Source organism: Populus alba, chromosome 7 (assembly GCF_005239225.2).
Source record: "Populus alba chromosome 7, ASM523922v2, whole genome shotgun sequence".
Taxonomy (NCBI): domain Eukaryota; kingdom Viridiplantae; phylum Streptophyta; class Magnoliopsida; order Malpighiales; family Salicaceae; genus Populus; species Populus alba.
In genome coordinates, this window is record NC_133290.1 from 4917581 (window position 1) to 4989180 (window position 71600).

The following is a 71600-nucleotide window of genomic DNA, read 5'->3' on the forward strand; positions in this document are numbered from 1 at the left end:
CACCTTATTTTCTTTTAATTTTGTTTGTTTGGCTGACAGCATTTCTTAATTTGCTTGAAGATATTAATAGCTTGCTTGGACTTACTAAAAGGATAGTCCTTCTTACCTTATTTATTCAATATTCACTCTCTCATAAAATCATTATGAATTGAAATAGTAATTAAAAAAAATCTAATTTGATCATCAATATTTTATAATGCATAATTAAACCTTTTTAGGCCTAGATTAGCCAATCAATTCCTTTTTTGAAGAGATTATGAAATTGAAAAACATAAACAAAAAAAGACAGCAGATTCTAATTTCGTCTAGAAACTTTAGTTTAGTCCCCCCATCTTTTAAACTTAATAGGTGATCAATCCCTTATTTTTAGAAATTCAATTTTGGTGTCAAACTTTATTTTTATCATTTTTCAGTTCATTTGTATGAGATGTGTGTGTGTGTGTGTGTGTGTGTGAGAGAGAGAGAGAGAGAGAGACTTGGATTATGTTGTAGATAAAAAAAGCTCGACATTGACAACTATTTTGATCACTAAAATAGTTAAAATTGGTGTCAAAAGGTCCCACTAGGTAAGGGAAGTCTCATGATGGTTGTTTTAAATCTTAATATAGCCTAAAAAACTAGATTTAAGTAGAGGATGATATATTTTATTTGGTTTGATTTTGTGGTTTGGAATGTTTTATGGGTTTATTAGGTTGATAGATTAATTTATTGATGTCTTGACGTTCTAAGGGTGTTTTTGGGTAACCCTAATTTCCCGACCACAATAGTGGTGATCAAAATCTAGGTTGGCAGAAGACATTGTTTGCCAAATTTTTTTCAAAAAAAATAAGGGCTACCAACCTTTAAAAAAAAATTCAACAGGTTAGGCGCATGAGTCTAGGCTTTTCTTTTCAAAAGGCCTGGGGCGATAAGCCATTAACAATGATTAAATTAGGTGAAGTAGCTAGGCCTAGGTTGAAGCAAAGACTGAGACTATAAACAATTTTTTTCTTCTTCAATGCATTTTTTTTCTTCAATAGTATAACAATTATTACCAACTAAAGATAAATCCTTCCTTCTTCTTTTTTCTTGACAAATAGTTGGTATCTGCTTCTTTAGCAACCTTTCGACCTGATAATTGTATCTATTTTTTTACAAACAAATCAATTGAAAAGAAAGCGACCGAAGTAAACCTGAATGGAGAAGAAACCTAAAAAATAGGAAAAACAATGACAAAAATGGTGTCTCTCGACTTCCTGCCTATAAAAACTAGATTAATAGTTCTGAAAATTATATTCAAAAAATCACATACAACAATGAATTCACAATTTCTTTGATCTAGAAAAGAAACCCAATAAACTTAATTTTATGTATGATAAACATATGACAAAGAAGATGGCACAATTCAAACTATCAAACAGTAGAAAAACATGTTTTTTTTATTCAAAGTTCCAAATTTTAGTTTGTCCTAATGACTACCTAGATTTCAACATAATCAAACTTGCTAGAGCATCATAAAACTCTAAGATTGATCTGGTTATTTAGAGTGATAATTCTCATTATATACACTTACCCTAACTAATAATTATTCCATCACATAAAAGAAGAGAACAATCATTACACCAACAATATGCTCAGAGAAAAAGATAAAAACCAATATAGAACAAACTTTAGATATATAGTCCATCAAGATTAATAGGGAGAAGTTTAGAAGAAGTTCATGTTGTTGATTTGGTGTTAGAATAACAAAATCATCTACTAGAAATGAAATAGGGTTGTTGCTCTTATTAACAACTTATAATTCAGCTCCCACCGTGTTCAGGCATTATCTTAAGAACACAAATTGTTTCAAAATTGATTAATTATAATCATAAATAATTTAGAAATAAAAAGAAATGTACAACACAAAGCTTCTTAGTAGTGTGGTTTTGAAGGAAGCCTTGAAGTTCTCCGAAGTCTTCTAATGATGCTATTGGTCATTCCATGAAAAATAAAACCATTTTAATCCAAATAAACTATAAATTATTACCAAACATTCTAGCCTTGAGGCCACCAGAAATAACCTAAACGGATCAAGATTTTGGACGTAGTGTGCTCACCATCTCTATCATGGTTGAAATGAAACTTTATAAAAAATCATTAAAAAAAAAATTCAATCGAAAGCAATAATAAAACTACAGATTGTCATGATTCATTCAACTAATAATAATAATAATAAGATGCTTATAGATTTTGATGGCTCTATAATTGAAGTCATTTTTATAGGATCCTCCAATAGCACGTGATTTGAATCCCTTATTTTTTCAAAATTATTAATCACTACTCTCTTTCTTTAATTAATAAACACAAAGAAAGATTAGTCTAAAAGGAAAGAAGACTTTATGCGTACCTTTTTTTTTTTTTTCTGTTTTTGTATAATGAGACATCATCTTCACCCTTATTTTATTAGTCATCATATGCCTTTTCTCATCTCTCTCTATCAAGCCTTCTTGATGCCTCAACTCTCGAGAGGACAACAAAGAAGGTTAGCATTTCAATCATTTGTCGTGATTTTACATATCTTATCCTTTAATATATTTAATACATATTTATGACAATTGTTTAAAATACCCATAACAACAATCTACATGTTAAACCAATGGATAAGAAAAAAGGACAATATGGAAACTCGACAACAATAAGTAAATCGAAGCAAATATAAAAATAGAAAAATGAAAGGGCATTAAAAAAATCACAAAAGCAACTAAAAACCATAGAAAACCTAACCTAAAACACTATTGAAGTCCATTGTACAAATGGGTTAACATGTATAATATTTTACCTAAATGCTTTTTTAGTGTTTTTTTTTTGTTGTTATATATATATTATGGCTTGACCTACGTGTGTTTGGTATTGTGATAGCTTTTATGGTTGTGATTTGAAAAAATATTGTTTTATAAAAAGCACTTTTAGTTGAGGTTGGTTTGATATTTATATATGTTTGGTTAAAATTGTGGTTGAAATTAAGTTGAACAAAAAGTAGTTTAATGTGTTTGGTTAAAAATGCTTTTCAAATTGAGATTATAAAATAATTAAAAAAGATATATATTAATATTAATGGTTTTTAATTTAAATATTGTAGATTAAACAATTGCTATTATATCATGAAATAAATAATACTTGTATAAAATATTTTTTATTGTTCCATTAAACTATCTATAATTTCATCACATATGAAATTCATTCAACAAGGACTATAGTTTTCTTGGTTTCTTAAACGCGCAACAACATCAGGTAAAATATCATCAGAAATAAAATTAGAATTGTGATCAAATTTTGCAGATGCTACGTCATCAAGCTATCTCCTTCTAAATTATGTAGTGTCATTGAATAATATTAAATATTAGTTTTTCATATAAAACACGTTAAAAATAAAAATAAAAATTGAATTTTTTTAAATTGGGTTGGACCTGATTCAATGTGTTTAGCTTTGGAGCGAACCTAATCAAACCAGAACAGTGGAGAGTGAATTAATTCACTCTCCACGGCAAAAGAAGAAGAATAATGGAGAGTTTCACTCTCCACTGTCAAGACACAAAAGAAAGGGAGAAGCAACTTGCAGCTACTTTTGGCAAATCTATGATTTCAACATAAATTATATAGGTCTCACACAAAAAGTAAATTAAGTTTTAACATTACCAAACATGTTGTTTAGGCAGTTTGCTTTAAAAGCTAAAGCTGTCGCGTAAGAGAAGTCTTACCTTTATATTAGGAGTGATCATTTTCAGTTCGGTTTGGTTTTTATAAAAAAATAATAATCAAACCATTTTAAAAAAAAAAACTGAAACCAAACCAAAACCGGTTCAAACGGACCAGTTATTTTAGAATAAAAACTAGTTCAAACCGACCGGTTTCGGTTTGATTCAGTTTTTTTGATTTTGCTCGTTTTTTTCCAGTTTGGCTTGGTTTTTCTAGTTTGGCTTGGTTTTTTTCCAATTTGACTCGGTTTTTTTTTGTTTGACTCTTTTTTTATATATATTTGGGTTTGGTTTGATTTTTTCAGTTTTAGATTTATAAAACTGAAACCGAACCGGTCGGTTTTTAAAAATTTTAATTGATTTATTCAGTTTTTTTCACGATTGAATTTTTTTAATTTTTTTTCTGGTTTTTTCATTTTAATCTGTTTTTTTTTTTTTTTTTACTGAACTCTACTTTAAATATGTTAACTTAATGCTTTTTGGATACTGGACTAGTATTGTATATAGGTACGAATAGCATGACCTAACCTACTGCTTTCTAGATTGTCCTTAATACACCCTTTTAGGTTGAGAAGGGGGAACAAAACACATTTATCTTGGATCGAAGATGAGAGAAGTGAACAAACAACAATAACTTGGTAGGAACATTAATAAGTTGATCTTCAGAACATATAAATCAAACATATAGTTCCTTCTAATCAATCATGCCACGAACAAAATGATTGTCAAATTCAATATATTTCAAAAAAAAAAAAAAAAAAGAATATAATTACAATAGAAAAAAAAAAAGATAGGAGAAAAAAATAATCAAAATGCCTAGATAAGTAAGGAGAGAATAGATCCATTTTTATTCAACAACACTAACAATAGATTTATATTCAACTTCGGTAGCAGAATGTGTAATAATTCATTACTTACTGCATTTCTAGGAAAGAAAAGATTATGATTAAGATATATATCATAACCTTCTATTGATTTTTGATCATCAACATTATTTGTCTAATCCGAATCTGTGAAACCATGTAAAAAAAGCTCATTAAACAAGCAGGTCAAAGCTGACAGAGTCATCATCAATTTTTTAAAAAATAAAAGTAAAATAGCATCCTTTTGATAACAAATAATTGACTTGAGCTGACTAGATGACCTGGCAACTCAAAAACCCAAGTCATTCCTAGGTAGTTCTTGAGCCGATCAGACAACTATAATTTCTTAGAACCGCTTAGCAAATAAATTTGTAGCCTGGGATATCTATTTGTTTTTCAGATCTTTTTGATAAATTTGTAGGTGGTGAAACCAAAATCCGTGGGCTTCTATACACTTTTGCTTACCAAACTAATATAAAGGACACAAATCATAAACCAAAACGCATCAAATCATAATAAAACTCAAACAGATCAAATCATTTTCTTCAATTCATCCAATCCACCATTTCTCCATTATCTCATTTTGCAACATAAAATAGTCGAAGTTCATAAGAATTGCAGAAAATGAAAGCAAATATGTACCTAAAATAATATCCCGTCAACCTGCAAATTGTAATTGGATAATATCACTTGATATTTCTTCAAACACTAATCACTTTTCTCCTCGGTTTTAAAGCACATTTCATTTTGCAATAAATACACTCAATTTGTTAATGATTTATTAATATAACTCGTTCAGAGCAAGAAAATATGTAATGGGATTGCCATAAATTATCAAAATAAACACAATCAACTCTAATTAATTGGCTAATCCTCTTACTTATGATTTAGAACCCTCAGGCCCCAAAATCCCATTAACAATGGCAGTAGCAACCAAGAGCCCGACAACCTCCGCTCCAGCCACCGCACCAGCCTGCGCTAGCCCACCAAAGCTCACCGCTTCCTCAATCTCCTTCTCTGCCGTCACAATCTCTTTCTCTGCTGTCTCAATCCCTCTCTCAACCGTCACGATCCCTTTCCCGGCTGTTTCCAATCCCTTCTCCGCCGTCTCAAACCCTTCCTTCACCAGCTCCTCAGCTTCGTCCTCCGCCCTCTTCAGCTTCTTCCTCAGCCCAAACAAAGGAATGTCCTGCGCCAGTGAAGATGGTTCTCTTAAGGCCAGTGCTGGTACTGACGCTAGCATGGAGAGAAGATGTCTTCGGCCGGGGAAGGAAATCGGCGCAGGTTTAGGACTGATGTGCGCCTCGCAGATGGTGGGGTGTGCATTGCGCATACGGTGGAGAGAGAGAGTTCTGAGCGGCAGTGGTGAGAACGTGGAAGCCATGGATTTTACGGCTAACAGACTTGATCCTAGAAGACTTGATTTGTGAGGTTGATAAATACGAAGAAATGATTTTATTTATGTGGTGGTGGGACTTTGCAGTTATATATTGCCAAAGAGTTTTCTTCTTTTTCCATTTCTTTTTAGGTAATAAAAATATATATTTTTATTATTCTTACAAATTTCCTAAATCATCATGGATGTTGTTTTTACTAATGCAATAGCTTCTCTTTCTAGGATTTTTTTTTATATGTTATTATTAAAAATAATTTTAAAAAAATAAAAAATTATTTTAATATATTTTTAAATAAAAACTTTCAAATTTTTTTTCCCATCTATTTTATAGCGTCATTTGCTTCAAATATTTTATTAATGCAATAGCTTTTTAAATAATTTTACAGGGTTGTTCTTTGCTTCTGTCTTTTTTTTGTTTCCCCTTAACATACTCCTGTTTGTGCGTGCAGGTTTTGTTTTTAGGGTGATTCTTGCTTCTCTGTTCAGACAGTTTCTACTTTCTAGTGGCATAAAAAATCTCTGTTAGTGTTATAATATATATTTATTTATTTATTCCTTCATATTCTTTTTGTACCACAAAAAAATTAATAATCTATTGGCAAACCTCCTTAATTAAGAATTTGTGCGATGCTTAGGGTATCTATGAAGGAAGAAAATGGAAACGAGGTGTCAGTAACTGTTAGATTATATGGTCGATTATGTTCTTACTATATTTTTTTAAAAAATATTAAATTTTTTTATTTTTTTATTTTAAATTAATATTTTTTGATGTTTTTAGATTATTTGATGTGTTAATATCAAAATTAATTTTTAAAAAATAAAAAAAATTATTATTTTAATATATTTTAAAATGAAAATATTTTGAAAAACAATCACAAACTCATTATCAAACACACGCTCATTATCAATTAAGAATGCTAGCTTTGGTCATTGATTTTCTACATTGCTTAGTTTTAGTAAGGGGTATTTAAAGGTATGGTAGTATATAATTTCTAAAGTGATTTTTACTTGAAAATAGATCAAAAAATATTTTTTTTTATTTTAAAAAAATTATTTTAATATTAATATATCAAAATAATCTAAAATGATAAAAAAAAAAAATACACAACTCCATTTAAAACACAATACCAAACAGGGATTAAGTGGTTAAACTTTCTTTGGTGTGCTTACAACAAAAAATCACATTCAAGCTATCAAATGACAGCCACTCCTTTCCTCTATTTTCTCTTGCGATTTTCATATGCCATTTTTTGTTAGTGTGTGTTCCGTGGGCAAACGTGACTTTGATTTTGTTTATTGGAACATATGTATTTTTAATAAAAATTTTATTTATTTTTAATATTTAATATTTAATTAATAAATCTAGAATAAATATAAAATTTTTGGAACAAAAATATTTTATAAAGAAATTATAAAGTTGTTATAATTATGTGATTTTTATTGCATCAAAACATTATCACTAAATATTTCTTGTTAATACTCTATTAAAACTGAATATTAATTAGAACCATTAAGATTTATACATGTTATGTTTTTTTATATATAAAATGAAGCAATTGTTCTTATAAGCTAAGGTATGAGGGATACTTAGAACTAATATGTAGGTGTTTGTCAAATGACATGTACATTAAATTGATACGCATGAGAATTCTACATGGAATAATCATAAATATTTATAGAAAAACTCACGTGATGGTTGTGTAAATAATCTTTATACTTGAAATCACTAAGTTATCTTATATATAAAATATTATGATTTGATCCTACTACGTACACGTTGTCCTAAGAAGGATAGCAAATATGTATACTTTTTAAAAATATGAGAACTAAATTATTTTTTTTTGTATGAACTTTGAAACCATCGTTTATTTATGTTGCCTTATCTACATTGTCTCAAGTCTTTTAATTTTATCTTTAGTCAATAAATTTGATTTAATTACTTTTACAAAAGGATGCAATCGTAAAAAAAAAAAAGATTTAAGGATAAAATTAAAAAATAAATAATAAATTTATAGTAAAATATGAGAGAATGAACAATATAATTTACACAATGAAATGATATAACTACACGATGTAGTTTTCAGTAATTTTTTCTTTTAATAAGAAATGATAAATCTCTCCCGTATAAAAAAATTTAATGTAATTAAACATTTTTGCACATATATATATATATATATATATATGAAAAAATGTATATTTTCAACGTTTTGTTTATATGAACATGACTTTACTTACCATTATAACCCTTGTAATCATTATCCCTATTCATTCCAGAGACAAGTTTAAATTATTTCAAGAGTTGTTATTTATCTTTGTAGAATCCTCTATATATGATGAATAGTCATTAAAGTAATGTTCGAAGAAAATATATCTTTTTGAATAGATAATATTTTATCAAATGATACCTTCTTGAGATGTCATGCCTGTTAACACAAAAGCATTGGTTCACTTAAGTGACCCCTTCATGAGTCATGACTTTTCACTATTAAATTTTTATTACATAATGTTAAATAAAACCAAACACTTTATACATCTTCTTGCAACTACAACAATCATATCAAGGTCTAAATAATGTTTTAAAAAATAATACACACATGTCTCAAGTTTTATGATTCGACCATAATTATTAAATATAATCTGGGATAAGATCAAAATCACATATTAAATGAGTTTATTATTTTAAATAATAAAATAATTTTGTTCTAAATCTTTTTTAAATTAACAAGTTTTTAACTAGATCAATTAAATTATAAATTAATCTAATTTTTTTAAACTACTCATATCAAATTAACCTTTTCTATTTATACGGAACTCCAATTCAAGCCATATTCCTATTCAATCATCAGTCATCTAAATTTTTTAATTATAGATTTAATATATTAAGAGGTGTTTGAAAGTATGGTAGATATTATTTTTTAAAATATTATTTAATTAAAAATATATCAAAATAATATTTTAATTATTTTTTAAAATTTATTTTTAATATTAGTACATCAAAACAATTAAATAACAATAAAAAATTTAATCTAAAATAAAAAACAAATTTTTTAACAAAAATAAATATCTCAAATTCAATTCCAAACTGTTGTCTGTATCGTCACTAGATAATAAACGCATCCCGAAAGAACGAGCTTTAATCTACGAGTTCTAAAAAAGGAAAACACGAGTGCCCGCTTCCATTTTGACCGTTTAATTAATTAGCACAAAAAATTCACTAATACAAACCAAAAAAGAAAAACCGACTCCTCTTACAAAATCTCCATGGCTCGTGTGGCTCCAAACCCTCTCTGTCTCTATAGATTCCGGCCTTATCTTCAAGCCTCTCATTCTTCACCATCACTCCTCAATTCCACTTTCCACTATCAAACCAAACCTCGCAAATTCCCTGCTGTTTCTTGCCAAACAAACCCCGACTCATCTGAAACCTCCACACCAACGGTACAGCACCCATTTTCTCCTTCACTTATGTCACCAAGTAGCAAGTTATAATATTTTCTGAACTGGTTTGTTTCCTTTAATGCAGGAAAAAGAGGTCCTTGAACCTGGTCCAGTTAGTGATGATACCAAAAGAGAGGATACAGGTGCGTCTCAAGATTCTGGGTTACCTGAATTTCCAAATAAAGATGTTAATAAACGAATAGCAGTGGTTTCTCTTCTTGCTGCTGCCGGACTTTTCTTGTCTTCAAGGTTGGATTTTGGTGTTTCTTTGAAGGACATATCTGTAGCTGCTTTGCCTTATGAAGAGGTTTGCTTTGTTGGATTATAGTTGGAATTCTTGTCAAATAGGTTACAATTAAGAGGGAGTTCTAGTTCTTTTTAATAATGGGTTTTAAGTAAAATTATCCTTTGTGAAGTTTTTATTATTATTTGCCATTAGTTTTGATGTTAATTTGTAAAAAGTGGGTTTTCTGTTTATGAATTGGAATGTAATTTGTTTATATCCTTGGAATTGAAAGCAATTGAAGGATTTCTCTTGGTTGTTAATAGGGTGTCTACGTGAATTTACTAGTTTTAGTAGAAAAGTTTTGATTGGTTTATATTAGTTTTGATGTCAAATTCGAAGTGGGTTTGCTTTCTGAAAATAATGTTCCATTTGAATGTAAATGGTTAATGCCATGTTCTGTACTTCTACTTTGTTTGTTGCTTATTGGGTTTTTTCTGGTGTCTTTATTTAGGCCCTCTCAAATGGGAAGCCAACTGTTGTGGAGTTCTATGCAGATTGGTGTGAAGTATGTAGAGAGTTAGCTCCAGATGTCTACAAAATAGAGCAGCAGTACAAGTAACAGCCTTGATCAAGCTTTGATTAGCTATATGATATTTGAGTTATCTCCTTTTACCTAGTGATTCTGTCGTTTCCTGTTAATTTAAATGTGCCTGTTAAATGCCACTTGCCTTTTAGGGACCGTGTGAATTTTGTTATGCTGAACGTTGATAATACCAAGTGGGAACAAGAACTTGATGAGTTTGGTGTTGAGGGTATTCCGCACTTTGCATTCCTGGATAGAGAGGGGAATGAAGAGGGTAATGTAGTTGGCAGGCTTCCAAGGAAGTACCTACTTGAGAATGTTGAAGCTCTTGCACGTGGGGAAGGATCCATACCTCATGCCCGAGTTGTTGGACAATATTCAAATGCAGAAAACAGGAAGGTGCGCTCAGCTGTTGATCCTAGAAGCCATGGGTAGATACTATGTTCCGAGTTACAAGACTTGTCAGTTTTTCACCTGAAATTCACGTCCGAGGTTAGTTCTTTACAACATTGTAATGCTTTCTCATCTTGTATCTAATTCCACGTGAGTTTCTAGCATTAGGAGAGGACGCATCATTTTGGGGTTCATTCGAATTCATGTACATAAAATGTGACTTTGGCTCCACAACAGGAAAATGTGCATCATTTTTGGAATTCATGCAAATACATGTACATAAAATTCTTTTACGGAAAAGTGTTCATGAGGTAATTTTGATAACAATTCTAATTAATTTGATAATCAATATAATCAGGTAGCTTGATAATGCCGCCACATAATCTGATTGCACCATTCTGGTAGCAAGGAACATCGACATTCATCTACTGTTTGTCTCTCATCAACCAAGGACTTCCAATTTTAGGGGAAATTAGCTCCACACTTAATGATGAAACCCTTTCTGAAGTGATGTTTTATACGTTTATTTTTTTTCAATCTTGGATTGCTTGTTATAAACTGTTTAAAATTTTTCTTCCATAGGTCTGTTGTGAAATAATGAAATCATCACAAGATGTTGGTTTTTCCACTCAATATCTCATAGGTGGAACGAAGATGGAATGTTCTGTTTTGCAAATGATTCATATGAAAGAGTTTCTATGGTGTAGCGGTTTCTAGTTTAGTCATGACTAGATTGTGCTCAGGATCTAATATGTGATGATCTCTTGCAGGTTGAATCTTTCATTCCAAGTTTGACTTTCACCTGCTGTTCATTTTATAATAGGGGTCACATTCTGGATACCTTTTCTTCTTCTTCTTCAGGTTAGCTTTGTTTCTCAATTATAGAATTCTGTGAGAAGAAGAAACTTCTTTATAGCCTGTAAAACCCATGTACAAATCCTGAATAACACATGATCCTGATGTGGTTTGTAAATGGAACTTTCATTTCCCTTTCAAATCCCGAATAAGATGTACTCCTGGTGTGGTTTATAAGTGGTGATTGCATTTCCTTGGACCTTTGGATCCATGCAAGCATAGTTGATAAACCTGCTTGGAGGGTTGACATGGAGACTGGCCTGGGCTTGGTTTCGAGTTGAATCGGACTAGTTATTGACCCGATAAAACTTGATTAACTTGGCTGAATTCTTAGTGATTCAATTGGGTCAACACCAAAGAATTTTTTTCAAGGACAAGACAGTTTTAATAAAAATGATTTACATGGTAACTCAGTGACTCAAGCCTTTTTCTCGAGTCAGTCCCTAGATTAGATCTGAAAGCTATGCATGCAAGTGATGACTCTTTGAAATTTCGAGTCAGTCCCTGGATTAGATCTGAAAGCTATGCATGCAAGTGATGACTTTGAAATTTCATATAGATTTACACAAATATCAGTCTTGTGTCGCCTCAGCTGTTTACTTCCCTCCTTTCTTTGGTAGTTTTGTGTGCTAGGTTCAAGTTGTGATCAAAATCCCAACTACTTCATTAAAAAAAGTTTGAGCGTCACAATTTTTCTATATACAATAAAATATTTGAAACGAGGATAAAAAACACAACCAATGTAAAAGATTAAATCAATTGATCATTATATGTTTTAATAAATAAATAAAATATTGGCGTGACTTGTCCGGTCTAAGAACCAAGAGCGAATTGAATACCATGTTTAAATGATGATTTGGTTAAGGTTAAGTGTTGCTGTCGTGAAACAACATACAATTATGAAACTGAATTGTTGATGAAATTGATCTCGGAGTTATATTAAAGAATGAAGATAAAATTTAAAAAATAAATAAATGTTGATGGATAAAATTAAAAAAATATTAGCTTTAAAAAAAAAAAACAAGCAAGAAGTTTATGCAAATCTTCTATAGTGAGGCTAACTATTCAAACCCACAACATTTGAAATTCTAGATCATATTGAATCAATAAGCTAGATTCCTAATGAATTTAATCTAGAAGATGAAATTATAAAAAAAATGTCAAATACAAAGAATTGTAACAAAAAGAATGATGATTAAATCATGTTGTAAAAAAATTGAAGAGGATGAATATATATATATATATATATATATATATATATAAAAGCTTAAATTCTAAAAATCTGCATGCAAAATGTTTGCAGTCGTCCAGAATCATGGTTAGGGCCATCTGCCTTGTATATTGCCATTACCTTGATATCAGTCAATTGTTTCAAAAAAAATCTGAAACAAAGTCAAATAAAAATTAAAATAATATGGATTTAATATGACAGATAAAAATTTCAAGAAGGTTGAAACTGAAAAATAAATATATAGTGAAGGATAAAATTAAAAAAACATTAACTTAAAAAAAAAATACAAGTGAACCTGTATGAATATTCTAAACATAGGTTAATGCCCCAACCTCAGAACTTATAAAATCTTAATCCCAAATTTAATTAAGAAGCTCAATTCTCAATCAATTTAATATTAGATAATAAAATCATATAAAAAAATTTAGAAAGATTTGCCAAAGCAAAAAAAAAAATTGCAAAAACAAATATGAAAGAATTAAGGATCATATCATATGGGAAAAAGAAATTGAAGGGGATGAAATTGTAAAAAAACTTCAATTCAAAAAATTATCTAAAACGAAATATATAAAAATTAAAAGAATGAGAATCAAATTTGACACAAAAGAAGGATGACATTAAAGAAAAAATCCAAATCTATAAACCACTTCCAATAAAAAAAAATCAAAAGAACAAAAATTAATATAAATGAAAAACAAATTGAAAAGCTAATTTGAATTTTCGAGGTGCCATGTGCAAAAATTAAGGTAATGAGAGAAAGTAGGAGAAAAAAAACTTGTTAATACCAAACCAGAACTCAGAATTCCACATAAGCCATAATGGAAGGAAGGGGCTGTCAAGATGAATCCAACCATATCAAGGAAGCTTGTTGTTGATTGCCAAAATCACCTGTGCGTGTCGCCCAGAAACAGTGGAGCAACTGACCGCTACTTGTGTCATGCATGAGTCAATTTTTTTTTAATATTCTATATTTAATAAAAGACAAATTGCATCTAATTCAATATAAATATAACACAAAAAAAAAAAAAAAAAAAAAGTGAAAAGACAAAACATCCATGGGCAGCAATTTATCCATTTTTTCTTTTTAAAGACACAATCACCTATGCATTGTTCAAATAAAAAGAGAAAGATGAAAATAACCTTGTTTGACAATTTATTATGTTTTTCTTTATAAGGGTAATTCAGTTATTTAATTGTAAGGGCATTTTTCTTCTTGAACTATATTACGTTGTATCGCTCTTTTGGGAACTTCAACCCTTCGTTCTTGGCAGCTTCATGCTTGTGAAGTTTAGGCTGACTCATTTCTCCATTGCAGCCTAATTTTCTTCTACTGTAAAAAAATACAACCAAATTAAAAAAAAAAAAAAAAGATTATTTCTTCTACCATATGGTATTCTTTCTTGACAAGTGTAGAGGTTATATCCCCTTTTGTTTACCAAAGATTCAAAAATAAAAATGAAATATTACAAGCGTTGTTATAAATACACCTTTTAAAGATGTAAAAAGTTAGTTTTTAGAAATATTTATTGTTTTAATAAATTAAAAGGTTAAACATTTTCGGTTCATATGAAGAGCCCGTTTCGTCAACCTACATTTTCAAAAAATTTTTTTATTATTATTTTTTTTATATGTTTTGAATCATTTTGATGCACTGATCTCAAAAATAATTTTTTTAAAAAAAAAAACATTATTTTGATACATTTCGACATGAAAAACACTTTGAAAAGCAACCGCAATTACACTATTAAACAAGCTTGAGTGAACCTAACACCTCACATGCTTCTTCTTCTTTTTTTTTTTTTTTTTTTTTTTTTTTTTAATTTCCTAACTTTTCTTTTCATTCAAGCCTTTCTATAGCCAAATTAAAACATATTAGGCTTGAAATTATAGTAAGAATACAACATTTAAAGATAGAGGAATCAAATATAAAATACAAAGAAAGTTTATGGTTAACTCTACATTAATGACAATTTGTATTTTGATCAAAAAGTTTATTTTTATTTTTCAGTCCCTATGGTAGAGAGGGGAGAGAGTAAATTACCTGAAAATGACGAGGAGAGAAAAAGTGGTTAGTTAACACCAATTCCAACCAAAAAAAATCGATCTTCCTACAAAAAGGTTTTATTTGACGAGAAAAGTTTTATTATAATGTTTTTTGGCCTTCCCTTTTGAGTTCCATTATCAATTTGAGTTGATTTTTTGTTTTTCAACCCATTTTTAGGTTATTTCATGTCGTAACTGGATTTATTTAGGTTTTTAGAGTGTTTTTAGGTAAAAAATGGTTAACATTTTGATTTTTTGGTCCAAAAATATCTTCCTTGATTTTTCAATCTCTTCCATTGTGGCTAAATTCTAAAAAAAAAAATGATTATATGTTGTTTACATATTTTTTAATAAAAAAAAAATAAATTCAGGTATAACTACGGTTGGGAGACCGGTGCTTGGGCTTTGTTTCTTAGAAGCCGAAGCGCATTAGGCCACCTAGACCAAACCCACACATTTGGCATTTTTTACTTTTTTATGAATTTAGATTTAAAAGCATTATAAACTTTTTTATTCAATTTTGTCATCTTTGACAAATAATAATATAGGTGTATTTTGGAAATTTAAGCTTTAATTTTTTTTAGTTAATATGTATTTAATATGAAAAAAATATCATGAATATATAATCAACATAAAGTTTTTATTTTGTAAGATTTTTAATAAAAAAATTTATATAATTTTATAACATTTATCAATACTTTTTTTCCAAAAAAACACAATTAGATCTTAAGTGTTAAAGTTTGACCCGCTAGATTGGTTTACTGACAATACTAAAGAGTTTATGGTAGCCTTGATATTTTTTTATATATATTCAAAATAACTTTGGTCTGAGAAGCAATATAACACAATAAGTAATTTAATTTATTCTAAAAAAAAAAAAAAAAAGGTTTCGAGATTGTTAACAACCGTAACCCAAGAAAAAAATCACCATATCCAAAAAATTATACTAAACTAATTTAAATTTTCAAGGATAGATTTTATCTTTCATTAACCTCTACTAAACAAAATTTAAAAATTACATATTTTTCTATGTCGTGGTAATGTAATAACACAAATTCCTTTATAGTAAAGGTATGAAATCTAGCAATATTGTGTGTGAAGAAGCAAGTGGTTTATCAATATTGCTAAAGATATAAAACATAATTGCCATAAAAACCAAGTTTTTTTTTTTTTTGTTACAAGTTTTGGAAGATGAAGGTGAAATGATTGAGAAAAGTGGGAAATTGGGAGTAGATAAAGTTTGGATTTTATGACCGTTGCAGTCCTGATGCCTGGCTCTATACGCAGCGTTTTAACTTGAAAGAATGAAAAAGGCGCACCGGGCACTGACTATTATTATAATCAAGGTCTCGTAACATCCAGTAAGACCACAGCGTTCTCAACCTCCGTTTTCTCTGTTGTAATAAGTTCCGAAGATAGAAACCTTGCTAATAGATGGACGACTGTTTTTTTAAATTTTACATTTTAAAAGTGTTTTAAAAAAATTTTAAATTTTTTTACTTTACTTCAATTTTTTTTTTTATGTTTTCATATTATTTTAATATGCTGATGTCAAAAATAAATTTTTAAAAATAAAAAAACTATTATTTTAATGTATTTTTAAGCAAAATATATTTTGAAAAACAACACTTATTGTATTTTTAAACACCCCTGAAATGTTTGAACCAGACCATTAACTATAACTAAAAGGCATCAGCCTTTTATTGTGCTAAAATTACTGTGCACTCTCTCACAATACATTGTGAATTGGAGCAATGTATTTTTTTAGTAATTTTTATTTTAATCCTCGAACTTTTATTTTACGCGATTTATTTCTTTTAAGCTCAAATTAGCCTTCAATTGCATATATTTTTAGGAGGAAAGGTTGAATTGAAAGATAAGGGAGTGAAGTGAAAATTTTAGGTAACATGGGGGCAGATTGAAAGTTTTGTTAAAACATTCAATTTAATTCCCCGAATTTTTTATATAATAGGTGACCGATCCCTTGAATTTAAAGACAACACATTTTGATACCTAATTTCATTTTCTCTTTTTCAATCCTTTTTTTTAGAAGAAGAGAGAGGGAGTAGCTAAATTCCACTTTAGATAGAGAAAATGATCTTTGGAGAAGATTCTGACAACCAAAACAATTATTTTTTATGTCAAAATATTTCATATAATAAGGAAAGGTTATATTTAGGTGTTTGTTTACCTTGAAAACACCTAAAATAACATGTTTGAGCTAGGAAAGAATTTTTGTTTTGGGTGGATTTCGGGTTTTTGGCCAGTTTATTGGCTTTTTGGTGGTCATGGATTGGTTTAATAAGGTCTCTGGAGCATTTTCTAGGTGTTTTGAATAAAAAAAAATGGGTTGAAAAAGGAATTTTGGGTGAAAAAACAAAGAACCCTGATTTTCTTACTACTATGATGGCTAGATTCTAGGTTGAGAATACAACGTGTCGTCTACTAATGCGGGTGATGCCTCATTTTATTTTGGATATACTTGGGGTGGATGATAACCTTTTTAAAAAAATAAAGGCATGCGTTTGGGCTTGGCTTTACCCACTCGCAGGTTGTTACTTTATAGGGTCAGGCGCCTGGTTTTTTTTTTTATTCTTTTTTTAATTTTTAATTTCTTAAAAAAATAATGCATTATTTGTGAATGGTTTTTCAAATAAATTTTGGTTTATATTTTAATTAGATTGTAATTATTTTTAAATGATATTGGATGTGTTTAATTTTTAGAGCGATATATATGATTCATCTGTGATTTTTTTAAAAATTTTTATATAGATTAAATTTGTTTTTTTATAAGATTTTTTATAAGTGCAGCCTTGCATTGTTTTTTTTTTTTTTTTATTATAATTATTGTTCAATAAATTTTATTGTATGTTTATTGGTTTTATTATTTTATTTTTATTTTATTATTGTTTTTTTTTTATTTAAAATTTATAAATTTTTTGTTGCAATTTTAGCCATTATTTTTTTTTGGATTTTTTTTTTGTTGTTTTTCTTGTGATTTTAACCCTTATAATTTTTTTAGATATAATGCTTTCAATTTTATAACTCGAGTCATAGTTTAAAAAATTAAGATTTTTTTTATATATTTTTTTTATTATTAAATTATCACATTCTTCGTTTAATATAAAATTATTGAGATATTTTTGAAATATTGTGAAAATATATTTCAATAATATTAGCAAGCATTTATCTATGTTATATGGAATTGTTTTTTTTTTTTCCACTTTCTTTGTTGTGGATATCTTAATTTTTCAATAATATTATTAGATTACATAATTTATTAAATTCACTCGAGCTAATTATCTTAATATTATATTTTTTATTTAAAAAAATAATTACCTTTTTTTTAATATATCAAAACAAGGACTGATCCACAGCTTAACACGGTCACCTAACCAGTAATGAGTTATTAGCTATGATATCAAGGTGAAAAATATCCAGTTCATGTTTATACTGAACATATGAATAGGCAATTTAATATTTGACTTTTATATCTTCTGTTTCAACATTGCCAATATATTGCTAAAAATATTTTGAAGACACCAATAAGTAGGTAAAGCATACAAGATATTGAAATATGTATATATATATATAGTAAGAGAGTACTAGAGAACTGTAAGAGTACCTAAATTTTTCTCGCAAATAGGAGTCGAAGCTAAGCACCAAAAGAAACAGTTTTGTCAACGAACTACATTACCCAACAAGCTGTTTGTTGAAGGTGAGCTCTGTTCACTCAACCAAGTATCCTGCTCAGAAACGGGGGAGCTATCCTTCGTCTCTTCCAATGAAGTCAAGCTGTCTGTTCTCTGCGGAAGAAGTAGTTTCCCTCTGGCTAACCCTGCCTTTCTACTGATAGAGACGCTCAGTGATTTCTGACTTCCATTTTGCGAGGAGCAAGACGAAGCTGTCGGCGATGCCATGTACATGGTTGGAATCCATGCACTGAGCCTGATCTGTTCTAGTTCTTCTGCCACTTCCAACATGGTAGGCCTCATATCCCTGTGAAAAGCAAGGCATCTAAATGCAAGCTCAGCCACGCTAAGAATAGATGTTAAGGTCCAGGCATCTCTATTTGGGTCAAGATATGGATCTATTATCTCATCCACACAACCTCTTCCAATCCTATCAATGGCGAGTGCAGCCAAATTAACCTCACTGTGGGGGCGAGAGAAATCAACTGCTTTCAGTGCAGTTATGATCTCTACAAGAACTACTCCGAAACTGTAGACATCACTTTTATCAGAAAGATGGAAATATTGATGGTATTGAGGATCAAGATAGCCTGGAGTTCCTTGCGGGGCTGTTGATATGTGAGATGATTCGACCATGCCGAGTCTGGAAAGACCGAAATCAGCTACCTTTGATCTATAGTTGTAATCCAGGAGTATGTTGCTAGATTTTATGTCTCGGTGGTAAATTGGTGGATTAATGACTGAATGGAGATAGGCAATGGCCTTCGCAGTTTCGGTAGCAACGGTGAGTCTAACTGTCCATGGGAGCCCGGTGCCCCTCTCTTGTTGTAGATGCTCACACAAAGTTCCATTGGGCATAAATTCATAGACTAGGATTGGTTCGCCCTCCTCTATGCAACAACCTAAAAGACGAACCAGATTCGGATGGCTCACTGATGAAAGGAGCTTTATTTCATTCATGACTTGATCGATGCTGTCAGTATCTCTATGTCTGAGCTTTTTTATGGCAACCAAATCATCACTGTTGAGTTTTCCAGCATAAACTGTACCATAGGCTCCAATTCCTAGCCTTTGTTTCTCAGAGAAGCCATTAGTGGCCTTTTCAATATCTTTATATTGAAAAAACGGGACACTAGAGTTGCCTGCAGCTTCACATAGAAGGCGCTTTGCACTTAACCGATTTCGCAAAGAAGTGGACTTACGCCGGATATAGAAACAGAGAAAAGCCAAACCAGCCATTAACAAAGCTCCAGCAATAAACCCTGAAAAATGAACAGTGAGGAAAGCTGGAGTTGTTACTGCAAATACTACAGCAGAAGACACATAGATCAAATAGCATTTTGAATTACCATCAAATACATAAATTGATGAGAAGCATGCCTTAAAGCAAAAGATATACATCGAAATACCTTCAACTAGCAAATACATAAGAAAACGAAATGTTCTTAGACTTTAGAGACCTCAGCAGTTTCTTCCGCTCCATACAATAATGCAGAAATACTATTGCGTTTTATGAATTTCAAGAGCAGAGAATAAAAAAAAAAAAAAAGGGAAATCCGTGGCTGTTACCATTACAGTATATAAACTTTACCTCCAACAAGAACACCTACTCTAGTAGTTCCTCCACATTCGCCAGACATGTACTTTGAAGCACTGCACTTGGAAACTGGAAAGCCTATGAAAGAAGGGTCAGCAAAAATGCAAGTTCTAACAATACAAGGCTACAATTCAAAAAATTAAATAAAATGCAAGCCTACAAGTTCCATTGTGAATATCAAGAAGCAAGCTATTTCTCAATTTACCAAACTTTCATTTCATAATTGCTTTGTGCGTGCTGTATTAGAGTTATTAAACAGTGTTAGAAATTGATATAAAACCTTTCTTGGACCCTCACTCAACACCAGCAGCTTTTAAGTTAAGATATGAATAAATTAGAAAATAATATAAATTATATCTTCAAACCTTGTTTAACGGTTTAAGTTTTTAAAATCTTACGGATACCAATCCCATTCTTCATTACCCTAATAACTAAACAAATTCTTTAGCCATCCACAAAATGAAAATCCAAACTAATGGTGCTAGGTTCATGGAGTAACAGAGAGCGCAATTAGATGATAGTATAAAAACTTTTGTCTTAACTTTGACGTTCTTGTGCATGTGAAATGGACAGAAAAACACCATCATTGGGAAAAGTAAGAACAAGACCATATGTTTTGCCAAGTCAAAAACAGCAGCCCCTATAGTGTCACTACAGATCAGATCAAATAATTTTCTACCTCTTCATGTTCAAAACCGATGTGATTTCTGACAATCAGTTTTGCTACCCCTGAATGCTTTGACTTCCATGGTTGGTAAGGTTTAAAGTCAAAATAACATGGTGAACTTTCAACACAGCTACGAGCTAGGGCTATAATCACGGAAGATATAGGGCTATGATTGTGGCCGACCAAGTTTGGATAAGGATGTAAAGGGACGATGAAAATGAACCGAACAGTCTAATGAGTTGGTAGAAGATACTGGTTTTTTCTTACAACTGAGGACATGATGGCCTTAAATGAAGGATATTTGTCCAAATTCTTACCCTCTTGTCAGCCTGAGCTAGTTGAAGTGGGCATATTTTGTTAGCATTTCTTTTGGTGCTAGGCAGATTCATAGGGTCCAGCCTAACTACAGAAATCTATTTCACTCCATTTTTAGGTTTGAGAAATTGAATCTCTTGAGCACAAATTTGGGAGCTGGGACAAGGGAGACTTGGTAATTTCTATCCTACAAAGCACCTAAAACTGTAGCACTTAACTAATTATTACCATGAATTATTTCGAGGTAATTTGCATTCCACTTTTTTGGAATAAATTTGCTAGCTAATTTAATACAGGGAATAAGAGGGAAAAAACGCACAAATTCTGCATAATTCCAAACAATCTAGTAAAAGTCAAGCCGTTAAAAAGGACCAAAGGAGAAAACCAATTCCATGATCCTTATTCCTTATTATGAGCTCATCATTATCAACATCCTTGAGGTTTTTTAGGCCACTGAAAAATCAATTCTTTTGCCATTAAACCCCTCAATCACAGGTCAATACTTACCGGTCCTAACTTTTTTATTTTTAGAGTGTAGCTTGTTGTTTTTTTAAAAAAATATATATATTAAAATAATATTTTTTTATTTTTAAAAAATTATTTTTAACGTTAATATATTCAAAAGCATTTAAAAAAATTAATTAAAACAAATATTTTTAAAAACACCGTTAAAATGAATTTTAAACCCCTTCTTATAAGACCCGGACCCACTTTCAAACCCACTTGTCACCGGTCAAAACCCAAAAAAAAAAAAATCAAATCAAACCAAACCAAATTGTACACTACTTGTAAACAGAAAGAAAGAAATAAATAGCAAATATAACGCCAGGTTGACTTACCTTTCCGGCAACCTTTCCCGGCTGCAAACCCATCTCCGGCGAACCCATCAGCGCAATGACACCTTAATCCAACTCCCCCATTCGAAAGCTTAACTTTAGTATGATTCGCATTATTTGAGCAGAGAGTATTGTAATCACCTTCAAGCCACCATTCCAATTCAAATCTTTCAAACTGGAAAGAAACAGCCGAACCCTCCCACCAAATAAAAAGCGAAGAGAAAACAGACTTGCAGGTGGTTGAAGTCATATTCTCATAACGAAGAGTATCAAAACCTCTGCGCCTTTGAGAGTAACAATTCAAGTCGTAATTTTGATCACCACAATTTGCTAACTTCAAGTCTCTTCGTAACGAACTTGTTGGAATAACACAACTATTTAAAGTCTTGTTACAGTTTTGAAGTAACAAACTGTTATTCAAAGAAGGAGCAAAGTTCTTGCCAAAAAGAGGCTTGATTCTTGCAATAGAACGATTACAGTCTGCTAGAATATTGGTCACGATGACATTTGGGGTTATGTTCTGGACATGAAATTCACCAATTTTGACGTCACCGGCTGTGTGGTCGCACTGTAAAATGATGGGACATCCTCCTGAGAAACCAAAAGGGTATGGGACAACTTTAACTGATTTCCCAGTTCCACAAGAAGATTCACAAGCGCTGCTGTTGGACTTCTGAGTTGGAGAACTTGTGGCGGCAATAAAAATTGTGATGATGGTGATGAAAAGAACTAAACTTTCTTGTTGAAGAATCATTTTAATTAGTCTTCGAAGGGAATTGAATCATTACTTTGCTGCAAAACCCACAAAAGATCACCAATTAAACTACAAAGATCGAGCTTGATCATGAAGAAAGTCGAAGACACAAAGACATCCTCAAAGATCCAATCTTTTCAGTTGTTGGCTCCTCACTTGCTATAGGGACAGAAATTTGTGAAAAATCAATAAAGTGTTGATCAAAAGCAAGAGGTTCGTTTATGGTTTTATTTGTTTTCTTTTCAAAATTTTGGTTTCGTGGGCTGTTCAATGAATAATCAATGAATGAGCTTACCTTAGCCTTGTTTTCCTCTCAACTTCTTCTTCAACGCCTGCCTGCAGGCTGCAGCAGCAACGGCAATTTCCTTAGTATTTCCAATTCAAGCTGTCTTTAAACTGCTTCTTGCTGTTTTTCATGGACTGAAACAAAAACTGTTTATCTGAGATTTCTCATATTTCTTTTGGGATTTAAGAAAACACCCCTATAAAAAAACAAAAATGACAAGTCTTTACGTGTTGACTAGCAGGCCATTATGTTTGAAACTTGCATGTACCAAAATACCATTGAATAGGGCACTAATTTACACGGGGAAGGATGAGAAATTGGGAATGGTACCAGTCAGCAAGCAATTATAAAAGGATTTTGACTAGGGAAAAGTTGTGTAGACAGCATCTAACCTCCTTTGTTTGATAATATGATTCTCGATGAAGGTGGGGAAAGGAGGGTACCTTTGCTTGTTTTTTAGTTTAAAAAAAGTTTCTGAAAAAAAAAATTATTTTTTTATTTTAAATTAATAATGTTTTGTATTTTCATATTTTTTTTTAATATAATAATATTAAAAATAAATTTAAAAAATATATTATTTTGATGTATTTCTAAACAAAAAAACATTTTAAAAAACAAATAATACTACAATACCAAATAAGCAATGTGGGGTGGTATGTATTTTGTTTTAGTACATGTATGATATTGTAGTAATAATTGTTTTTTAAAGTATTTTTTTGATTGAAAATATATTTAAATAATATTTTTAAAAAAATTTAAAAATTTATTTTTAACATTCAATTAATCAAAACGATTCAAAAATATAAAAAAAATAATTTTAAATTAAAATATTCAAGATCTTTAAAACACGCGGCATGCTCCCAAATATTTCCTCAATAATAAATTTAAAAATATTTAGTTAATCAATATATATTATAATTTTATATAAGTTTCTTAAAATTTTGATTATACGGAACTTGAACTTTAATTTTGAGTTTTTAATCATTGAATTAACATTTTATATGTTTAATAAATATCTTAACTTTATCCAATCAAATTAAAGTAAATTAAAGGTTTGGTTATATTTTGTATGAAGAAAATTCTTATTTTATTTATATGTGATTTCGGAACTCGGATGGAGAACAAGGAAGAAAAAATCAAAGTTTAAAAACAACTAAAAAAAAAAGGAAAAAAAAAAAAAAAAAGGGAAAGGCACGGCTAGAAGTCAACTAAATCGAATGATTTTTTGTGAATGGTTTTTCAAATAAATTCTGGTTTATGTTTTAATTAGAATATAATTATTGTTAAATGACATTGAATGTGTTTAATTTTTAGAAAGATATGTATGATTTATCTGTGATTTTTTTTAAAATTTTATATAGATTAAATTTGTTTTTTTTATATTGATTTTTTTATAAGATTTTTTATATGTGCAGTCTTGAATATTTTTTTTTAATTATTGTTCAATAAATTTTATGCATGTATTGATTTCTATTATAAATTTTATATGTTTTTCTATTACAAATTTATTTTGATAGAGAAATTCATTAAATATAACCAGGTAAATTACATGTATTGCGATGTTAGATATATTGATTTTTATTTTACACTTGGTTTTCTCAATTTTATTTTTGTTTATTGTTGATAACTTTTATTTTCACTATTTTACATAATGGTTACCGGATTGTTTAATTAGATGCATGTACATGTTTTTCGCTTTACATCTAGGAATTTTTTATTATTATGTTTTGATATTTAAGATTTGAATGTTTATTCTTATATTTTTTTATTTTTTTACTTGAATCTTTTATAAAAACAGGTTAGATTAAATTTTTTATTTTTTTACTTGAATCTTTTTTTAACAAAAATACCATTGAATAGGGCACTAATTTACACAGGGAAGGATGAGAAATTGGGAATGGTACCAGTCAGCAAGCAATTATAAATGGATTTTGACCAGGAAAAAGTGTGTGAAGACAGCATCTAACCTCCTTTGTTTGATAATATGATTCGATGAAGGTGGGGAAAGGAGGGTACCTTTGCTTGTTTTTTAGTTTTAAAAAAAGTTCCTCAAAAAAAAAATATTTTTTTATTTTTAAATTAATAATTCTTGTTGAAGAATCATTTTAAATTAATAATTATATATATATATATATTTTAAAAAATATTGAATGATGAAAGCTAAAGAGAAAACAAGTAAAAAAAACAATGTCAACCCGCATTATTTTTTCAAACATGTGACTCGGCTTATTAGACTCGAAGTACCATATTTAAAAAGATCATATAGCCCAATTCTCAATTAATCAAATATTAAATGATAAAATTAAAAAAAAATTATTAGACAAAAAGATCCAAAATAAAAATAAAATAACAATTAAAAAAATAAAGATCAAAATTAAAATAAATAATAAAGTATATGAGAACTACATTTTTTTCTATTGAAGGTTGAAAAATCAATTTAATGAAATAACCTAAAAAAACAACCAAAGAAAAGAGGATCAAATTGAAAAAATAACATATCACAAATTATGACTGAAAGATAAGATTGAAAACAAATCAAAATTTTACAAAGTGGTCAATAACAAAAATTATAAATTAAAAGAATAATGACTAAAATTGAAATACCCATAAATAAGAGGACACATCTAAAATTTTGAATAGCCGGCGTGAATTTTAAGGGGATAAGAGAAAAAAAAAAAGAAATTATCATTGTCAACAAACCACACCATCATCATCACCACGTATCGCTTTAAAAGGAAGATGACACCTTGACAATTCTAACAGCACGGCATAAGAGAATTTTTGGCCTCTAGAAGATGCCGAACGCATTGCTAGAAGAGAGTAGGTGACTCCCACACGCATGTACCAATCACTTTTATTTTTTTAATTATATTTTTATATTTAATAAAATACAAAATTGCCTTTCATTAACCTGATAATAACTAAAAAAACCAACATGAAAAATAAAAAAAATCCCTTAGACATCGATTTTAAAAATTTTACTTTTAAAGATAATTTAGTCATTCCACTATGTTTTAAAAAATGTAAAAAAATCAAGTTGTCCTCAATCAATCTAATAATAATCAATGGATCCTGTGAAAAGATTGTATTGCCCCCCTCCAATTCATTAAGTTTTTTGTGGAAATGAAAAGGTTTTAGTTAATTGAATTCACAAGAAACATATTTTGGGTTAAGAAGTTAGGGTTTTTATTATATCGATCATTTGTAAATCTACATATTTTTTTTTATTAAGGATATTTTTTACAAAAGAAAAAAAACCAAAATAATTTTATATTTTTATTAAAAAAATTGAAAAATATATCAACATGAACCCTAAAGAATCGAGGGAATCCTAGATGTATACATGCAAGGGTAGAGTTATTCATCGAGTAAAGTTTGGACTCCAAATCTTCTTATCCGTAAGCGTGGAAGCACGGCGTTTTTGAAGTTTCATTTTCGAGCAGCAGCCTATAATGTAATGTATGGTATGAAAAAAAAAAATGAAGTTAAGGACACTTGGATAATTTTATAATTACAGGCTCAGACAGCTCTAATCGTTGACTAATACCGTCCCTAAATCTCATTTTGTCTGACCTTCAAAAAAAAAAAAAAAAAAAAAATATATATATATATATATATATATATTAAGGCCATGTTTGTTTTCCAGAAAACTACTTTCCAAACTTTCCTGTTTTTGTTTGTCATTAGAAAAAGTTGGTCAACGGAAAACACTTTCCGGTCAACGGAAAATACTTTCCGGTCAATTTCAATCAAAGAAAAATTTGACTTGGTTTTCAAGAAAGTGTTTTCCTTTTAGCTGTGTTTGTTTTCCAGAAAGTGGTTTCTGGGAAATCACTTTCCAAACTTTCTTGTGTTTGTTTGCTAGTAGAAAAATTAGTCAATACAAAACACTTTCCAGTAAAAGGAAAATTTGGCTTGGTTTTCAGGAAAGTATTTTCCTGAAAAATTTGGAGGGAAACACTTTCTGGAAGTTGTAAAAAATTTAGAAATGTCATTATTTGCTGATTATATCAAATTTGATCCTCAAAATTTTGATTGCTATATATATTTTGTTTTGAATATTTATTTTTCAATTTCATCTCTTAAAATTTTATTTTTATATTAACTTTGGTCCTTATTTTTATAATTGCTATTTGCTTTTTTCTTATCATATTTTTATTGAATTTTTTATCTATCAAATTTGGTTCTCATTCTTTTGATTGTTACTTATTTTATTTGAAATAATTTATGAAATATTGATTATTATTATTTTACTTTTTTCATCTTTCATTTTAAAAAAAAAAAATAGATTTGATCTCTATTATTTTGATTATTATTTATTTTATTTGAGATAATTTATAAATTATATTTTTTTTCAATTTCATTCTCATTCAACTTTTTAATTTGTAAGATTTGTTCCTCATTATTTTAATAAACTTGAGAAAAATAAAATATTAATAAGTTATTTTCTAACTTATTTTCCATGACATAACCAAACACTGGGAAGTGTTTTCCAAGTCATTTTCCATTACACTACCAAAGATCGGAAAATACTTTCTCGGAATTCACTTTCTCGCAATTCAGTTTTCAAAAGAAAACTACTTTCCAGCAAACAAACGGAGCCTAAGTAATATTATAAAAGGCATGGGGAAAGTACTGTAGCTTTCTCCACGTCTTTTACATATTAGTATTTCACAGCGCACAGTAAAACTCTTAACTGTTTTTTTTTTCCTGTTTTTTTTTCTTTTTTTTTTCATGTTTTTTTTATGCCTTTATGGGTTTTTTTTTTTGCTTTTTTTGTGTTTTTTTTTCTTTTAATGAATTTTCTTTTGTTTAATTTAGTTTTTTAATGTGAAAAAAATATTTAGTTATCAGACTTTCACGACACGGATCTCGGGTTTGATGGGTTAACCTGGTTTGACGAGTTAACCTGAAATATTTTTTTTTTCCTTTTTAATCAATTTGTTCGTTTAGTTTGGTTTGTTATTTTTTTTTTCATTTAACCTGTCGATTTAAATATTTTTTTTTCCATTGAAAAAGGACTAAAATGAAGGAAAATAAATTATAGTACCAAAATGTAATATTTAAAAAATATAGGGACTGGTTACACAATAACTTAAAAAAATAGAGGATTAAATTAAACTTTTCATACAAATTGCAGAGTCACCGTCCATGTTATCCATGTTTTTCACTTAAGCTCTCTTTTCTTTCAATTCAATTCGCACCCCTCCTCCAAAAAAAAATGCAATTGGGCTCTAATTTGAAATCAATTATGTAAAAAAAAATAAAATTAAGAATCAAATTGAATTTTTTCAAAAATATCACTATTAAAATCCATGATGAGAGAGGATAAGTAAAAGAACCACATGGTAGTAACAATATCCATATCTTTTTAGCCGTAACTATTTTATTGGGTTGTATTATGCTATGGTCTGAATAAAAAAAATGAATGTAAAAAAATGTTTAGGTTCTCATAAACTATTAAGTATTGCTATTAAATTTTATTCGTTAGATAAATTTGAAACTTATTGACTCATTTTTTATGTAATTCAAATTTAAAATTAAATAATATGAATGTTATTATAACATGATTTGGTTAATTTAACATGTTCAAAGACAATTGTAACAACATGTAAAAAACATGATTTGATTTTTTTTTTTAAAAAAAAAATCAAGACAATATTTTTTTAATATTGAGGCAATGATATATTGGATATACTCGAGTTTTGTAGATTAAGCTATCAAACCTACAACCCGGATCACGAATTCCATTGGATTTAATAATTTTTTTTACTTAATTATACAATAACAAAATTAAATGCTTGCCAAATTAAGTACAAATCAAATATTAGGATGTTTATATTAGACTGCAATAATATCATAGAAAATAAATCAAAATAAATTAGAAAAAAAATCAAAATCAATTAATTATTAAACAATAAAATTAAAAAAAATCAATACAACCCCATTTAAAAAAGCAAAGGGAAAACAAAGAAAAAGAAAAAAGAGAGAGTGAGGGACCTCCTTCATTGTTTATATTATAGAATACTCTAAAAGGCACGGAGACTGTCGTTTCCCCGCGCCTTTAATGCATAAGTGGTTGCAAGGCTTTTTTATTTATTTATTTTTATGCCTTTGTGTTTTTTTTTCTTTTGCTTTTTTATTTTAATGAATTTTTTTTGTTTAATTTAGTTTGTTAATGTGAAAAAAAAATTTATTTAGTTATTAGACTTTCATGACACGGATCTTGGGTTTGACGGGTTAACCTAGTTTGACGAGTTAACCTGGATTTTTTTTTTCCTTTTTAATCAATTTTTTTCGTTTAGTTTAGTTTGTTAATTTTTTTTTTCGTTTAACCTGTTGATTTTTTTTTCTATCTAGATATCAAACTTTCATGACGCGAATCCCAAGTTAGATGGGTTAACTCAGTTGATTCAGATTTTTTTTTCCTCATTAGCAACAAGGCTTATATCTTCTATTTTAACGGGTTAACCTGATTTCAAGGTTTAACCCAGTTAATTCATATATTTTTTTTTCTTTTTCTTCATTAGTTTTTCTTTCTTTCTATTGGTTTTTTTTAATTTATTTATTTAATTATCACATTTTTAAGACACGACCTTACTTGCAGCCAGACCCACATCTAAGATTATTAGGTCTGGTATTGCGGTTAGACTTACTGAGTCATGCAAGTTTAATGTTATTATTAGCATTATAAACATTACTTTTGGGTCATGCATTACAGTCAAATTCAAAATTCTTGAATATAGCTTTGTAGAAAGATTTAACACTTTTAAAATTTAACTTTTTTTTTTGATATTTTTTATATAAAAAAATAACCCATAACATCACATGTCATGTAACTAGTATGAACGCAAGAGAAAGTGAGTCATATCCCAGTTTATTTTAGTATATAATATAATTTACACTCAAACCGTGAAACAAGGATCAAAGTTTGCTCCCAAGATTATGTCACACGCATATACAGTCAATTAAAACCGAGTGCTAGTCCTATCCGTTGAATATTTCAATCGAATGGTTATAAATTAAGGTGATCAAATATCACAAATTAATCAGTGTGCGTGTCGCTTTCTCAGTGGAATTTGATTGCGGGAAAAACAGGACGGCAAAGAAAAACGACTTGGGAGTGGGGACTCTTGGAGTCCAGTCAATATGATAGTGACTGATCATGATCTTTAGATAAAATAAATGAAAATAGCTGGACTAGAAAATTCTAAAAATATATTTATTTTATATATTTAATCAAATAAATTAATCAAACACCACCCACACGCAGGCAGCGCAAGTGCTAGAAAATTATGGGAAATGTCCTTCGTTACAAGAATTAGGTTAAAGACTTTTCAATGAGAAATTAATTTACTTGCAAGACGGGGGTCACCCTACGCCGTATATATTACTGCAGAATTACATGACCAATACGTTTATAATAATAACAGTTGATATTCTTGAAGATAACATGTGTGAATTTATCTATATTAATCAATGGGGCCAATATAGATTATAAATATATGTGGTGTATAATAATATAAATTATATATTGGGATATCATCTAAAAACTTAAATTTTTTGGTTGAATTGGTTATTTGACATGGTATCAGAGACTTGATAATCAAGCGGTTATGAGTTCAAATCTTACCATCTGTCATTTATTTGATAAAAATTAATTACAATATAATATGAGTCTGTGCAAGTTTCAAACCCAAAGAGCTTTCACTTGAGGGATGTGTTGTAGAATAATATAAATTATATATTGAGATCTCACTAAAAGCTTAAGTTTTTGGGTTGAATTGGTTCTTTGATATGGTATTAGAACCTTGATGATTAAGCTATTACGAATTCAAATCTTACTATCTCTCATTTATTTGATAAAAAATAAGCATGATGTAATGTCAGCCTATGCAAGCTTCAAGTTTAAAGAGCTTTTACTTAAAAAGATGTGTTATAAAATAATATAAATTATATTTTAAAATTTATTTAAAAGCTTAAATTTTTAAATTGAATTAATTTTTTGACAATAAATATAGTGAATGCATGACAATGACAAAAATGTATGGAAGTTGACCTACCTGCATGACCGGAAGCTAGGTAACCTGTCCCTAGGGAAAGATGGGCATGATTTGCACCAGGTTTTATTTAGTTAGTGGTTCTGGTTTATGACTAATGGAGTAGGCTAGCTATGCTTTTTTTTTTTTTTTTTTTCTTTTTTTTTTTTTAAGGAAGATCTAGATTGCTGTTTAAATTTAAGTATTGGGTTATTGGTATCAATTGTATCACTAAGGTTTACAAACCCACAATGGCTATGTCAAACTACAGCAATCTCTTCTTCTTTTTCTTTTTCTTTTTTTTTTAATTTTTTTGAGTGTGTTTTTTTTTTTTTTTTATGTTTGTTTATTATTAGAAAAGTTGGTCAATAAAAAATACTTTTTTGTTAAAGAAAAATTTAACTTGATTTACAAGAAAGTATTTTCTTTTTATTTTGAACAAAAAAACTTTTCAGAAGTTGTTAAAAATTTAAAAATATCATATTTTTTGCTGATTATGTCAAATTTAGTCCTCAAACTTTTGATTACTATATATTTTGTTTGAATCTTTTTTTTTTCTTTCAAATTCATCTCTTATAATTTGATTTAATTTGATTTTTATATTTAACTTTCATCTTTATTTTTACGTTTGTTATTTACTTTTCTCTTGTCATTTTTAAAATTAAATTTTTTTATTTATCAAATTTGATCCTCATTCTTTCGATTATTACTTATTTATTTAAAATAATTTATAAAATTATAATTATTATTATTTTAATTTCATTACTTTTTAATTTTTTTTTATCTAATCTCTATTATTTTAATTAATTAATTATTTAAAATATTTGATTATACCCGGTCTAAATCAAAGGAAAGATCAAAAGGTGGATCATGTAGTCGGAAAATCACCTGCATATAATATTCACTTTATCGTTAAAGCTCCATGAACCAATCCTTTACTCTGTCTGTGAAGGAGACTGCCCGTTGACTCAATGCATGCTCTCTGTATTTTCTTGATTCCCTCTCTCTTCCAATTTCCACACCATTCAACATATTTGGAGTGTCAATGAATCATGTGTGTTAATAACGCAGGAAATTTCCATTAATGAAAGGTCAAGAAGGCCACAAAATATATACGTGTTAGTTTTAAGCTTTATTTACACTACCATTTGCCCCGAAATAAATAGGAATCGTCCTCCCATATATCACGCAAAAACATTGCTTTTTTTTTTTTTTTAATAATCAAAATTTTATAAACATTAAGACACTAATAATTAGGTTAAAAAATAGTCGAATAGTGGAAAAACAAGCATATTTGAAACCCTCTACCAAAACCCACAAACAAAACAACTAATCCAAAAGATATTCAGCAGTTGTTTTGTCCAGAGTATGATTTCATCTGCATTTTCTGTAGATATCCATACCTATTTATGAGAAAGTATGGTCGATATACAGTGTGCAGAAACACTGCCTTTTGTTTTATTTGCATGGATAACAAAGAAAAGCTTCTTTGAGACAGTGTTCATTGCAACCCACGATATGGTAGGATCTGCCTGTCTAGCATGAGGCAAACACGCATGTTACATATAATGTACGTCTAACCTATGCAAGTTAGGTTTTTTTTTTTTATTATTATTATTATTGATATTCAGGTTAATTTAGGCATGCCTCAATTTAATTTTATATATTCTAAAATTAATAATTATATAAATTTTTAATACTTCTAAAGAGAAATCATATTTATGCAAATTAGTTGACTTTGGTGTGTGAGTTTTTCTCGAACAACTTGATGCCTGGTAAATCTTCAAATATTGATTGAAGTAATAGAAGTCAGATGCTGTAATATTCTGATGTGGTCATAAAAAGATGCATATAGCTCACGAGATGAACAATTCGAAAACTATAGATTTTTTTTTTTATTATTATTACTGATTTGAGGTTATCGAGGCCTTAAATTACATAAAAATTGATAGCCTTGTTTCTGTGCCAATCCGTTTGATCCCAGGTTCCGACATACTGATGGTCTGTTTAATTAGTTTTAGCTTTTTGTGTTTATTTAGTTTTAGTTTTTGTGTTTGTGGTGTAAAAAATATAATTATATATTTAATAATACATCAAACTGTTTTATATTGTAAGGCTTATTAAAAAGTTGTGAAATGCTATTCTTGTAAAACAGATTTTATATATTTTTTTAATTGAATTTTGTAAAATTCTATCGTTGTTGCGTTTCAAAAATATTTTTTTTAAAATTTAAATTTTTTTATTTTATTCTTTACTTCAAATTATTTTTTTTGGTATTTTCAGATCGTTTTAATATGCTGATATCAAAAATAATTTTTTAAAAATAAAAAAATATTTTGATAAAAAACACTTCTAAAAAGCAACCACAACCAAACATTATATATATATATATATATATATATATATATATATATATATATTTTTTTTTTATTGTACATAAATCTCAATCATAATTTTTATCATAAATATATTTAAATTCAACTAACTACACGTTTTTTCTAAACTTATTTTTTTTAAAATATAACCACAAACATACTTTTAATATCAGCTGCCCGCAGACAGGGTAGATTGATGCTAAATGTCGGCTGGTCCAGCACTCATAAAATGGGCTGTGAACTTGAGAAATAATTGCACCTTTGCAAAATTATTAATTTCATACCTGCAAGGGAACGACTGGTATATATGAGTAGAAGATGTCTTTGAACGTTTAACCACTGAATATAAAAGGAAAAGTGATTTTCAACGCATCCAATGATTAATTAAGGGTGTTTTAGAATATTATAAAATAATTTTTATTTAAAAATATATTAAAATAATATTTTTTTTTATTTTAAAAAAATTATTTTTAACATTAACCCATCAAAATAAAAATAATAATTTATAGAACAACAGTTTGCATGGAACACTGGGTGTTTTCCTTGCAACTTTTCTCACTTCTTACTCAAATAATGTTTTTTTTTTTACTTGAATTTTTATAGTTTTTTTTTTAATTTAATTCTTTAACATTTCAAATTGTTTCTCTTCGAGATTATTATAGTTTTAACCAAAACATCCCACCACTAATAAGAATTTAATTACCGTGGTAATTATGATACCTACCCACAGAGATATTTGCTTTGCGGGGTACAATTGTAGATACTCCTCGATTAATCTTATTCCAAATAATTAAGACGGTCTTAATTATTAATTAGTCAAGATAGAATGCATCTATCTACCCCATTTTCGCCATCTCTCCATTTTATCTCATGCTCCATCCCACCCTCCATCCCTCCAATGTCCTCAAAACCTTACTTTGAGAAAAAGAAATTTGGAAAATCCCTCCATGCCGGTGTGTTTTTCTACACAAAAATATTGTTTTGACCAAATGGTCGGCTATGACCATGTGTTTTTTTAATTCTACATTTGTTAAACTAATTAATTAGTTAAAATGTTTCACGTTATCAGTTCATTTGCTAAAATTTTTTCCAACATTTTTTTTTCCTCAAAAAAAAAAAACTAGTTATACACTGTTCCCTTTTTTTTTTTCAGGGTATAAATTTTTTACATTTTTTTTTAAAAAAAAACACTATAAAGAATTAAATTCACTCGTACAATGCTGAACAATATTTTTTTCCCGAAAAACTAGTATAGGTGAATTAAATTCATGTTTCATGAATTTTAATTTTTTACCTTAATATTTTAATTTAAAAAAATTTATGAAAACTGTAATTTTATCAGATTTTTACATAATGGAATTATAAATGTTTTGAATAATAATATTTTATATAATTTTTTATTTTTTTTAAGTAATTAATATATTTCTATATATATATAAAATACTTTGAAACACCTAATCAACCACAGTTTTTATCAACATAAAAGTCTAAAAAATTGTCGAACACCCTTATACCCTTATTATGTGCATACTATTTATACACCAATATTGTTTGAAATACGCGATGCAAACCTTGTTTCAAAAAATTCAATTTTTTTTTTGCTAAAATTTAATTTATTTGTATGTTTTTGGATCATTTTAATGTGCTAATGTCAAAAAAATGATTTTAAAAAATAAAAAAAAATATTATTGGCATGCATTTCAGCATGAAAAGTTATTTGAAAAAACAACCACTATTACACTGTCAAACATACCCTTAAATTGATGCTAAGTTGAGGAGTCGTTTTGAATTGCATTTCATTTTATTAAAAAAATTTAAAAAGTTATTTCAAAATTAATTATTTTTTAATTTTTGAGTCGTTATAATAAGATGATATAAAAAATAATTTTAAAAAATAAAAAATATATTATTTTAATATATTTCTAAGTGAAAATTACTTTAAAAATTAATAGTATAAAAAATAAATTATATATATATATATATATATATATATATATATATATTCATTTTTCTCGTTCTAAAACAAAAAAGGAAAGAAAAGAAAAGAAGAAGCCTCAAAAAACAAGCCCAAATATTTAGGCAGATAAGAATAAGGCCCAAACGATGAAGCCCGTCAAAAGCAAGCTGGAAGTTGCGCTTGGCATGATATTACATCCTTAAACCTTAAAACCCTAAGACTAGAGAGAAACCTCAAAACCAGACAAGTAATACAAGATGTCGGGCAGAGAAGATTCGGAATCGGACGCGCCTGAGGAATTTACTGCAGAGCAGGTTTCAAAATTTATCCCTTTTATTTTTCAATTTTATGTTTTATTCAAAAATCTTTTTTTTTTCTTTTTTTGATGTTTTGTTATGTTTTACAGGGGATACAACAAGATGAAGAGATAAGAAGAGTTCAGAAAGAAAGTAAGGCAAGGTACTTACGTTGGTCTCTGTACTACAGTCTCAATTTTTAGCAAACAAGACCCTCAAAAGAAATTTGTTTTCTTGATTGAGCTTATTATTTTTTGCTCTTTTTTTAAAAAAAAATTTAGTTTTGATTTGACTCTAAATAGTGTTTCTAGTTATTTTGATAACGGGTTTTTGAATTGAAGCTGTGATCTTTTGTTTTTTCTTTCGTCGCGGCTATATGGGGCGGAACTATAGAAAGGTGTGGTGGCATTTACTTGTAATTTTGCGCTGGTTGAATTATTTATTTTGAATAACTACCTGAGGGAAATTGCACTAGTTAAAGTCATTTATGTTTTTAATTTATGGCATTTATTTGGAAAGTTGAGTCATTTTAGGAGAAAAATATTGATGGAATTTTGTGAATTTGATTAGCAAATCTTGAAGTTTTAAAGTTTCTCTCTTCTTCTTAAGTTGTGGTATTCAGAACCGGCGTGAGAGAAGCACTGGATGGTGCAAAACCTAGAAGTCCTTGGGAGAAAAATAATGATACTAATGAAATACTATTTACTTAGCAGAACATGAATTGCTTGTCTTTTAATGGTTTCTCCTTTGATTTGCCAAATTGCTTCCTGAATTGACTTCCTTCATTAAAGGTTTGCAATTTGCTTTGGGTTTTTCTTTTTTGGCTGCCCATACTTTCTTGCTGTTCTTAGGATGTCTGGTTGTTCTGTGTGATGTTTGTAATACTCCTTGTTTCTGTATGACCCTCTAATTCCTAATTGCAATTCGTGGAGCATGGTGTTTGTTTTGTTAGAGAGCTCTTTTTGGTTAATAAATTAGGAGCTGACTATGGCAACTTTGCTTAGGTAGTCTTCTGAACTGCTATTGATGTGGGATGTGGTCCATTTTGAATTTCCCAGGAAACACTGAGCTTTAGATTAAGTTATTGATGTGAGGATAGTGAAGATTGCTGCTGCAACTTTGCTATTCTAGTTATGCATCCCACAAGGATCAGCTATATTGGTTTCTAGTTGACGGATTTACATTAACTTACCCATTCAGCTCTTGTTAAGTGTCATGCAAGCCTTGGGCTCGGCTAGGAGGCCTTGTTGATGTTTAACCTTTGAAAAGTAGAGGCATTCTCTTTAGCAAGATGGACAGTGTGGGTCAGTTTTTCTGGGAGGTGGCTCTAAAGTTTAACTTGGCAAAGTGGGCAAGATTTGAAGCCTAAGAAAACACTGGTTAGGGATGGTTAGAGTTCAAAAAATCACAGTGCACAAATCACATGTGCCTCCATTTCATAAACTGGGTTATACTGGACAAAAGGGTAAACTTTTATATTCTGGGTAGTGGGCATGTATGAGCAGAAGGTGTATGTACTCATTTACTGAAGAAGAACAAATTTAGGTCAGTAGCAAATCAATAATCGGCAGAATTGGAAGTCTTTTACAAAATAGTGGAATGTTCTCCTGTTCTAGGAAATGCAACATGCATGGAATATTAGCTGTTTTATTTTTTTCAAATGCTGCAAAAACTATTTTACTCCTAGATTCAATATTGTTGGTTTGGTTTACCTTTTGCTTTTCCCTTATAGTTTTGCCCCATTCAAAGCCAAATCTAGATATAGTTATATACTTCTTCAAAAGTTGATTATACTGTTTTTTTATTTCTTCTTAGTTTGATGTTAGCAGTTTGTTTTACAAACCTGTTTATCTTTGAATAGAGTTGTTCGTGAGGCTAAAGAAAAGCGCAGACGATTGGCACAGAGGAAAACAGTACAACCACCTAAAGTGAATGAAAGTGTACGAGATGTGGTAGAAGCCAAAACTGAAATTGAAACAGAAACAGAGAAAGAGTCTCTGGGCTCTGGAGGGATGCTTCCAAGTGATATTGTTCAACTGCTTGCAGCTCGGGAGAAGTATGATACCCCCCCCCCCTCTCTCTCTCTCAAGCACACAACACACACACACACAAGCACATGAATGAGGACAGAAACAGATGTTTTCTATCTCCATGTACTGGATTCTAACCAAGAGAACTTATGCTGTCTGCAGAAAAGTCTTTTTGTCCGATTCTGAGGATGAGAATGCTGAAGAGAAGCGGCTTCCAAAAAAGAAAAAGTGCAGAAGCTTGGGGTGAGGCATAATTGAAAGCTAAACTTGGAAATGATGTTTTTGAAACAAAATAATAATGTTATTGAATTCTAATTTGCAGGAAGGAAACTGTTATTTTGAAGGAGATGGCACCTCCTCAATGCATACAAAACTCACTGGAGTTCTTGAAGAAAAAGAAAATGCAGCTTTCAAGATCATCTTCGGTTTTGGACAACCCCAACCAAGCACTTCGCCTCATATCTGCTTCTGGCTTGTTCAGTAAGAAATGACAAGCTTGCGAGTCAGTTTCTTGTTAATGTGCCCATGTAATTCTGAGCCATTCAAAGCTAGTGCAAGACATTGATATCGAAAAGAGGCGAGTTACTGAACTTCCCAAAGCTTATTTTCAAGCTACTGCACCATAGTAATTCTTACATCACTTTCAACTCCACTGAAACGCATGCAAAATTGAGTCGTATACAGTTAACGTTGACACCTTTTGTATTGTATCGTTCAAGTATTTTATGATTCCCGAGGGTTGATTGTTGATCATTATGAATATCTAATCTGTTTTAGAGAAATTGTTAACGGCAATTTGCTGGGGGACCTGCCCTGCTAAGATCTTTGCCTATTTCGAATCTCAAGGCACTGCACCTTGTGGATTCCAACAGTGCCTCCTACTCTCCTTCCCTTTCTTTGATACTTAAAAAGTTGATGGAATATATTGGCGTCTTTTTGTCGTGGAAAATATAGGTTAATCATTCAAAAGGGACTACTGCATTCTGGATTTTGAATCATATATAAACAAATCAGTTGTATCTCTCAGAAGCCCTCTCCTGCCCTTCCTCCTGAGGATTTTTCTAATCTTGGTGACTTGCTGGATTCAATCTCTTAGAATCTACTCGGTGCATATAATAAGTGGTTTTCTGCGCCCTTTTTTTTCTTTGATTAGTGAACAAACTTGTCTTCACATGCACACCATAGCTGCTCTATGATCCCAGACCATGACAACCATAGCTGATTTTGCCAATATGAACTGCGAGTTTCGAGTTGGATTAAAAAGAAAAAGGAAAGAAACCCAAATGCATTATGGGCATTCAAAGGTTTTTTGGAAACCCTTTCACTCGAGAACTGGGGGCGATGAAGCTTCGAGAGCTTATATTGAATTCAGAGAGAACTGCTCTTTAAGGCAAGTCCATTAAACTGCAATTGCTGAACAATGGCAATACAAGAACATCAATTCGTAAAAGATATATATAGAAGTCATAAACATGGTCACAATATCTGAACTTGGTCAAATTGAAGCTTCAATCACGAAGTGTCACAATCTGGTTTTTACTAAGGTGAGAGTAGATTCATTTACATAGTCCTGCCCTTCTCTTCGGCTTGAAGGAGTGTGATGCATCCAACAATCCAAGCAACAAATTTCATCGATTATATTGCCACATTCAAGATGAGGAGAACGCATCATCAGGGTCCAGCCACTTTCGTTGGTCTGCTAACACCATGTTTTCTTGGTCTAAGCTGCCTGTAAACGTAGCCAGAGCTTGGATAGCGTTTTTTACCTTGTTTGACCTCTTATGGTGGCGGATACGTTTCAGGATAACATCTCTGTCCATGGAATGAACAGATGGTTTTAAATGGAGCTGGCTGCTGACAGGACAAGTGAGTGCTTGTTTGTCTTCAACATCGGGGTGGTTCTGGTTCGATTTCTCAGTTTCTGAGATAGATTGCTGAGCTTTAGAGATCATGAAAGCCATTGTTTTTGGAGATGGAAAGAGCTGGAGAATGGGAATTGTGTGGGATTTCCAATGTCTAATGTATATATATAACGTGTGAGTGTGAGGTTTCAGTGGGAGCTACCTTCTGTTTTGTTTAGCGGTTTGGTTTATAGCACAAATCAGTGGGTTTTGTATTTTTGGTGGTAGTTGGGGTAACATCACCTTGAATGAATTGCATTTCTTATTTTTTTTTATTTTTTTCTAAATACTCAACACATGGAAGACTATCTATATAAATATAAGAATCATAAATAGTTTTTTTTACAAAAAAACACTCCTAATATCCATCCTATAATTTTATTAAAATTACACCTATTTATCAAGTTTTAAAAAATTACAGTTTACATTTGAGTTTTATAAACACACTAACCTTTAATATTTTTTAAAAAATACCAACAAAAAATATCTAATTATTTACAAGGTTGTCATTATATTTTATTTAATGATAAAAATAATATTATATTAAATATTAAAATTTTGCCATCAATTTTTTTTTTTAAATAAAACAAAATGCTAAGTCACCACTCTCATTATTTTCTTGTTGTCGGTATTTGTCCATCCAAAACCCAACAAATCACAAAATATTCCATCATAATTGAAGCACTAGCAAGATGGATAGCCAGAGTCAAAGAGAGTGTTTCAGTTTCAATAATAATAATAACAACAATAAGAAGCAAATATGAGATAATAGAAAAATTAAAAATAAAAGGAAGAATATTTTTTTAATTTTAAAAGTGTTTTTGAAAAAAAAATATTTTTTTTTTATTTTAAATTAATATTTTTTAATGTTTTTAATCATTTTGATATATTAATATCAAAATAAATTTTAAATAAAAAATATATTAATTTAATATGTTTTTAAATAAAAAATATTTTAAAAAATAACATCTAAAAAAATATATATAATCAGGCAAGCAAGGCAAAAAGCGTAGAGAAAGGCTGAGAGAAGTCGTGTTTACTCTTTACCGACTTTCAAAAAGTAATCCACAAAATATTTCGTCATCCACATAAATGTGACGTCATCACAATTGTCAACGGAGATATATGCATCTTTTTATTTTTGGTGTTGAAAATATGAAATCTTCAACCTCTTTCTAGAGTAGAAAATGAATCATCTTCTTAGGCCTGACCTCGCTTCAATTTGATCAACTCAGCTTTTTAAACATCAATGGATTCTTTAAAACAAATTTGGTTTTTAACAAAAGTAATTTTGAGCTATATTACGCTAAACCACTACACACATGTTATTTATAATTAAAGAAAAAAAAAACACCAAAATAAATTAAATAATGCTACGAAATCATGATTTCAACCATTGAAATCAATTATATGTGCCGCTAGAAGACAATGAAGCGGCTGATACATTGACATATGCAAGACAACCAAGCACTTTAAGCTAAGATTAAATTATAACCTAACTCTTTAATCCAAGACTAAGAAATTTGAATGGTAAAGATAATGTAGTGATTTTATTATTATTTCGAATATGAAAATACAAAAAGACAGGCTTGCTTTCCATGATGAATGTTGCAGAGATTGCTCAAAGACCTACCTATCAGTCATCAAAACTAAAAGGAGTTGATTGGGACAAGCTTGAAGCTGAAGTGAAGGAAGAGGTAATATTTGTTGATTCTGTGCTCATATTCTGTGTTCATTCCATAACTGAAGCATGAGATATCATTTGTGGATTTCAGGAGGAAGAAGAGAAGCTAGATGTTGATATGCAGTTTTGAACAAATTTCTCCTAGAAATTTACCAAGATGTTGATGAAGACACAAGAAGAGCCATGAAAAAGTCTTCCTTTGAATTATTTATGTTATACATATATTTATGGGGTGAAGGAACTCCTTCCTGATGTTTGTGCTTTTTGTTGTTTTTATTGTTGGAGAATCTGACCGGTGATGTTTTAATCATTATTTATTAGAGGCTAAACACACCGACACAATATTTAACGTGATTCGACAAACCGCCTATATTCACGGGAAAAACCATTCTTATATAGGAAGATAACAAGATTTTACAACAATGAAGAAGGATGAATCATTCATTCTACTCTACTCTCATCATTCATCGTCTCTTTTAACAGTGCTACAATGACATCCACTACTTGTTGTCTTTGACAACTCACTCTCTCCTATATTCCTCATATTTTTTGCTCTACATCCTCTCTCAACTTTGTGTTGCTCTCTTGATGCCTATTTATAGGCAAGAATGGTGCCACCAGCTCCAGCTCATTTTCAATAATGATGGCAGCACATGGGTTACATCATTTTTATCAATGATTGGTGCAACTATCATTGTAGCCTTTTAACAATGACAATCTTATTTTGTAGGATAAGTTGCAAAGATTCTATGATTGCTGCATATTAATGGCAACAATCCTAACATCTATAACAACAGGTGGAGTCTGATAAATGAAAATGTATTGTAACCAAAACTTTTGTTAATCATTTTTTGGCCCTTTTTTTTCCTAATTTTTTTATTTTACATTTAGATTAAATATAAAATATATATAAAAAATTATTGAATCTAACTGAGTACATAACTTTGATTACAAATTTGATAAGTTAAGCCACAACATTCATATTATCATTTTTCTTAGAAAGTGTTTCCGCTCTATTAAATTGGAAAACACTTTTCTACATTTAAAATTTATATTAGAAAGTAAATCATGTTTACCCTTTTTTTACAATATAAACAAATCTGAAAAAGTAAAAAGAAATCTAAAAAAACACTTTCATGCAACGCAAACAAGGCCTAAAAGAAAACCCTCTTTCATTGTAGTAATTAACCGTGGAAATGACAAATCTCTGATTTTGTCACTGTAGTGGTCACTTTAGCGCAATGATAAATCTGTAATTTTATTCATTTTTTTTTATCATTTTTTTTCTCAACACTTTGCCTATTTGTGACCTTTCTTTTTATTGTTATCTTTCATTCATTATTTTATAGTTTTTATTTTTATTTTTTGCAACTTTCTTTTATTTTTGCAAACAAAGAAATTTTTTTTTTCTTTCCACTCGTCCTATTTATTACCATTCCTTTTGTTCTTATTTTTATTCTTTCATTATTTTTAATTTTTTTTTCTATTTATTTCTTTAAATTTGATCTATTTATCACTTTATACTTAGATTATTTATCACCGTTCATTTTGTTCTTATCTTAATTTACTCATTTTTTTCTTTACACTTGACCTATTTGTCACTTAATACTTTGATTATTTATCACAATTCTTTTTATTTTTATCTTTAATATGTTGAAATAAAATTGTGGAGATTTTTTTAAAAAAAAAAATTATGTTCCTCTACCACTTTTCAAAAGAAGTCACTCAGCCTACAGTCAAATATATTATTTCTTTTCATATATATATATATATATATATATATATATATATATATATATATATATGAACTAAATTAAAAAATGATGACCTTTTTTACAAAAAAATATATCATTATTATAAATCATCATACTCAAGGAAACTAAAAAGAAATGGTCTTTCACTTTATTAGTTGATACTCTTGAAATTTTGTTGGTGTTTGAGAGTTGTGTAATTTTTATCTTTATACTATGAAAATGACATTGTTGCAGTTTTATAGGATTTTGGAGTTTGTGAATCCTCAATAAACATCTTTATTTATAATCAAGATGTCAATGTTGAGAATTTTTAATATTTTTTTGGGACACCTAATTTTTTTCTAGCACTCTCCTAGCAACACCTAGAAATTTTTTAAAGAAATTAATTCTCTATCTTTCTCTTTCATTATTGATTCTATCATTTACCTAATTTTCTTCTCTACAACCCTCTCAAACAATCATTTTCATCTTTCAAAGTGCCCAAAAAATTATATATCAAACCATTAACATTATGGAGGGGATTGGTTAGAATTGAGCTAGATTAGCAGAGGTCTTCCTCCATACTTAACTATATCAAACAAAAAGAATTCTAGAAAGAGAAAGAATTCCTCTGATCCATAGTTTTAAGGCCCGACCTGGTCCAAGGTTCGGTTTCAGGTTTTGATAAGGTCATTGGGCCGGTCAGGTCAATTTTTTTTAAATCAAAACAACGTCGTTTTAGTAAAAAAAAAAAAAAATAAAAGTCAACAGGTTTGCGGCCGGGTTTTGCCGGTACACACCGAGTTTTTCCTTTCTTAGTTTTTTCTGCAACCCGATCCAATTCCAGCTTTGGGTTGACCGAGTCCCGGGTCGACCTGCCGGATTTCAAAACCATGTTTGTCTCTTCCAAGTGCTGAATTGATTGTCCAAATTTGATGGATGATTTTAGGAGAGGTGGGGTTCAATTAATGGGAACTAAAAATTGAAAAAACTAACAAGTTAATTTTTCAAGGAGAACGTCTAGTGTGAGATCTTCATATTATATGACTCGAAGGTTGTTTTTAATTGTCTTCTTCATAAAAGGGCAACGCTTGGAGTGTTTTTGCTTCATAAATGTTTCTTGGACTCCTCTCAATTGCTCTATAGTTCTTTTTCTTTTTCTTCTTTTTTTCTTCTTCTTTTTTGTTATTTTGAAGATGGTGACTAGAGATAAAATTAAAATAGATTTTAGAAATCGGCACGCAGCAGCGTACAACTAATGATTGACTATGGAAGAATAGTATTTAATATATTTATAATAAAATTAAGATAATAAAAGGAACTTACTCTCAAATGGGCTAAAATTGTGGGCCGAGTCTATGTCTTTTCTAAACAGTCAGACCCAACCCATCTAACTTAGCTTCTAGCTAGGGTTTTATTATTTCCAATGCTCTCTCAACAAATATAAATCCACACTTCATAGCCGCTTTCTTCTCATAGCCAGGTTCCTTCTTCTTTGTTCTCTGGTTGGTTTTCTTTCGCTTCAACAGCTTAGATTTGACTTCTACCAATGGTGGTTTAATGTATTTGCTGTTGTATTTGCAGGGAAAAACTCCGAAGAGAGTTCCTTTAAGAGGTTTCCAACATGAGGTATGGCTCAAGACTAGTTCTTTCCTTTTTAATTTCTCCCCTCAAGGGCTCTTGATTTTTTAATGTTTAGGCAGTTAGTTCATTATCATTGTTTTGTTTTCATGGATTGCAAGGAAATGTTAAGTTGGGTTATGGGTTCTTGGTTTTTGAATAATTTTAGTATAATTTGAAAGGTTTGTTTGTTCATCTACATGTTAAAAAATGGGAAATTTGTCTGGTTTGTTTTTGATAATTGCTTTGGATTTATACAAAAAATTGAATTTTTGATAACGTTCTGATTTGGCTTAGTCCTGATTGCTTTTACTTGATTGATTTCTTGGATATCAAGTCTAAACTAGACAAAAAATAAAAATTCATCAAAGCTAATGTAGAAGTTGGTTGAGGATTTTTGGTTATTTACAATGAATACTATAAGCTTAAACAAGTTAGGAGCTATAAAAGTCAAGTTTGTGATGTCAGATATTAAGAGAATTTAAATTAGTGAAGTTGCTTTTGAACTTGTTGTGTTCTTTTTTACCTTGAGATGATTCTTAAGCAAGTGTCAGGAATTTTGTGAATTTTAAGGTAAAGAAGTAAACCCATTAGCCTAAAGCACTCTGTAACATCCTAGGTTGAGCTAAGGAGTGACTGGTGAAACACATTATGATATGAATGTTTTATGCTTTGTCTACTGCAGTAAGCTTTCAGGGGATACAATTCGTGAAGCGGTTACTACTATCAAAACTGGTGTGAATGAGAAGCCTCGCAAGTTTGTTCAGACCATTGAGCTACAGATTGGATTGAAAAATTATGACCCCCAGAAGGACAAGAGGTTCAGTGGCTCTGTTAAGTTGCCTCACATACCCCGTCCCAAAATGAAGGTCTGCATGCTTGGAGATGCTCAACATGTGGAGGAGGTAATTATTCATTCGATTCATCAATATACATAGATTAAAAGAAGTTTCTGAATAATTTTTTATGTTGCTGTTTGGTGTCTATAAAATTTCCTTAAGTAGCATATTTATCTTGCCGGTTTTCAAATCTTTTCTGGCAATGGTTTGGAAGTAGTTGCTATATTATGAAAATAGCATTGCTGCAAGTTATAGAGAAAGTGCATTGCTGTTGTCTTTTTGGGATGAGGTTGTCGGATGATTGTAGTTGTATGGTTGTCTGAGTTTTGTTAGCCTGAATTTTTTTACTTATTATGGGATTTTTAATAGTATTAACTTTTTAATTTATTTTGGCAGGCAACATCTATAGGCTTGCAATGGATGGACGTTGAAGCATTGAAGAAGCTAAACAAGAATAAGAAATTGGTCAAGAAGCTTTCCAAGCAGTACCATGCCTTTTTGGCATCAGAGTCTGTCATCAAGCAGATTCCTCGTCTTTTAGGCCCTGGTCTCAACAAGGCAGGCAAGTTTATTAAGAGTATTCACATCTGTGTATTTCTTTACAAACTGTCTTCATATAGCATGGTTGACCTTGCTTTTGGATATGGAAGTTTCTCATACTTTCTGCCAATTTATATGTGAATGCAGGAAAGTTTCCCACCCTCGTGACTCACCAAGAGTCATTGGAGTCTAAAGTTAATGAGATCAAGGCAACAGTGAAGTTCCAATTGAAGAAAGTCCTTTGCATGGGGGTTGCTGTTGGTAACTGCGACATGGAGGATAAGCAGATTTTCCAGAATGTTCAAATGTCCGTGAACTTCCTTGTTTCTTTGTTGAAGAAAAATTGGCAAAATGTGAGTTCTGATCTCCTTAAACTTTGTTGAAACTTTCTGGCACTGTTAACTGTTTTTGTACTTATTTAATGTCTGTTGTTGCAAATCAGGTCAAGTCCCTGCACCTAAAGAGTACCATGGGCACGCCAGTCCGCCTCTACTAAGCGAATTCTATATTAAGACATTGTAGTTTTGGAATGCTTAGAAATGTCATCCCTTTTCTGAGCAGAGCTTATAATTGTTTTCTGAAAGATGAAATTATGTCCTTGGATTTTATCATTTCATTTCTTTTTTGTTTTGAATGCTTAGCCTTTAATCCAGACCTGTTATGCTTGATAGATGTGAACTTTTTTTCCCATGAAATCTTTAATGTTGTGGGATGTATCCTGGTATTGATTGTTCTGGTCAGGCTTCTTTTTCAGTCTGGAGTTTGCTTTGCCAGTGTCTTGCGGGACGATGCTTCTTGTGCTATATATATATATAATATCGGTTTATATCTAAAAATCGGATGTTTGTTGCAAAATACAAGTATGTTGAGCAATTGAGAATGGCTAATCCGATGTGGGCTTCTATAATGGTGTCCCTCCGCCCATCCCTTGCCCGTAACGAGGGATGCAAGATGTGTTTCTCGTCCTATGAGAATTTTAACAACAAAGACGAAGATGCCACAACGCCAATGAGGCTAGCTGCAGTCGCAAAACCAGGGATTTGAAGTCCTAAACGTATTTGTTAATGATTTTCACAAATGAGTGTTTGGTTTTTAATTTTATTAGAGTAGGTGTCCAATCTTTGTATTTCATTCAATAAAGTGTCTAAATAGATGTTTATTTATCAAATAAACATGTGTACCTTGATGACATGAACACTAACACTTAATGTTTGGTTATTTTTCCATGAACACTGACATGTCGTGCATCAACTATATGTGAAATTCTATTTTATATAAAAAATATCTAAATACTTATAACTGAGACCACTAATATCTTTAGTCTTTTTTTTTTTAATTTTTTTTCAATTTCATCCTTTCGATATTGAGTTGGTTGAGAATTGGACTTTCTGATTTTTTTAAATTTTTTTTGTATGAGGCTATCTTAGTATAGTGACCCAGGTCGCGTGTTTAGTAGGTTAACTCATGTTGATTTGAGTATATTTTTTAGGCACTTTTTGTTATTTGATGTTTTTTTTTTTCAAAATCAACTTTCAACATTTAATTGGTTGAGAATTAAGCTTGATTGTTTTTTTTTTTTTTAGCTTATCCTAGCCTCTTAACTTGGGTTATGGATTTCACAGGCTAACGAGGTTGATTTTGATCTTTTTTTTGTTGTTTTTTTTTTAAATTTCATCATTCGATATTAAGCTGGTGTGAAATTAAGCTTCATAATTTTTTTTTTGTTTTATTTCTATAAAGTTATCTTGTTCACATGACCCAAATAGCAGGTTTAAGAGGTTAAGTCATGACTTTTTTGTCTTTTTTTTTAAAGTGAATTTTTTTCCAGTTTCGTCCTTGATTGAGATTTGAGATTTATTTTAATTTTTTTTAATATGATTATCGTGATCTAATGACTCGAGTTGTGAATTTAACATGTTATTCAGATTAAAATAATTCAATCTAATATGTCATTATCTCAATATTAAAATCTAATATATCACCATTTTAATATTTTAAAAAAGATATATAATATGCATCGAATTTTAAATTTATAATAATTTTTTTTTGAAAAACATTTTAGAAATTCCTAAATATTTTCCTCCATTAAATAAAAATTTAATCTAACGTGGAAAGAAGTAGCCTAACTATTTCTTGCCTTTTTCTGAAAAAAAAAAAAAAAACTTTGAGCAAATGAATTTTGTACCTTATCAATATTCTAGGTTATTTTGTAATTTGCATTTTGCACCAAGGATGGTATTGATAGAGAGTACTATGAGACCTCCACAAGTTCCGAAGCAGAAATCAAGCTGACAGTACTCCATCTCCATCACAATAATGACATTCTCATTACCTATCAGCCAACTGCTCGCCGGATTTTGTATCAACAAAAATAAGAATTAATTCAAACAAAAACTTACAGCTAGTAGAGAAAATACTGTAGTTATATTTTTACGGTTTATCATTTCCTAATTCACTATACATTTGTAATAATAAAATTTCTTAAAATTTTAAATTTGGTTTTTGAATTATTATTATTTTTACATAATTGAGCTTTTTGAGCTAAAATAAGAGTCAAATTACATCTTTTTTTGGGATGAGAGTTGAATTGAAATATAGAAGATTAAAATGATAAAAATAAATAAAATAAATGGCAAGTTTGTAATTTATTTAGAAAGTTTATTTTAGTTTTATATCTTTTTAAGTTATTCGATAACCAAGGAACATTATATGAAACTGAGGAGAGATAGCTGAGCGGAAGTGCATCCGTCAAATCCTTGTACTATTCACTATCGCTTTTGTCCAAAAAGCTCAACAAAAAGCCACTGACAATTCGTCGAGCTACAGGGTTAGGTATAGAACGACATAGCCTTCCATCAATATATGCAAGAATGGCTGACAACACAAACCTACCAATGCCCCATTTCCATATAAACTTCTCCTTCTTCCCCTGTTCACGGGAGCCTGCAGGGACAATTGCTTTGCCATCATCGCTTTCTGGTTCTTTTTTCAAATTAATATTGGCCACGAATTTTCCAGTTTGCTTTCTCAGCATGCGGATTGCAAAGCTCACAACAAGATGTTCACACAAAGTCCACACTGTTGGTCCAATTTTCCATTCCTGTGATAGATTCTCAATATTAAACTTTTTTTGAACATGAAATAGTGCGTGCTGTATTCTTCAAGGTGTGATAAGCAAATAGGACTGCATGGTCCATATGCATAGCTCGACTATGGGTGCACTGACATTGACACTCATGGTCATGGACTTGAAAGGCCAAGCAAGCATGCATGATATTAAAATTAACAAATCATTGCATAACATTGAAAGGAAGAAAGAAAGACAAATGCAACCATTTAAATCAGATTGTAATAAGTTTTGCATATGATTTCTATGGTGAAGTTGGTGCCAAAATAGACATTTATTACACGTTAAAGGATTCAGCTTAAAGCAAACATTAAGGTAATGGTTAAGAGAATTCGTTAATGATACGAGATTATAGCCAGTAGATAATCCATGGTATTTCAATATGAGAAGATTTCACTCGAAGGTGTGATATCCAAATAGATATTGACCCGCAAAATGCTAATACAAAGGAAAAGAACGGATACAAAATTCAGGGATACTTACACTCTCTCCTTGAAGATGACGCAAGGGGCGATAAGATGTGGAAGGATCACCTTTCAGCAATCCTTTGCTTATCAGGAATCCCTTCACACGATCCATGATCTCATCTATGAGGGCACTATTCGGGGGTAGGTTTTTAAGGAAAACCTGAATGCATAAATAATACAACCAAAACTTAATAAGCAAAGCACACAAAAAAAAACAAAAACCCATCAGAATAGGATAGCATTAAGGTTCCTAACATCATCAAGTAAAAGTTACAAGTTGCAGATCCATAGCATGTACAATAAATTTCAGCAATCTGGTCAGCAGATAGGCGAGTCTGGAGACTCTGGATTCTCAAGGTTGAATATAGCATTTCACGTTTTAGTCTATATTATTAGCTCACAAAAAATTTGATGCGCAAGTCATTTTTTTTTTTTAAAAAAAAATTCCCTCCAATTATCTTAAGAATCAATGAACCTAATATCTCCCTTCAGCAATTACCTGATCATCAATCACTCTGACTCTAAGATACTCTTGTCTGTATGTTGTATCCAACATTGCTTGCAAGTATCCTTCAACATACAACTGCAAAATTCCAAAAGAATAACGATTGACCAATGACATATAAAATTATCAAAATGTTAGCCTCTGTATTCTGCTTGCAGCCATAAAATGCAAGTAAAAGACAGAATCTTGACGTCAATTTATCTACCATTTCCACCAATAAAGAATGTGTACATACGATAAGAAAGAGCAAAGTTTGTATAACCATTTCTGCATAACACATCAAGGCTAATTACCTCATCAATGCCTGGATTTCGATCAAGCTTCACCTTTCTATCTGGGCCGCTGCCTTTTAAAGCATTCCCCAGTAGTGATGGTTCCATAGCCAATTTCAGAATCCCTTGGCGGAAACCACTCGCCTTGACAATACCAAGGAAAGAGAACATGCCAACATTCATAATTCCAAGTGGTTATTTACACTTTCCAATCTTGTTAATGGTTAATTGTAGAATTAACATGGAGAAGTAGCAGAATGTAGGAAAAGTATTAGCAGAGAGAAGATGTTTGATACCATTCCATCAAAACCATTTGTTTCTGCTCCCTTCAGAACAGAGTCTGATATTTCAGTGGCAGCAGCAAACACCATATTGGATCCCACTGTTCTCAACTGCAGAACCATCTTGCAATTAACAGCTTTTTTCATATGGAAACTTAATCTGTAACTGAAAAAAGAAACAAACATACAGTTTTTTCCAGGTCACCAAAGTAGCGTTTTGTCCCCGAGAACCCTCTAGCATTGATACATTTACTGAGGAATTTGAATGAACCTGTCCTCCAGAAGCAGAGGACCAATTGAGTATAAGAATTTAGAACCAATGAAAACCACCATAATTTGAACTCAAGAATGGACTCACTCTGATGCAAATGGAAAAAGAGAACAAAATAGATCTACCAAATAATTTATCAAGATCAGACAACTTGACAAATAAAAACAATAATGATGATAATATCATTGATACCAATATAATTTGTTAATTCTTGAAAAAAAACTATTTATTTCGAGCTACTTTTGCATTATGCAAATAAAAATGCACAAGCAGGAAACCAGGAAAAGGGCAGATCGTTCACTTGGTTGGGCCAGTTTATACACTGTAGTTTGTAGAGGCTAGCAGTAAACTCACGACATGGTAAGAAAACATTGATCACAGGAAGACAAAGTCTAATAGGGGAACAAGTGTATTTCACAAATAACGTCAAATGGCATATGGTTCGTGCAGGGCTTTTCACGTGCAACTGCCCTTCTAACAGGAACAAAAATGATTGGATATTGCAAACGTGGATGTTGGGAGCAAACTGTAATTTGCCTAGAAAGTACATCACAACCGCTGAAAGATGAAAAAGTAATGCCAATCAATTACCTAAATTGAAACCTGGAATATTAATCAACCCACGTGAAGGATCAAAATAGACGTCGAGAGAAGATGAAGCCAAATCATCAAATATGGATGCAAAAGCTGGTGGAAGCAAAGGGCTTCCTTTTGCAATATAGATAGCCCTCATTGCATACCTGGATTATTGTGAAAAGTTTAACACATACTGTATAAAAACAAAAGAATACGAGTAGGCTTACCATGAATAATGCTGTGCACATCTGATAAACAATTCATGCATGGTTATTAAAGCATGAGTAACCAGTACCCCATTGAGTTCAACAACCATATTTTTTATGGGAGGAACCTGCAGATGAGGAAAAAGGGAAAACAAACACGTCTCACTATAGCAGCACCTATGCTTTACATGCCGAAATGTATGGAGATAAATGAAAATTTTTTCTTACATACAGAGAAAGAGTCACACCTTTACTACACTATGCAGTAAGGACCTTAGGGTCTCCTGTGCTGAATTATAACTTGAATACGTGTTCCCAGGAAGAAAATTAGTAATAATCTACAAGATTTACCAAAACACCAGTCAGATTAACCAAGGAACACAGTCAGGTACCTGCGGCAAAAGTATTTTATAATTGGAGAGTTAAAAGCACAAAACCTTTACTGGATGGACCTCAAAATGATCAAAGTAATGTTGTCGACTTGGAGTACTGGTGTCACTGAGAGACGTACGCCAAAATGAGGCAATTCTCATTAAAGTTTCCTCATCAAGATTCAAATCAATTGGCTATAGACAACAAATTCATGAAGTTAGGCTACTCAACTTCATTAGAAACATGTAGAAACAAAACAATTGAAACCAACAAGCTCTGGCCAACATATGAAAAAAACACCATGTGTAGCGCCTTATTATACCTGCAGAATCATGGATGAGTATTCAACTTGCCTAACATTGGAGCTGGTTGAAAGTAGGACAAGGACAAATTCGAGTACAGAAGCATTTGAGTCACTGAAGTCTGATTGATGTCTGCGAAGCATTGCCGCAAAAGGAGAACCTAACCACTTCTGATCCACATTTAATGACTGCATTGTTTGAAAGTACAGGCACAACATTATTGAAATTCTACGATCCTGACTTTTAACTGATTATAAAACCTTCCAGAATCAGAAATTCATAGGCAGAGATTTTGAGATCTGTGGGCAACCTATGAAAAAACTATTACCTGCACACTGATCCGGTTAAATTTCTTCAAATCAGTGAACACTGAGTCCACACTGATATTTCCAACCCTTGCAACTATAAGTGGCGTATAAGTGAGATCCACAACCTCATCAACATCCTTAAAAAATAATAACATGTTGTAAGAAGTCACTAGATCAAGAAGAAACCATGTCATTTGTTGTTAAGATATTGCCAAAAAACTTCTAAATAGTTTCTTTATGAGAAAGTCAATGAGGTCTAATAATAAAAGAAAAAAGAAATAATTAGGATTCTTGGGATCAATGAAAGAACCCATACTCTCTCCCTCATTGTGTAACAGCGTCATCAAACAAGTAAAGCAACATTTTTAGACTCGTTTCGGACTTGTCAGAAGAAGGAAATATCACATATAAGGAAAGACATCCTTTTGATGGAAGGTTAAGGTAGCTGACCTTTTTTTCATGCTCAAGAAAGTGGATTGCAAAATGAAACACTCTCACTTGGATCTTGGCGCATAACTGAGACAATCTATCTCTCTTGTGACTATCCAAAAACTCGCAAATTCTTAAAACTCGTGTGGTACCCTCAGCATATACTTCATACCCCACCTTCATAATATCCATGCTGTTTAAATGATCAAAGTAGCTTTTCTGGTCTCTGGACTCTTTGTGCAAAAAAGAATGAGATGCCAATCCTCGAAGTTTTGTTGATTTGAGAAAAGGTTTCCACGCCCGTACCTTATCCAAGTTTATCTCACGTTGAAGATCTGCATGAAAATAAAATCCATGTACCTTAAGGATACTAGCAACAATGACAGCAACAACCCAGTACTAGGTGCTGGCTAAATTGTTTTTTTCTCTGACCATTATAGGTAATGGCTAGGCCACTATATGGACAACTATAAATATGTAGCCCCTACCACACATGATGCAGCCATGAACAACAGTTCCTAAGAAATAGCAGGGCAGTAATTACCATTGATTAGAACAACCAGTTTATGCGGAAGAGTCAAATCATCCCAGACATAATAAGCACTACAGTCAGATCCAAGAATCTCTCTCTCTGATGAATCCTGAAAATGTTTCCAACCATAATCAATAGAGAGTTGGTACAAAGTGTTTCTAGTTGATAGGAATGGAATTGGAATCAAGAATAAGCAAAATCAGGTAACACTACCACCTTTTGACAGAAAGTGAGAGATAAATCATGCAAGTGATTCTCAATCCGATATGGTAGAGTAACATTTGGTGGTTTGTGGAAGTGTACACCAACAGTAGAACCTTCTTCAACCACATGAATAGCAGCAAATTCGAATGCACTGTTGTCTAATGCTTGATCTTGATCTGATTGTTTCCTGAATTTTATGAAAAACCGTCCTAATGAAACAATGCATACTGGCCCTGACCAGCTAGATTCAGGGTCATTCAGCTGAAACTGGATATATACTAACGAAGTATCGATATCATTTCTATGCTTCCTGATGAAATTCTCGAATAAACTGAATTCTTTCCTCTTGCTAATTCCATTCCAAAGCTTTAGTGCTGTTCTCTGTTTACTGTTAATGTGGACACGGCTTGTCACTTCATCCTTCTTGAAAAATGTTTGGGAGGGGGGGGGGAGAAAAACCAGTAAGATCACAAGTTGTACAAAATCAACTAACAACCATCTAGAATTGAACAGAGAGCATACCTCCAAATAATACTGACGGACAGTGATATTTTCCTCTGACTCGTTAAATACAACATGTCTTGGGACCATAGTCACTATCTGTGATGGGACCATCACACTACTCGAAGAGGGTCCCACAGAAACCCCAAACTTCACAATGCTTTTCTCTCCAGACCCTTCTTCTTTGTCCAAGCTTATCTCAGTGAGGCCAGACAGAGCATCCAAGTCTAACAGTGCCTTGGATGCAGAGTCCTCTAACAATTTAAGCCGCGTCTTGTGTGATCTGATAGCACCAGCTGAGTTTATTATAAGCCCATAAGAGAAAAATGTAGCAATTTTATTGTATCAATAGACAGAGTAAGAACTTTATACTGCTATATGGCAGTAGCAAGGGAGAAATCTTACTTTAAAAACCATGATCTTATTGAGTTAGGAGGAGAAAATAATCCCAAATCAGGAGGAATGGTGGAACCGAATCTCCTGACCTCATCCCTGTAAATATTACCACCATCAAAATGTAAATTATCAAACATGAGTTCTTAAAGAGTACATTTCGTATCCTCAGATATAATAAGTACCTAGACAGAGGCTTCTGATGTGGTGCAAACATAAAGAGTGAAAACTCAGTGTTGTTCTTCAAGGAATATTGTGTAAAGACAGAAACCTGCAAACAATATAGGGTTTAGTCTTCCACCAAAATGAACTGTAGTTGTTCCAACTGGATGTGCATAAGAACTTGTAGAGCATAAGAAATTGCCAAAAAAAAAATCATTGTATGAGAGATTGCGAGTGGCTAGACATTTTATTTGCAACACATGCTCTTGCAACTAGAATATATGCCAAATAAATTGTACATTTTGTGATAAATAAATGCATAACAACCTCTAATATGCCCCTGTACCCACGTGACAATCTTAGTGATGCAAAATACTTTCCACCACCAAACTCCAGATCAATGTCCAGAAAGTGCACTTTATTTTTGTTCTTAAGTAACTTCTTGACCCAATCACCACTGTTCACTGGTTTGCAGCTCATACTAAAAGCAGTTAAGGTAACAGTAAAATATAATATAGCAGGATCAGCATAAAAGTCAACTGTTGATCCACATGGTATGGCTGCCTGCTTCCCAAAACTGTCACTACCAACAGTAGTACATAGGCCTGCACCAAGATTAAAGTTATTAGTAGGAATCAGAAACAGCTAAAAAAGAAGTTATAAATACATCATATTTTGTGATTTTACCCTTCTCAGTCAAAAGCACATGTATCTCAGAGTGCAGTAAATTGGCCACCCTTACAGTAGGAAGTATAAAAATTTCCTTCTGCTCCTGTAATGCAACAGCTGAAGTCATATCAGAACTACCACTAGACTTATCAAGCTGTATGATAGGCACATCTCTTCCAATGCTTTGAATAAGAAAATGCAGGTTAGTAGCACGCGCGTCTCCAGATTTTAGGGTACAAGCAGCAGTGCTAAAGGAACATTTAATTGTATCAACGGACAATGCCTTGCGGACTTTGTAGCTTAGTTTATCGAAAATTCCAGAAAGGAAAACAGCCTTTCCACCTTTAAGCTCGTTTGACCATTCTGCTGAAAGAGGACTCTTGGAATTTATCAAATCATCTGTGATTTCAGGTCTGAAAGAAAATAAGAAGTTTCCTGCAAATCAATTACCAGATACAAGTTTGTTATGAGAAAGACTTGATAATGTTCAACAAGAAAGAAACAAGCAAGCAGGCAAGATAGCTTATTCTGAGACAATAAAACATCTGCCATAAACCTAGAAAATTGGAGAATCCTGGCCATTAATTTTTGCCGGTAGCGTGATTCATGAACTAGGCCCCATGCCTCCTAAACACCATTCTAGGAATGAAGAAACTTTAATTACTATTAATTTGCTATAAAAAAGAAAACAAACAAACAAAGAGACAATATCAAAGAAAGTTATGATTGAGTTTTGAATTTTTATCTGAAATCTCTCACTCCAATACGATACAGAACCCTCTCACAATTTTCGTTAAGATATTGCACAGCAAACTCCAACTATTCGTTTTCATCATTAAGATTTTCAGAAGTTCAGCATAGCCAAACTCCAACCATTGCCTTGTTATCAGTCACCAATTGGACCAGGTGCGAATGGAAGGGGCAACAGATTTGGGAAGGTTAAGGGGTAAAAAACCAAGCAAAAACAAACTCAAGCATCAAACTTTCTTCCATGCAAGCTCTCCCATAAATACATATTTACAGATAATAGCTTCTTGTAAGAAACTCAGTATCACTTGCGTAAGATATAAAATAATGAGGATAGGATAGTATTGACAAGAAAACAAAGAAAAGAGAGGATTAGAAGGATGCATGCATGGTAAGAAATAAAAATACTGCTTCAGATATGGCAAAATATTTTTCAGATTTGATTTGAAGTACTGAATTGAGAAAGCACACCAACAGTGAAAGACATTAATGCCTTCTTTAACCCACCAGATGAACCTACAGCCTCAAACACTTTCATGGAATCATCAACAGAAGACCCCTTCTTCAGTACAATTGGAGCGAACACATCTTCATCTTGTTGAGAACGTCGAAAACATAGTTCCATGGAGAATTCAGTTTCATTATGAATTCTTATTAAAGGAGAAACCGAAATTGACAAACCATCCTATAATCAATCAAAGAAGAAAAAAAGATAAGAATTTTGCTGGAACAAGATCATTTAGTGCGATATTAGGGGAATTACCTCAGATTTCCTTGAAGTCTCAACCACTACAAATGGCCCAGGGTAAGTTATTGAATCTGTTTAAGGATGAAAGTGTCAAGTGTAACTAACAAAAAAATCCTATGATATCAATGTCTGAAATCTCTCTTGTTTCAATGCAAATCAAAAGGTGACTCAAATGCACAGAAAAAAAACATCTGCTCAGAATTTATGCAAAAGCACAAGAGTTAAGTAACAGCATCGTAGCAACATTGCAACCTTGCAATTTATAAGGGCATGGAAATAGCTTTTGATTATAGAAGCCACAAGAGTTCATCCCATAGTTACAGATTTAGTTATACTTCCACAAGGAATTAAGATGTAAGGATTAGAAATAAAAGAAAAGCTATATATCCATAAAGATGTTCACGAATGTCAAAATATAAAATAAAAGAAAAATTAAAACCATAATGGACATGACTATACCTGTAATATGTTCGTAGAAATTTACAGATGGGAATGAAGAAAGACAGCAATGTGAATTAAACTTTGAATGATTATTCTAGATTTTCAGTATTATCTAAGAATATTAGTATTTATTCTATTATTATTTAGCAGCTAAATCAAATATTAATTCCCATTGCTGCCTTTCTTCATCTCCTGTCATTTAATAAACAGAAAAAGAAAATTAAAATCAGTTTCACTCAAAAACAACTAACAGTCACGAAGTTAAATTTAGCAATCATGTCTACTTGAGTCAGTAAAGCAAGCAGGACAGGAGAGCTGACAGTTTGCTTTGATAAACCAATAAACAGGACACATTTGCTAATACTTCATTCAAATAAATGTGGTGACATACCTATATATGTTCTCCAACCAAACACTCGAGTTTCTAGGATAGAAATATCAAGTGAGGAAGTAGCAAAAGATCCAAGATCAGAAAGCTGAATTGTAACAAGTGACTTGCTTTCTGGAGATTGATTTGCCAATATTTGGCTGCTTCAGAGCATTAATAACAAGAGATTATTAATAAATCAAATGTTAAACTCAATACATGCAAACAAAGAATGTGCATCTTTGTATGTGCAATACCCATTAACCATTAAACAGACCTTTCTAATAAGTTACCTTAAAGAAACAGAAGCAGACTGTTTTCCGGCTATGGTAACACTTTTCTTGTTGTAGAAGTGACAAATAAGGCTCAAACCTGTTTGGTTTTCCACCTGGTATAGTAAACACCATTACAGCTCTTTCCAAGTATACAAGATGCAGGATGGTTATAAGAGTATATAGGATGTTGCACTCAAATGGATGGGGAGGGGGGGGGTGTTAAAATAAATAAGCAGTTATCATTAATGCTGTTTAAATCACAGTAATAGCATCAACAGGTCCAAGAGAAAAATGTGAAATTGGACCTCTTAAAGTTAAAGACAACATTTCAAAGCATGTCATTCCTCACAAGATAAAATAGATGCTAGAATCTTATTCCAGAGTTGGAGATGAATATAAATAGATATCCATTTGAAATGAGATCAAATTCATATGTGATTGATTCTTAGCTGTAAAACATACAGTTGGTAATCAGCAGCTTTGACTATTATATGTAAAAGACCATAATGTAGAATGCAAGGGCTGAACCACCATAACCAATACCAACAGAGCTACATAAGCAATTGTCAGTTTACGCTCTGTTTGTTGAGAGGGAAAGTAGGATGGATCAGAGGAGAAAGATGAGACGCTTCCCTTGTTTGGCACGGTGGATAAAGACCCAAGAATGGAAGGGACGGATCTTTTCTATCCTTCCTAAATCGTGATCTACAATCGTCCTAAATTGGGTGGATTGGTTGCATCATTTCCCTCCCTTGTTAGCCAAACAATCAGATGAATGGGTTCGTACCTCCATTTTACCCTATCCATCCTTCTTCCTCCCCATCCCACCTAAACAGAGACATGCATGTATGCAGTCAGAGTTCACAGGTTAGCACCATGATGTATCGAATAAAAGGAATTGGCAACCAACTGCAAGTTGCTAAGAACAGCATGGGATGGTGAGGGCATAGGGTTGCCCATTGCTAGTCCACACATGGATGAATAATGGAAGGCCTTGAGATCCCAAGCCTACAGAAAGGACTCCCTAATTTAAAATAACAGTAAGAAACAAATTGTTATTTAAACTATAAAAAATGATTCATGGATAAGCTTAAGCTAAAAGGAATGATTTATGAGCATGTTTTGGCACATGGAGATGACAGCAGCAAGGGCGTGCAAGCACACACACACCCCATAGGGAAAACCAGCTAAATAGAAAGTATAAACCTTGCAGCAGTTGGACAAAATCATGGAGCTCCTCGATGAAAATGGACCAGCCAATTCTAATTTCCCAATCACAAAAAGAAGTACGTCCAAGGAGAGCTCAGTTAGGGATATGTCCAACTGCAAATATGCAAGAACAAATATTGTTTACATTCTATGAATGGTAGGAGAATAAGCCGTGGAGAGAAATATCATCTCAATTGTCATTATTCTGACCTCTTTACTTCGGCAATAGAAATGAACTGGTGCTCGATGCTGAACAGTTTCTGAATCCTGAATGTGGAAAACTGAACGATAGAATGTACATATTTCAAGAGGGTGAACAAGTTTTCTCCTGCATAGAAGAGGAAATTAATACAAATCTGCATAAAATTGAAGATCAATTTGATGTAGAAACAAATTTAGGAGCATAGACTAGTATTCTCTTCGGAATTACCACTCACCACAAATTTCTTTGGGCATCAAAGTAATCAAGGAAAGCAGTTGATGTGCTCATAACTCTTGTTTTATAATATAGAATCTGGAGATTAAGTTCGGTCTTAGTGATGCAGCCACAAAGAAGTGGAAACCTGTCCCTTGTATCTAAAAGTTCATGGACAATGGTCACAGAAACACGGTCAATTTTAATTTGAAGGCAAGGGAGACTTCTGCACTGCCCAGAAATTCTGCCTGCATCCTCATGCGTCCAAGGAAACTGATTACATACTTTAAACTTGAAAGGGTGTCCAGGCTTTCTAACAAACAACGGAACTCCATCAACAAATGCAACAGCTGAGTCACTCTTCTTATTTACCAGGTAAAAAGTATCTTTAACCAACTTATTGTATGGCTCCCAATCAATATCACTGTTGTAGCTTTCAGGCTCACAAGGAAGCATCCTCCAGAGTGACCAATCACTATCATTAGCACTGGAGATCTCAACAAAACCTGATCCAGAATGATAGTTCAATCGCAATGGTTCGCCACCATTGTTCTTAGCATGCATTGATATCAAGGAAAACCACAGAACTGATGACTTCCACATTCTTTGCTTATGGTGCTTGACCTACAAGTAAGTTTGAGCTGTGGTTACACTACTACATCACTTGTATCATGGTAGTTAAGTTTGAAGACAACGTGCAAAAGGGAACCTATTAGTGTAATAAGAAATCAAAATGAAGGATGAGTTTGAAAGTTTCCGGTATTACAGATCATTCCATTATAGAATGCTTCAACAACGTTATCCTCATAACTGTTCAAATGCATCCCTCCTCCTGAAGAAGAGGATTTGTGCTAGTGTTACATGATGGTTGGCTCCAGAATCAGGTTTAGAAGGGGGAGGGTGCCACATCAGTAAGTAATGCTGTAAAGCAATAGGACAAGACTCGCCCATCAACTGTCATGGTTCAGAATTGAGCTGACTGCCGGTGATATTTTCTACCCAGAGCTACATAACTACACTCCCACACAAGCAGGCAAAGTATCAATAACATCTCATAACTGTTCCCCAAAAAATTCACAACATTAGCACACTAGGGATCAGTACTGTGTACTCAAAAGAGCTCGTGCTCCAACGTCACAGTCAGTGAAGATCACTTTCCCCGTATCATTGAGTTTGACCCAGTACAAAAGAAACATGTATATAACAAGTGGGTATGTGGTAATTATTATATAACCTTCTCGAACCAACTGATAGCACAAGAAGCATGAGGAAAGTAGAATTAAAATATAAATGCAAACTAGAATTAAATGATCGATGTATGGATATGGAACAATGGTTATTCAATGAAAAAATGGGCTACAATAAAATGAATGAATGAATAAAATAATCTCCAAAAAACGAGATTTCTAAGCCTCAGATCCAAGGTGAGTATACAGCCATGGAACCTTATAAGATCCATTAAATGTTCAGTCCCCCAACCTGATTCTAGTATACATTGCATAATTTCACATGGGCACCCATGTTTTAATGCCTGCACTTTTCCTTTTCTCCCCAAACAACATAAGAGAAAGTGTGAAGGTTCTAATTGTTTGTTTATGCAAAGCAAAGCCTAATGTCACAGTAAGCAATAAGCAGCACATAACTCCCAAAATTGTTGAACAAGGGCACAATATCTTCTGGAACAAAGAGCAAGAAAGCCACTGCTGCATGCTAGACATACTATTGTAATAACCAAACAGGAAAGCATCTAAAAATTGAAGTTGTGTACAGCGCTATTCAATTCACAGATGCAAAATTAGCAACATCTAAACGCATAACTCAATACAAAAATCATAAGATTCAAGAAATTGCCACAAATCAAGACTCTAAGCTCCTGAATTAAATGGAAATGTGAAATAATAAATTCTTACCCTAAAAAGTGCCTTCTCCCCTACAAGTGAATGATGAATAACACCAAACAAACTATACTTATTTTCCCTTTCTTCAACAGCAAAGTACAAGTGTTGATGCACATCTTGAATTGCCACAATTGCTCCTACACAACTCATGAATAACATTTAGTTCAGTTTCCCTTAAATCTGCAAAAGGTTAAAAAAAATATATACACATCATGTACCATCAGGAACCATAGTTTCCAAACAGTTGTCAGGTTCTTGGTTACTGGACAATCGCCTTCGTTTCAGGTCACTGCCAGTCTCTTTGTTGGATGCAGAGGAGAAGGATGAAACCATGGATAAAATCATCTGATATAAAAGGCAAGTTAGACTGAGGTATCAAAAACAAGGCATGCATGCTCTTCCAGTGATAGAAGCACCGACAGTATGAAAATTGCAGCAAGTTATACAAGGATTGCATTTTCAAAACTTGAAAGAAACAAAAGAAATTTAGCATTGCTCACCTGTATTTCAGACAAGGATATTGTCATTTCAAAACCTGAAATAGAACCCATGCCAACCCAAACCTGATTTGATTTATGATCATTCTCATGCTTTTCAGCTGATATAGAGGCAACTAAATTATTCAACATTTTGCTCTGATGACTTCCATGATTTTCATTTTCTACATAATTTCTATGAACTTGAGAAAAGATCGCCATCCTGGAAAGGTTAAATATGAATTTCCTCAGCAGATTTGCAGATTCGAACTTCATATGGACATCAACCTCAATCACAAGTTCCTGAAAACCTCCTACACAAATGAACTAATTATTCAAAAGCAATATGTGGCATAAGTATCACATATAAGAAAAGGAAGGACACTATACCAGTTCCATCTTCAACAACAAGAGTAAGAGAAAACTGAGACACGTCTATGGTGGAAGCTTCAAGCCATTCCCATTTGGTTTGTCGGGTCATATGTAGTGTCTCTTGGGCCTCATTTTCAGCATTTTCAGCTTGTTTAACAGAAGAACTAATGATTGATAAGAGATGTTTTATACGTTGGAGATATGAAACAACACACCGAAAAAACATTGTTAATGCTTCTGTTTCAAGGACAAGAACACCACCCTGTCCAATAGCATAATGTCTCATTCCCATTAGTAAACAACAGATATGAACATGCAGAAGTCAGGAATCAGATAAGAGCTTCAAAACATAAACTAATAATTCAGCACTGCAAAAGTTGTGCAAAAGTCTATAAATTCATTGAATGAGCAAGTAAACAAAAGAAGATATAGCATCTGTGCAGTTCAGGATATTAGCACCTTTATTCCCCAAGAGATTGTCTGAAGATTTCTCCCAACTTCAAGCAATGCAGTAAGCTTATTGAATTGATTTGGCCCAACCAGAGAATTCTTTAATGAGCCCTTTGCCACAAAAATTATACCAAGTGTAACATTTACAAGAATCCATTGACTTGGGGATGAAGCTGTGATATCTGTAGCAAAATCTGACTTCTGAGTGAATCTAGAGGATTGAGCTGTTGATGTTTCACACTCACTGATCAAATCGGCATTGTCCACTGTTTGTGATGTATTACCACTTGAAGAAGTTTTACCATCCGAGTTATTCAAACTATTGTGAGGTTGACCCAGCCAAAATGTAAATGTGAAATCAGAAAGAAATATTTCATATAATCCACCCTCAGTTTGCTGCAGCAAGTTTCTAACTACAGAGTGATCAAAACTTTTTAGCAGGTGATCCGGATATCTAGAAATTACAAACTGAATTCCTTGCAACTCACAGAGAATTTTCAATTTCTGCTCTTCCAAAGATACCTCTGCGTGAGTTTGATGAACAGAAATCAAAATTCCACAATCAGGCAAATCATGCCCAGCCATTTGGTTGCTTGTAGCAGCATATGTTTTTACAGAACTTCCATCCTTATCATCTATCCTAGAATTCTGAAGAATTACATCCATCGACTTGAAGTTGAAGGTTCCAGTAGTTGAGACCAAAGTGCTATTACAAATCAAAGCTGCTCCTTCAGCACTAATTTCATCATTCTCAAGTTCATTGAACACCATATTTTGCCTCACAAAGTTTTGAGGAGGCATAAAACCACTTATATCAAAGCTCCTAAAAGCATATGAAAGCGAAACTGTTGAAAGCAAACCTGCAACCACCTGGATAGAGATTATATGACTCAGTCATGCCATTTGAAAAAAACAAGTGAAAAAAACAAGTGCAAAGACACGAGGTAACTTCAAAATACAATATCTTTCTTTTGCATTAAGCAAAGGGAAAAAAAATACTACAAGAGAACTTTCAGCTATTTTAAGTATGCTTCCTTCAGAGGCAAAAAGAAAAAGCAAATGGGAGTTAAAATACCAATGCCATGGCAGGTCTTTACAACAATTAGGGGATTGTAGCCTTTTTTTTCTTTCTCATGTTACTACATGGTAGCATCAATTGTGTTGACCTTTAGGTTACACATTTATGTTCTTATATATTTTGATGATAACAATAAATTGAAAATTGAACTAATAATGTGCTTGATTGAGAACAAGTTTTACATAAAGATCATATCAACAACTATGAAGGATTTCATGAAGAAATTGAAATCCAAAAAGAAAGCAAGGTGAAGACTTGGAATTTAAGTGTCATTTTAGTGTTTTATGTAAATCTCTATATCCTATCTTGATAGCACAATTAAAATGAACTCACACACTTCAATATATATACATTTAATAGGATTGATTAAAAACCTAATAGACGGTTCTAAGAATTCACCTAGGCTAAATCTATCAAAACTAGAATTCTACATGAATTGATCGACCGTTTCAGCCGTCAATAGGGCTGTAACGGCTAGTTTTTGCTATAAACATATATATATATATATATATATATATATATATATATATAAAAGCTATTTTATAAGAAAAACAACTTTTAAACCATAAATCCTTAATTATACTCATATTTGTGCAATCATACCTTCATAATCTAGTACAAGAGTATACACTCTCATTTTCACTACACTTAAACAATTTTTAATCCTATAAGTACTATCTTTTGAGATAATGAGATACTAGAAGTTTCAATTGTATTATCCACTTGATAACAAAAACACACTTATAAACCTTTGAGTTAGGAAAAAACTCTTGGTTTTGGTGAAGTATTTTTACCAGCAAAAAAATCTTGAACAAGGCATATCTATAAGTGGAAGAAAAATCTTGAAGAAGGAATATCTTCAAATGGTGTAAAATTCTTGGTATGGATTCATCAAATGATCATTGTACTCTAAAGCTTGGACAAGGTAAGGAATACAATACTCAAGTACGGTTTGGTACTTAAGGTGTGGATGTAGGCTTGCCGAACACATTAAAAATCAAGTTTGTAAATTCTCCCCCTTACCTATTTATTTTAAGCACTTTAATAATATTGTTGGTTATTGTATTTATTTGAATTAATTTGTATTATTTGTTAATATTAGTGGTACACCTAATTCACTCCCCTCATAGGTGTTATAATTTCCTTAATCCTAGAACAACAAATTGGTGTTACCATCTCCACAAGGTCATCATGTCAAAACCCATAAAGCAATGGTTGTCATATCACTAATGCAACTATTAAATACCACGTCAAAGTCAATAAAGTTTATGTCCTTAGTAACAAACCAGTACATTCAGCTCTCCTAGGAACATCCATCAACAATTCATTGGCACCAATGTCCTCTCTCATTATTTTGAGACAAACTATTTCAACTGTCCTTATAGCATCTCCAACTTGAAAATTCATTCTTTAAATTTAAAGGCCTTAAAAGAATAAAAGGGAGGTCAATAAGGTGAAAAGCCAATGAGTGCTCATAGAATTGGCTCAGGATACAACTAAATGCATAATATTTCAAGTACTAAAATTCAAGGTGTTGGCATTTAAACATGTGCTTTGATCAACTCCTTATAGCTACTTCTATTCAAGAAAAGTAAAAGAATACAATCACCTGAATGAGAACACACAACTCATCCATATATGATATAATAGAGAATCCTGAAGCCGTCACAGAGAAAGTTGTTGAGAAAGCAATGACAGTTGTGCTAAACGTATATACAAACTCCCTAAAACAAAAATCAAGACAAGATAGATGCTTGGTTAGTATATTAAGAAACAATATCAAAGAGGGATTAAAAATGTTCTTTAGTGCAATGTTATCTACTTCATCAAAAAACTACAAGGAAATATCCATCAGATGCACAATATTCTACTTTTTTAAATCTTTAAGCACCTCATGTTGTTCGTTATTAAGCTAGATATTTTGCTCTTATATGCTTTTGGACTTCAAAGAAATTGAGTACATGCAAAGAAAAAGAGCAAGAAAAAAAATCCTCAGATGGTATTCTGTGATGCTGATGTCTTTTTTCTTTCAAGACAGTTCATCCAACATGCAACCACACATCTAATTCCTTGAATACCCAGGATAGGAATAACAAAAGAATGAGACAGCTCTCCCCCATGTTGAACAGCAAAGTCATGGGAGCAATTATTTGAAAAAGAAGAAGGTTCCTTGATTGTAAATGATGTGCAAGTAATGGAAAGCAGAGACGCTTGAGAAAACAAGAATAAATGTAACTACTTAACAATCAAAACAGATAATAACAAGGGAAATGGGACCAAGAAATCAAGGTGTCCAAAGTCCCTGGTATGAGAAAATGAAATTCAAATGGAAAGGCCAGAATCCCCTACCTGAAGAATGATAACCGAGCAGCTATTGGCTTCATTGAAAAGATTTGGTTTTGTTCTCTTTCTGCTGAATTCCCCTTGTAAATATCGAAACCACTAATTTTGAAGTAAGAACCAAGTGAAATCCATCCCTCAGATGCATACTTTTCATTATCTGGTTTAGGAATTTCAATTATCTGAGGCTCTGGCAATTTGTGGCTCTCTGGTTCTGCACCATCAGATTCTGACCATCCAGTTAATGCCAAATCCGATTTTGAGGTTGGCCATACAACAACCTCAATATTTTGGATATCAAAACCAAGATGAAAATCATCCTGATTCATGTCTTTATCTCCACTGTTAAGTCCAACCTTTCTCGGTGTCATTTCAATACAAGGACCAGTTACAAAAACTCCAAGTTCAATATGTTTCTCTGGAAGCATTCTAAGAAAAGTCAACTTCAGTCTATTAGAATACAACTCATATTTATCTTCCCAACTAATTTCTTCCTGATTTTCAGTGGTTGGAGGAAAATTCAGAAGTACAGTTGCCCTCCCAGTGTTCTCATTCAAATTTAGAGCATGCTGTATCTGGCCAAGCAGTATAGCCAATGACAATACTGATGAATGCCCCAAAGCTAAATTTAATTTCCCGGCCGTCAAACTGCATTTCCAAAACCCAGAAACTGGTCTCTTCAGGTTTGGATCCATCAAACAGTTTTTAATCTCACAAAGAAGCCATGGAGTTTCAGAATATGCAATCTCGTTATCCTTATATCCTGCAGAAGATTTTTGCCAAGCCAACCACATTTCTCCCAAAAGTGTCTGCAGATATGGATTACAGGTTCCTTCAGCTGGGTTTCCAACACTGGTTTCACTAGTTTGTGAAGGAAGAAATACTTGTGCAGGCTTACCCATCAGGATAGTTTTTAATTTATCAACACTCCCTTTCCGACGTACATCTTTTGAACTAAAAGGATTCTTTACACTCCTATCCACAACTGCAGTCTCCATAACAGAAGAGGACTTAACCTTCAGCTTCCCACAGGAAAGAGACAAAGACTGTTCAAAAACTTCATCAACATATGCAAGTAACAGCATATGAATTGATAGACAGAATGAGTGTATATCAGAATATGAATTCCCTGTATGAGACTCTATTCTTTCATCAACATTCTTGTGCTTGCTTGTTGAAGAAAAAGTAACTAAAATCTTTCCAAAGTTTAGCAGGAAGCAATATCGGGAGCTGTAATCTTCAGAATTGTTTCCCGGATTCCAATCAAGTTTTGGTCGTTGAAAGAAAAGTATAATAAAAAAGAAACGATGTAAAATTGAGAGCAAAATCTTGTACATAACATTCCAAATGACTACGAATACTGAAAGGATCTTGGAGAAAACATTGACTTGTTTATCCATTGAAGATTCTTTGAAACTATTTTTACCATTTTGAATGTCTGAGACTGCTCTGTATCGTGCTATCCGTCGTGCCTGGGCAATAGCTTCAGCTGGCAACTCCTTCTCTATGCCGGAAATCCCCCCCCAATTGTGTTTGACAGAATTCAGAAACATTTTGTCCTCAGACAACTTAATAACAGACTTTTTTAATAAGTTGTCAGCAGAATATCCTAGCAGAGACAGCAAATACTCATATGCATTTTGATAACGTAGCCAGAGGCAAATGAAATCAACTAATTTATGCAATGATAATCTGGGAGAGGAAGGGACATATCCTAATCTGTTTGCAGCTAGTTTCCATAGTTGTCTACCACTTCTGACATGTTTTCGTTCTTTCGTTGATAGTTTACCAAAAGCTGACAAAACAAGGAGATCAAGTGGAGAAAACAACAGACTTAATTTTGGAACACGGATATTAAAGTCTGCCACCCGAAGGTCATTTAATTTAATGCAAGAAAGCAGATCTGTGAAAGAAGAAATGTGGTTTATCTGATCTTCCATCTTATATGCAAACCCAAAACCTCTAAAATCCATAACAAAAGAAACCACTTTTAGAGGTTTAAAAACTGCACCAACAACCCCTCTTAAAAGACACCCAGGGTCAGAGTGCTCAGATTCTCCATTAAAATCCTTTAGTTCCAACAAAAAAACTACGGCGTCATTCAAGTCGGGAAACTGCACTTGCAGATTAGTATCGGAAATCTGTAAGTGGCAATGTTTGAGAACAAGATTCAACAGAGAGGTTTTAAACCAATTCCTTGAAGGTGGGTTAAGCAAGAGCCTCTCCAGCACATCATGCAAGGCACTACCCTGATGTACACAAACCAACATCTTGGTGATTGTAAACAGGCATTACCAATAGAAAAAAGTAAACAGGTATCCACTAGCTCAATCAAGCTGAATTAGAAACAAAAAGATGCACTAAAAAATATTCTTCTTTGCATAAATGAATTAGTTTCATTTCCAAACAAACTCAGCAACATAGCCAAGACCTGATACAAGTTAAAATACTAATACAATCACTAATGAACTGAATCAATCAGATAGAGATACGAGGCAGGTATTCCATGCGAGCAGGTATTCCCCAAAATAAAAAATAATTACACCACAAACAAACAAATACCCAATACACACGAAAAATCTCAGTGATCCTACTGAAGCATAATCAATCAAATCACTAAACAAGGCATCACTTAATTGAGCTAATTTTAGATCTCTATTACACTCTCTAAGCAACAAAATGAACAATAAAATACCTCAGGATCAAACCCGGCAACCGCCTTCTTCTTTTCCTCACTCAATTTCCTCGCCCTTCTCAAACTCCCCTCCTCCTTCACTTCCCTATCAAAACAAAACAAAACCAAAACACAATAAATTCACACTCACGTTAAAATCAATCACAACACAAACAAATAAAATAACTTACCCAGCTAAAAGAGTGATATTGACACCGCGAATTCCGATTTTGCAAGCAGGGGAAGACCAATTGGAGAAGCGAAAACTCAAGTGATCAACGGTGACTTCTTTAAATTTAAACCGAGAGGATACAGATTCATTATTGAGAGCAGAGACATCGAATTTTAACTTCTTTGCGGTCAATTCAGAGTTGATAAACCCTAATTGGAGTTCAATTTCCGGTTCTTGTTGCAACCACGGCCGCAATAATGACACCAGTCGCCGATGAACGGCGTCGTGGAAGAACATAACAGCGGTGGTTTACAGTTAGTAGAGTGAAGTTTGGGTAAGGAATTGTTTTAAGTTTTGTTGGCATTTTAATACGTGTCATGAGAATCAGGCACTGAATTTTATAGTGAAAAGAGTAGGAGCACACGTGTTATTGAAATTCTTCTTTGGAAAACCTCAATTTAACCCTTAACATAATACCTTATTATCAATTGAGTCCCCGATCGTTTATTTGTTTATCAATTTTATAATATAAGTAATTGACATTAGACAATTTTTCACCCCCTTACCTATATATTGCCAGTGAAGGTTAAAATATCTTATCCAATTTTCACTTGTTAGTTAAAACAAACCAATTGAAAGCGTCTAGCTGTGAATCAAATAAAAAAAAATAACTTGAAAAAAACATACCTATAATTTTTTTTTTTTATTTCACTTGTAAAAAGAATCTGGATGACTTGAAGTAAGATATACAAATAGGCATCTCCTTTATTTGAAATCTTTTATCTTACCAACGCACTATAATTGTTTTTTTTTTCAAATCTATGTTTTCGGATGAATTTTGATCACTTTTAATGTGAATGCATTAAAAAAATTAAGAACAATAAACTGAATGTGCAGGGAAAATCTTTAGCCATGGCTCCAAAACTGACCCATCCCAATGAGCTAACCTAGACACCTCTCAATCCGATTCATTTCTTGCCTCAAGTTTCAAATTGGATCAGGAGGGAACTAACTTTGTTAACATGACAAGTATAAATACGACTTTATTAAAACCTAGTTTTATATTAAGGATAAAAACAATTTCAAGACATAATTATTTTAATTTTTTATATATATATAATGAGATAATGGTTTATTGGATCAACTATATTTAATTCAGGTTAACTTTACTAAGTTTGAGACTCAGGTTATTATGTCTGGTTGTGTTTAATAACTTTTTTAATCTATTTTTTTATTTGATTATATAATAATAAAAAGCAATATGTGCAAGAAAGCTAGCAAATAAAATTTAAAGAAAAAATATTCATCATGAAATGTTTTAAGAAAAAGAGTGTTTCCTAATATTATAAAAAAAAATGTTATAAACTTATTTAAAAAAAGGGTAATTAAATATTATTTAATCAAATAATATCCAAAAATATTGAATTGTCAAATAATGTTTTTAAAATAAAAACACTATAAAAGACTGTAAAAAAAAAACAAAAAGTCTGTGATCATAGTAGAAATCAATTGAAAAATTAAAGGTATGTGACAGAAAAATCTCAATTTAATTTTTATTAATTTATTTTAATGAATTTAAATTAAAGATATAGAAAAACAATTTATCCTTATTTTTTAATATATTTTGAAAACAAAACTAGAAAAATCCAAAAAAATATGTATTTTCAATAATTTTAGCTATTTTAATTATTTCGTTATTTTCTTAATTTTATTTAATTTTTGTGTGTCCAAATATCTTGAAAATTAAATTAAAAAAAATACACGATGCAAAAAATAATACAAAGAATTGCTAGGGTGTGAAATTGGATTGATAGTCTAGTTTCATAGGTAAAATTGAGCTTGAGAATTTATAAATGATAATCAAGGTTTTGATTAAAGAGAAATTTTAAGAAAGAGCTTGATTTGATTTAATTTGGCTAAGAGTGAAAGAAATTTTAAGTTTAAGAATGATTTCAATACAAATAGCCAAATTAGAAATTAATGATGGATTTAATTAAAGAAGAAAATCAAAATTAAAAGTTAGATTCATCGAAACCAAAATGAATTTGCAACATGTTCATAAATCTAAAGGTCTAAATTGATTTAATTAGGAATATAATTGAAAAAAAAATGATTTAAGAAAAAATGAATGAAATTGGAAAGAATTCGAAATCCAAGGACTGTAATGAGAATAAGGAATGTTTGTCCGAAGTTTTATTTAAGTCCATTTCAATCCATTTCATTAATTTAGTCCAATTAATTCATTTATCTCAATCCAATTAAGTCTAATTGAACTGATTTAATTCAATTTAGTCCTAAATTAATTCCAGACATTTAAAGCAGAGATTGCAATCTTCAATAGCCAAATTCATGAGCAATTAAACCAAAAATCCCAGCATTAAATCCATATTTTAATCTCCCCAATCCCATATTTTCAGCCCAAATCCTCAATTAAAGTCCCAAATTGATCTCTTCAT

General features: G+C 31.6%; 6 protein-coding genes across 14 annotated transcripts; 3 read left to right on the forward strand and 3 right to left on the reverse strand.

The window, feature by feature from the left end:
- Positions 1-5336: 5336 nt before the first annotated feature.
- LOC118063222 (uncharacterized) lies at positions 5337-6031 on the reverse strand. Its single transcript, XM_035077201.2, has one exon. It carries the CDS (start codon positions 5961-5963, stop codon positions 5460-5462), a length of 504 nt encoding a protein of 167 aa, XP_034933092.1. The 5' UTR covers positions 5964-6031; the 3' UTR covers positions 5337-5459.
- Positions 6032-9137: 3106 nt separating this feature from the next.
- On the forward strand, positions 9138-11647 carry LOC118063221 (thioredoxin-like protein HCF164, chloroplastic). The gene is made up of 5 exons (XM_035077200.2): positions 9138-9413; positions 9499-9720; positions 10151-10254; positions 10375-10714; positions 11386-11647. Exons 1-4 carry the CDS (start codon positions 9237-9239, stop codon positions 10655-10657), a joined length of 786 nt encoding a protein of 261 aa, XP_034933091.1. The 5' UTR covers positions 9138-9236; the 3' UTR covers positions 10658-10714; positions 11386-11647.
- Positions 11648-18294: 6647 nt separating this feature from the next.
- On the reverse strand, positions 18295-22605 carry LOC118063220 (wall-associated receptor kinase-like 14). Of its 2 annotated transcripts, none has more exons than XM_035077199.2 (3): positions 21855-22605; positions 20028-20102; positions 18295-19698 (listed from the first exon to the last, which is right to left on the reverse strand). In XM_035077199.2, the coding sequence occupies exons 1-3, from the start codon at positions 22603-22605 to the stop codon at positions 18425-18427; spliced, it is 2100 nt and encodes a 699-aa protein (XP_034933090.1). In that variant the 3' UTR covers positions 18295-18424. The 2 variants fall into 2 exon arrangements, with proteins under 2 accessions (XP_034933090.1, XP_034933089.1); XM_035077198.2 differs by having other exon boundaries at positions 20028-20111.
- Positions 22606-35423: 12818 nt separating this feature from the next.
- On the forward strand, positions 35424-38370 carry LOC118063219 (uncharacterized). The gene is made up of 5 exons (XM_035077196.2): positions 35424-35576; positions 35669-35721; positions 37420-37614; positions 37751-37831; positions 37911-38370. Exons 1-5 carry the CDS (start codon positions 35520-35522, stop codon positions 38077-38079), a joined length of 555 nt encoding a protein of 184 aa, XP_034933087.1. The 5' UTR covers positions 35424-35519; the 3' UTR covers positions 38080-38370.
- Positions 38371-44281: 5911 nt separating this feature from the next.
- LOC118063218 (large ribosomal subunit protein uL1y) lies at positions 44282-46577 on the forward strand. Of its 2 annotated transcripts, none has more exons than XM_035077195.2 (6): positions 44282-44389; positions 44491-44535; positions 45212-45431; positions 45762-45927; positions 46053-46258; positions 46348-46577. In XM_035077195.2, exons 2-6 carry the CDS (start codon positions 44531-44533, stop codon positions 46399-46401), a joined length of 651 nt encoding a protein of 216 aa, XP_034933086.1. In that variant the 5' UTR covers positions 44282-44389; positions 44491-44530; the 3' UTR covers positions 46402-46577. The 2 variants fall into 2 exon arrangements, with proteins under 2 accessions (XP_034933086.1, XP_034933084.1); XM_035077193.2 differs by having other exon boundaries at positions 44300-44411.
- A 2068-nt stretch (positions 46578-48645) lies between these two features.
- Positions 48646-69524, reverse strand: LOC118063217 (uncharacterized). 7 transcript variants are annotated; one of them, XM_035077192.2, is made up of 36 exons: positions 69164-69524; positions 68994-69078; positions 66308-68547; positions 65568-65682; positions 62890-63750; positions 62449-62692; positions 62083-62372; positions 61801-61927; positions 61595-61719; positions 59707-60308; positions 59480-59597; positions 59267-59383; positions 58079-58173; positions 57810-57946; positions 56993-57048; positions 56701-56914; positions 55501-55917; positions 55141-55418; positions 54837-54922; positions 54664-54750; positions 54280-54541; positions 53770-54177; positions 53566-53662; positions 53043-53356; positions 52613-52729; positions 52305-52472; positions 52048-52176; positions 51859-51948; positions 51632-51738; positions 51420-51568; positions 50746-50828; positions 50573-50668; positions 50298-50420; positions 49999-50082; positions 49516-49659; positions 48646-49005 (listed from the first exon to the last, which is right to left on the reverse strand). In XM_035077192.2, the coding sequence occupies exons 1-36, from the start codon at positions 69439-69441 to the stop codon at positions 48667-48669; spliced, it is 9282 nt and encodes a 3093-aa protein (XP_034933083.1). In that variant the 5' UTR covers positions 69442-69524; the 3' UTR covers positions 48646-48666. The 7 variants fall into 7 exon arrangements, 5 of the variants coding, with proteins under 5 accessions (XP_034933083.1, XP_034933078.1, XP_034933080.1 ...); XM_035077187.2 differs by having other exon boundaries at positions 53770-54180; XM_035077189.2 differs by having other exon boundaries at positions 53770-54180; positions 56737-56914; positions 57810-57949.
- Positions 69525-71600: the final 2076 nt, after the last annotated feature.

Excerpts from the sequence above, each read along its gene's own strand:
- LOC118063222 (XM_035077201.2), bottom strand. The coding sequence starts at position 5,963 with ATGGCTTCCACGTTCTCACCACTGCCGCTCAGAACTCTCTCTCTCCAC.
- LOC118063217 (XM_035077186.2), bottom strand. The coding sequence starts at position 69,441 with ATGTTCTTCCACGACGCCGTTCATCGGCGACTGGTGTCATTATTGCGG. Across the intron at positions 69,079-69,163 it reads AATATCACTCTTTTAGCTGG|GGAAGTGAAGGAGGAGGGGA; the intron begins GTAAGTTATTTT and ends TTGTTTTGATAG. Across the intron at positions 62,373-62,448 it reads TGTTGTTGAAGATGGAACTG|GAGGTTTTCAGGAACTTGTG; the intron begins GTATAGTGTCCT and ends TCATTTGTGTAG.
- LOC118063221 (XM_035077200.2), top strand. The coding sequence starts at position 9,237 with ATGGCTCGTGTGGCTCCAAACCCTCTCTGTCTCTATAGATTCCGGCCT. Across the intron at positions 9,721-10,150 it reads CTGCTTTGCCTTATGAAGAG|GCCCTCTCAAATGGGAAGCC; the intron begins GTTTGCTTTGTT and ends GTCTTTATTTAG. Across the intron at positions 10,255-10,374 it reads AAAATAGAGCAGCAGTACAA|GGACCGTGTGAATTTTGTTA; the intron begins GTAACAGCCTTG and ends CTTGCCTTTTAG.
- LOC118063219 (XM_035077196.2), top strand. The coding sequence starts at position 35,520 with ATGTCGGGCAGAGAAGATTCGGAATCGGACGCGCCTGAGGAATTTACT. Across the intron at positions 35,577-35,668 it reads AGGAATTTACTGCAGAGCAG|GGGATACAACAAGATGAAGA; the intron begins GTTTCAAAATTT and ends TATGTTTTACAG. Across the intron at positions 37,615-37,750 it reads CTGCTTGCAGCTCGGGAGAA|AAAAGTCTTTTTGTCCGATT; the intron begins GTATGATACCCC and ends TGCTGTCTGCAG.
- LOC118063220 (XM_035077198.2), bottom strand. The coding sequence starts at position 22,605 with ATGATTCTTCAACAAGAAAGTTTAGTTCTTTTCATCACCATCATCACA. Across the intron at positions 20,112-21,854 it reads CGGGAAAGGTTGCCGGAAAG|GCTTTCCAGTTTCCAAGTGC; the intron begins GTAAGTCAACCT and ends CTTCTTTCATAG. Across the intron at positions 19,699-20,027 it reads AGTAGGTGTTCTTGTTGGAG|GGTTTATTGCTGGAGCTTTG; the intron begins GTAAAGTTTATA and ends TTCATTTTTCAG.
- LOC118063218 (XM_035077195.2), top strand. Across the intron at positions 45,928-46,052 it reads CCCTGGTCTCAACAAGGCAG|GAAAGTTTCCCACCCTCGTG; the intron begins GCAAGTTTATTA and ends ATGTGAATGCAG. Across the intron at positions 46,259-46,347 it reads TGAAGAAAAATTGGCAAAAT|GTCAAGTCCCTGCACCTAAA; the intron begins GTGAGTTCTGAT and ends GTTGCAAATCAG.